Source organism: Agelaius phoeniceus, chromosome 4, assembly GCF_051311805.1.
Source record: "Agelaius phoeniceus isolate bAgePho1 chromosome 4, bAgePho1.hap1, whole genome shotgun sequence".
In the NCBI taxonomy this organism is placed as follows: domain Eukaryota; kingdom Metazoa; phylum Chordata; class Aves; order Passeriformes; family Icteridae; genus Agelaius; species Agelaius phoeniceus.
The window spans coordinates 64,125,427-64,197,515 of NC_135268.1; the positions used below are offsets into that span (position 1 = coordinate 64,125,427).

Here is a 72,089-nt window from a genome sequence, read left to right on the forward strand (position 1 = left end):
TGAATGTCAATAGTCTCTGAAAGCTGAAGAACAAAGAAGCTTGGAGTTTGCCAGCTACTGACAGCTTTATTTAGTTGATGCAGTGGAGCTTGTGAAGGATGTGACGTTTCTGGTGTCATCCAGGCAATGGGGACATGTGCAAGTTCATACCACAAAGGAGGGTGAGTCCCACAGTGGCAAGCACACACACATGACTCCAGACAAGCTGGTTTGCCACCAGCACTCACATAAGTGCACAGAGCCCAGTCCTGCTGTCCCTCTGTGGCTGCTCAGTTTGGAGGCTCACTGGTGAAAGCACAAATGCTCCCACTCTGGCTTCACAGGCAGGCTCACACTCACAGACTCCTCAAACATCAGCACAAGCTCTCAGGTCATGTCTGCACCCTGGGCCCTTTACCCAGCCACTGAACACACCTTGAATCTTTTCAGATAAGTCCTTTCCTACTTGCCTGCTAATCCAGACTGAAGTTTGCTGGCAACCTACACATGGACACAGGATTGTGTTCACTTGGGAAATATAAACTCTCCTGGTCTCTCCAGAGGCTGACACCTAGATCTTGCAGCTTACACTTCAGTCTCTCAGTTGCTGGCATTTTGACCATTCAGCTTGCACACCTAGGTCAGAGAGGGGGATTGCATAGTAGGAGAAAGAAAAAGTTAAGGATTGAATATGAAATAGACTGGATTTCAGTGATCAGGCCCAGGACTCAGACAAGTGTACAGCCCCACAGCCAACCTGCATGCAGCCATGCCTTTTAATCTCCTCCTCTGATTTTCCTGCTCTTGGCCTCCCCGATCCACCCTTTACTCCTTCCCATCATAAGTTTTACATGGTCTGAATTCACTTCTAATATCCAATAATAATGACACTGACCACATTTTAAAACACATGGTCCCAAAGTACGTGGCATCTACACTGGCAATGGTGACTGAAGTGCAGTGGAGGTGAGAAATCACTCACAAGGACATAGTGCCTATGCTGGAGGGTAGCAAACAGAGAAAATACAGGCAGGAAAACATGCCAGCAAAAAAGAAGTGAAAAGCTGACAGGACTATAGATAATACAGGATTAGTTCTGCAGCAGAGTTCACCACCACAAGCATTGGGATGTATGTGACAGGATCTCCCCTCACACTCCCCCTCCCCTCACACTCTCAAGGGCTGCAGAAAACTGCAGTACAGGCATGAACATTTCCAAGGGCTGATGGTTGGCTTGTTTGTAGGTATAACCTCTGCTGCCTTTTGTTGTTGTAAAAAATTGAGCCACATCCCTTTTAGTTCTGAGCAGCTTCTTTTTCCCCTTTAACACAAAATGCACAGGCTGGGCACACAGCAAGCCTCAGGCTTTAACACACCCTCAGCTGTACCTGAGCACATCAGGTACAAGTGTGGCAGATTGGTACTCAGAGCAGCCAGTTGTTGGGGAACTAGGCAGAAGGTGAAGTATTCGTTCCCTTGGAGGCCACACTTCCAGCGCTTTGTTGTTTTTTGTTGTTTGTTTGTTTTTTTCTTGAGGGTCCAGCCATACTGCTGTGTGATCAGGACAAAAAATAAGGCAGGTAAATAGTATTCTTGTCCTTGGAAGTTTGTTCTTCAAACCCTGATAGGCTTTGGTACTGTTTAGTCAGTTTAGACAGGGCAGACTCTGCAGTCTCCAGATCTAGAGGGAAATCCTGAAGATAAAAAGCCAACCTGCCTTGCCGAGCCTGGAAGCAGAGGACAGACTTGACTGCTGAGCTTCTCAATGCATCCCTTTCAAATGAGATGAGACATCAATTACTTTTTGAGACACACACAGCATTCTCCTGCCCTGTCAGCCTCTTTAGTGGTTTCCCTATGGGGGGTTCATTTGATTACATTATCATACAGCACCATAACTCCCTACTGATCTCCAACACTGAGCAGCAGGAGCCAGCATGCTCTGCCTGCAAGGACAAATTCTCTGCTCTTCTGTATAAGCAGGTATATGTTCTCAAAGGAACACGCACTGCCTGAAAAAGATAGGATGCTTTTGTCTGTTTAGGTCTAGATTTTTGAGGGAAAAAAATCCCTTTTTTTTTGATATGGGATGTTTTCTGATGTGTAGGTAAGAATTGAGGAATTTGCATCTTAATTAAGGTATGCTTCTCCACCATACCTGTTGCAAAGAAATTAAAACATACAATACATATTTCTTTAAAATATACTGAAAAAAACCCACCAAAACCAACCAAACAAAAAAATTAAAAGATCAATTTACTATCAACTTAATGTAGATTTACTGTCCAGTTTAAACCTTATAATGCTGTCCTGGAATCTCTTCTAGTCGTTTGTGAAGTTATTATTTTTTTAAGAATAGACAGAAAACACTGGAATCCCTCCAGACAACTTGATCTTATCTTAAGTAAAATGCCCAGGAGGAGCATGCAGAGGGGGATCCTGGTGGCTGTTCTGTGTGTTCCCATTCTCTGTGTGCTGGAAGAATGCAGCTCAGAGTCCTTTCACTGTCATGTTTGTTCTAAACTTGCAGTTAAGTATGTGTTGAAATACCACAGTTTGAGGAAAGTTGCTTTCAGTTGCTTGCTTTTCCGTCTCTTCCCCCTGCTCTCTCCAGACAGTTCTCTTGGCTTCAGAGAGACACACATTCATGAATGTCCCTTGTCCCTTAGGAAAAGTGTTGCATGAAGACCAAAGGGACCCAGGGGGGCACAACCCTGCAGGATCCCCCCTTTGCTCAAACTGTTTATGGAATTGTAAACCAGCCTGCAGGAGGGAGACGGTCTGGAGGCAGAGGGGAGGGGGAGCTCATTCCTCCTCCCTCTGTGTCTCAAAGCCTTTTGCTTTCCAAGCTGAAATGCAGCTGAAATCTGACGCCTGGACTGCACACACTGTGAGACGTGGGCATGCCCTTGCAGTGCACTGATTTCCTCTGCAGCTCGGAGAGCCAGAGCCGCGCTGAGGCTCGGCAGAGGAGTCACTCCATCAGGCACTGAGTGCCACATCACTGTGCTGCTGTGCAAGGGGCTCCAGCATGGTCCTGAGGCTCCTGCTCCTCCTCGCTGCGCTGCTTAGAGCCACCAAGCCAGCACCCCGCTGTGAAACCGGCCAGGAGACCCTAGGTAAGGCTAACCACCCCTAAAGTCCTCCTTCTTCTCTTCTGCCTTCTCCTGGAGATATGTAAAGAGTTCCAGCTCCAAGGGGAGGGAGATAGGAGCTGTCACTCTCCCCTAGAGATGAGGGGGATCAACTCTTTGGAAATCTGCATACTGCTGGTGGTGAAACTGGGAAGCATGGATGAGGAGGTGGGAAGTGGGTGGCTGTGCAACAGAAAAACAAGGCTGTGATGTCAAGGCTGATCAAGATTCGTCATCACTGTCTTTAGGCTGTCACAGAGGTGTCTTTCTGTCAATCTGTGTAGCTCCCAGTTGTAAGGACCCCCCTCACTCTTATGGGGAATGTAGAAGGTTCACTTCATCTCTGGCCTTGCCTTCTAGGAATGTGGTAGTCAGATTGCAAGAAGGTGACCTTTTGACCTCCTGTATGCTTTTCTGCTTAAGGAAAAAAAAATGCTTTTCTTTACATTTAGCTTTAGGTCATTTATTTCAAGTCCAAAGTATGAGATTTATTAGGATCTGACAGCTGTAGGGTGTGTTTTAGCTTGCTATAAGCAATATGGAATTTGTTTGAGTTGATAGGCTGGAAAAGCAGATTTATCCTTTAGAATAAAGGTTAAACACGAACATGCTACTAAATTAATTGAAAGTTTTGATTCAGTAACAACTTGGCTAATAAAATATATTAACAGTGCCTTTTAAAAATACATGTTTTTTATCAAGTGTGCTTAATTATGTGGGGACAGTGGAGACATGAATTTCAGTGTAGTGACAAGGTCTATTCCAGGAAAACTATTTTCAGAGACTCTAAACTTAAAATGAGTCAGAAAAATATTTATTTTATGGGATTACAGGAAGAGATAAGTTAACCTGAAACTGACCTTAATGCTACCCAAGGAAATTCAACTGTATTTCAGTGCTTAAATATAAGCCATAGACTGTCACTGGCATTGAACTGCTGTACAGTACAGTCCATGTGCCATGTACTGCATATAATTTGAGAGTGCTGTTCCCATGAACATCAAAGTGAGGTCTACCACAGCCTAAAGGGATTTTATTTTTGGATAAAGCTGCACAAAGAGAAGAGTTGTAGACTATTTACAGCCAATTACAGGAAGAGGCTGTGTGGTTTGCAGCATGACCTTTCTCTGTGAGGTATGATTATGCTCCAGTTCCAGCTGATCAGGGTCTTGCCATGGGGATATTAATCCCAGCAACCACAAATGTATGGATCATTGAGGGGTGATTCTGAGAGTATTCTGTGTGTGTTGGCAGCTGTGGTGCCTTTAGGGCAGGGCTTGCAGAAAGGCAGCTGAATATGCTGCTGGAGGGATGGCTAGAGGAAGTGAAATAGAGCTGTCAATGGCACCACATTGTGTGCCATGGAGGGGACACACTGCCTACTGCAGGGCTGTTGGGTCAGACAATAAGGAGGCAGCTTGGACATTGAGAGACCTGACAGATTTCTCCAGGGTCTTTCTTTTCTAAAGGGGGGATAAGATCATGTCAGGCCACATGAAAAGAAAGGGGCCTGCATTGATACACATGTTCACAAATGGACCTTGCAGGGGTCTCCTCTCAGCATTCAGGGCATAGGCTGTATCTTCAGCTGTAGCAGTGGGATTTTCTCTCCTGTTTTGGGATCCATTGTGTAGGTCTTGCTGTATCCCAGTGGCCAGACCTGTAGTGCCCTCTAAGAGGAGACCAGCCTGGAGCTGCTCTTGCAGGAAAGAGCAGCAGGAGCCAGTACAACTGCCTGACTCCCAGCAAGGCTGGAGTTGCTTTCTGCAGGCTTCCTGGTGGTATTTGTTCTGCAGTGACTCATTTTGCTTTTTTTTTTTCTTTATAAGAAGCCAAAATGGAACATGATTTACAATACCAAGATCCTTTGAAAATGCTTTGTGCTTTTCTGTTAAGAAAAATAAGGAAATGATTACTGTCATCCAGCTCCACAATATGACAGAGGCATCATACACTGTGTGGTGGGCTTTTTAGTCAGCATTTGGGAGCTGTGGCACTGAGAGAGGCCAGATGCTTTCTCCATGGCTGTGTCCTGTATTCCTGGGCAGTCAGTAAGCTCTGCCTCTCTCAGATGAGATGCTATGAGGTCCCATTGTCAGACCCTTATGAGTTTAACCGGCCTCTTAGCCTATAGTTTGGGTGAGAAAAATACAGTTTAGCATGGAAATGGCCAAACATTTTCAGAGGGAGCTAATAAAACAGGTTCCTCTTTATCCAAGTTGTGCATCTCTGCTACTGACTGATGTAGTCCAGTGGTAATTAGTTAAATGAAGTGCTTTATAAATATTGACAACAAAACTAAAAACCCACAGAGGCAGACTGAAGTGATATATCTTCAAATAGGTGACTTTCCTGGCAGCTAGGAACAACTCTACAATTGTGATGCCACTGGGGTCAGGCTGAGGCTGTATAATAGAATGATAGAAGGGTTTGGGCTGGACGGGACCTTAAAGGTCATCTCGCTCCAACCCCCCTGCCTTGAACAGAGAGAGACATCTCCCACTAGATCAGATTGCTCCAGCCCCCATCCAGCCTGGCCTTGAACACTTCCAGAATGGGGCAAAACAGCGAAAAACCCTTTATCCATAGTGATGCTAAAAGCAGCAATTCCTTTCCGTTCCGGCTACTTGTATTCAGGGAGCGCTTTTCTGCGGAATTCCAGGGGTACAGGAGTGTTGCAGTGGGGTTGCGAACCCCCGGCTCTCAGAGGGTGTGCGGGGAGCCCAACCCGGTTCGGCCCCGGCCTCGGGCTGGGCCCCGCCGCCTCCTGTGGTGCCCCCATGCGGCCCCTGCTCGGCCCGTCCGCACGGCTGAGGCGGCAGCGGCCGGGCCCGCCTCAGGGCCAGCGGGGCTGCCCGGGCCTTCTGCCGCCCGCCCGGGCCTTCCGGCCCCCTCCCCAGCCCTGCCCCAGCGCCTGAAGGGTGTTCGGGCAGGGGCACAGCCTGGCAGATGGAGCCATGGAATTGCTACTGGAAACGGCCGCTGTGATCCTCGAGTTAAACCATGAGCCCAGCACTGCCAGGTTCAGCGCCACACCAGGTCCCTGGGCAGCACATTTACATATCTTCTAAATCCTTCCAGGGATGCTGACTCAACCAGTCCCCTGGGCAGCCTGCTACAAAGATTGACGACCTTTCTGTGAAGAAATCTCTCCTAATATCCAACCTAAACCTCCCCTAGAGCAACCTGAGGCTGTTTCCTCCCGTCCTTTCAGTTGTTACCTGGGAGGAGACTGACCCCAGCCTCACTACAACCCCTTTCCAGGCAGTTGTAGAGAAGGAGAAGGTCCCCCTGAGCCTCCTACTCTCCTGGCCAGAGGAGTGGGGCTGTTTAACCTGAAGCTGTAGAGGTAGGAGAGCAGCCAGAGTGCTCTCTCAGCCAGTGTGACAGGTTGGCACACCTGTCACTTGTGGGTCTCCTCCTCTTCTAAACACCTTGTTGTTTTCATCATTTTGGCTTTCTCCTGAGACAGACATTGTCCCATCCTGAGGATCTCTGGCCTCTTCTAGCCAGTGGAGATGAGAGAGTGGGGAGGTACAAGGAAGAGAGCAGGGGACAATTACAGTATATATTCTGGAGCCCAGGACAGATTTTGTGCCACTGGCTCTTCTCTGAGCTATAACACTAAATAAGACTGACAGAAAAAGTGTGTTCACATAGAGATGTTATACCTTTCCTCTCTTCTTTGCAGCTCTAAACTCCACAATGTGCCGTAGCTTTTGCTAAGCAAAAGGCAAAAAAAATGGGGAAGTTATTTCCTCCTATGACCTTCACACTGGCTCCAGTCCATGAGACCTGAGCAAATTCGTTCACCTGCTGTGGATGTTTCTCATGTTGGTTTCCTGCTGAAACCTGTGCACACACAGAGGCAGAGCCTCTCCAGCTGCTGCTGCTCCTGTGCTTGCACTGAGTGACCTGGCAGTGGGCTGAGGTCTTCCCCCTGCCCTGGTGGGGTGGTCCCTTATCCTGCTGTGGCTGGCACTGGCAGGTGCTGACATGGAGCATGGCCACAGGACTGTGCTGCCGCGTGTGGGAAAGCCCAGGCTGCAGGAATCGCACTGGCTGGACCTGAGATGGATGTGTCCAAGTTGTGTCAAAACAAAAAAATGCACAACTAGCATCTACATCATGCTCACTCACAAGATGAGAAATTCCTGCTCTTTGTGAAGCCAGTTGTCATCACTGAATCATGTGAGCTCTGCTGAATTCCTGCCAGTGGCTCTAGGATTTCTACACAATTATTATTTTAGCAACACTGGCCTTCAGCTCCTTTTAACATAGGAAATGGGGTCAGAAACAGACACTTATGAGGGAAAAGTTTATATTGAAAATAAAATACACAGGTATCTCCTTATACTGCTGAAATGATTTATACATGATTTTAATCTGAAGGCAAAGTTTTCTTCAGAATACTTGTACAGACATCTTTAAAGTGTGGGGGTGTGCATACATAGTCAAAACTTGAACAAAACCCCACTGCTCTTAGTCACAGCTAGGCTTTTAGCAAGATTTAATAACACTAATGGTTGATCTCCTATAACATTTCTAGACAATACCTCTCCCTTCACACAGTCACAGTGTTTGAGGATGCTTGCTGGCTGACAGCTGCCATGGTCCCCTTGGGGCTGCTGGTGCCTTGTGAGAGCCAACCCCTTCTGAAGCCTGGGCCAAATGCTGGATGAATGTCATGTGTTATTGCCTGATGCAGGGCTGGGCATGGAGGTACCATCAGAAGTCACCTATCATGTTGTGAGCATGGTGTTTGAGGCTGGTGGGCCACATCCTGGTCGCTGGGCTTTTATGACCCAGGGCTTTTATCACTGCTGAATCCTCTCAGCTGGATGCATCTGTCACAGATCAGTGGAATTTAGGACTTGAGGTTACTTTGTCCACTTAAAAAATAAAGCTGAAATTTCAATCCCTTAATTTATACTCTTGTAACTCCACTGATATAATTGACACCCAATTTTTAGGGTTATAATAGGATACATTTATCTAAGAGACAATATGATATTAAGGCACAGATTTAAGTCAAGGTTGTTAAATTAACTGTCAATCTTCTGTAACATAAAAGTACCACATTTGGTTAAAACTCTACTTACAGAAGAATCAAATGTGGTGTTAATTATAATAGTCCTCATACTTCTAAACTAAAGAAAAGACAGAGTTGATCTAGGGGGATGGATTCACTGTTTAAAGAGGATGGGATGATATTTTGGCAAATGTTTTGGAAAGATTGTGGCAGAAAAGATAAAGCCCTCAATTTTTCAGACATGATCCTTTGTCCCATGGCATTCAACAGAGTTGGCCTTGCTTAAAGGAAAGCTTTTAACTGTGGTAGGTTGTTGGCCAAAGCACTTGGAGAGTACTGCATCCTTAAACCATGGGAACTGAGCTGTAAGGAGTGCATGATCACAAAGTAAAGCTATGGGGGCATCACAGACCCAGATTACCTGATTGATAGGTGTTTTCATCCTTCACCAGGCAACCTGGCAAAAAAAAATTGATCCTTTAAATGATAGTTGTAGAGAATTCCTGACCTATTCCACTTTCTTACCCCAGCTGATTTTAATGCCATCATCCCCCAGATTTGAGCTTTTTTCCTCTTCCTTCACTGACCAGATCCTGAGAGATGATTTCCCTGTGTCTCCAGACCATCCTGGTGCACAGGAAATCCTTGTTCAGCAGCAGCCCTGTCACATGTGAAGCTGACTAAACCTTCAACCAATTTGGCAACTGCTGGCCCACTTTGTTGTCATCACCTTTGTTGCATTTTCTTCTCCCAGTGGGTAATTTTTCCCTTGCAACTTGGAAAATATCTCAACTGAGGTCAGAAAAAGGCATTTAGTAGGTTTTGTTTAGGGAATTGTGTTTATATTCAGGATTTTCAACTCCTGAAGGACTCCTTGGAGCAGCACTTACCAGCCAGAGACACAGCTGGGGTGATACCAGAGTCACTAGAGGCACCAAGGCAGTGGTAGGGACAGACAGACAGATAGAAATACTCTTCATCAGTTCTTTTAGGCACCACCTACAACTGCAGACATATTTAAGTTACATCTGAACTAGAAACAAGGGTGCCCACTAAGGCTGTCTTTGTGCCCTTGCCATGTGACAGGTCTTGGTGTGCATCTGCACAGATTTTGACCTGTGGTCTGCAGGCTGTGACCTTACATCACCCATGGAAAAGCTGCAGCACCTTCCCACTGGCTCCAGAGCAGTCCTGAGAGAGAAACAATCCCAAAAGAGCTGATTGCAGTGTCATTGCAGTGTCAGCTGTGGGCACACCTTCAGTAATTCAATAAAACTGGATGTTTAACCAAATGCCAGGCAGCAGGTGGGTTAGAAAGGAGGGTGATAGGCAATGAACACTGGCTTGGATCTTCCTGCTGTGATCTTGCTCTGCAAAATAAAGGCAGAGGAGGCATTAATCTCTTTCAGGTGCTTTCAGGCTTCTTCAAATGAGGGAGCAGGGTTAAAGGAGGGCTGCACAGAGCTCTTGGGTACTGCTTCTGCCTGTTTTGAACACATCCCTCCCCCAGGCAGTTACTGCAATTACTGGAGGGTTAATAACATCTATTCAGTCCTCTTCTCACAAAACATTTGATGTATCCAGAAAATGGAGTGAACCACGTGGCTGCTTTTTGCAAGCACTCCTCTCTCCTCCAGCTTTCCTGGAATTTCTTCTCTGTGGCTGGGAATCTTCCCCACTTCTGCCTCTGCATGTGTGCCTTGGGTGTGTGGCTGCCCTCTCTTCTGGGCTTTCTGCTCAACCATTTTCCCCCTGCCTGAGCTGCTCAGCTCTCTCATTACTGTGCCCCTAGTCCCCTTACATCTCCACTTCTTCCACACCCTTCTCCTGATGATTCTGATCCATTTAAGTGTTATATAATGGATCTTGTCCTGCCATTGGTCTTTTTGCTGTGGCTAGGAGCTGCTCTGGAAGGTTATGCTTTGTCATTTGAGTGCTTTTCCTGTGTTTGTATCTTTCTACTGATACTAAGTTTTGTCTCTTTAGTGAAAAAGGCAGAATATCACTGAAAGACTGACTTGATGAACCATGTGAAACAGCCAGGAGAGTAATAGTAATGTGATAAGGAACTGAACTGCTTTGTTTGGAAGTGTAAAGTGGAGGCGTTCACTATAAACAGACTAAAATGAATACATATGTTCTTCTAGTTTATAAAAGATTTATAAGAAGTCCAGAAAGCTGTGAGGGTGTATGCTGGTCTTTACAATATAAATTATCTGATCTATTTTGATCTGTACTGACCAACACACCCCCCCTACCCATCTGCCTCACTGAATGACTTAGATATTTCAGATTTAAATTTGCCCTTGGGCTTATTCCAGATCATCAATTGCACAAGTCTCCTGTTGGCTTTGCTCTTGAAAAGGCAACTGGCCAGCCCATGGTACTAGAAGTAGCTGTTGAGCTCTGTTGTCTGGGTTAGGGTTAATCACAGCAGCTTTCTTCCTTTGGTGCTGAGTCATCAAGGGGAAAAAATGTAAGCTTGGCAGTAAAATATGTATGTGCTGCATTGTAGATTTTCAAGCTTGCCTTTGCAAATTAAAACCAGAAGCGTATTTTATAGAGAGAGCTCAGAAAGCTTGAAATGGCTTTTCTCCTCTTCAATAAGCTATTTTATCCATAATCTTAAATAGAAGCTGTGCTACTGAAAGGACTTTTGTAGCTCTAGTGGAATAGTTAGAGTACAAAAATAAACATAAAAAATTGAAAAGGCTGTTCTGGGCCAGGAAGAAAAAGGTCCCTCTGTACCAACCTGTCGGTGGATGGGACTTTGAGAGGAGGTGACACTGTCTTCCTTTGGGCCCAGGGAAACCTTTACACAAAAAAATTGAAAAAATTTAGACTCTTTCAAGCACAGAAGAAGCAGCAATTGAAGCCTGCCAAGTGAATTGGGAAACCTGAGAAACTCTTTGTATATCAGCCCCTGTCATTTCTCTTATGAAAATGAAGAAAGGAGTGGCTGAACTCTTCTGGTATTGCCAGAGCTTAGAGAAAATGAGCTGTCATGGGCAGGGATGGGGATTTTCTGGTGATTTCTCTGTGCAGACCCAGGCCAGTGGGTGCAAGGTTGCAGGAACAGATCGTACAGCTGCAGCCTGGAGCTGGCCTTGGGAGCTTCCTGCTGCTGGCTCTCCAGGCAGGCAGGCTCTGGCCCAGCTACGTGTATCCACACTTATTTATGTAAGCACACATTCTGCAGAATTATCCTTGGCCCCTGCAGAGCTGCACCCTCCAAAACATATGTAAGCATTGGTGTTAGGAAACACTGGGAAGGTCCAAACACCACATCAGCACACATATTTAAGGCTGGCTATAAAGCAAGGTTTGGTATAAACCAGACCTTTTCTCTCTTGATTTATGTATACTGACTCCTGATGACCTGAAATCTCAAGCTGTTTCAGTCCTGGGTGTTTATATATATACATGGGTCATGTTTATATGTATACATGGGTCATACAGCAGCTTGCATGATGGGGAGAGGTGGCCAGAAGAAGTAGCATGGATGTCTTTAATAAGGAGAGACAGAGAGAAAATGCCACAGTATGCTGCAATAGTGTGAGGCTTAAATCTAATTTTAGCTTAGATCTAGATGTAGGTTTAGATCCATGTCACTATAGGACACGAAACAAAACTATGCAGACATTGGAAACTCCAAAGTAAAAAGAAGGACATTTAATTTCTGACTCCAGCATTTATAGATTTTCAAAAGTGACAGTGGCTTGGAGGATGACAGTGCCACCTCTCCAATGACACTGGACAAACCATCAGTCCATCAAATTTCTCCTTCTCCAGAAAAGAATGCAAAATACTAATTATTTAGAGAAAAGTGTGTGAGAAAGTTCATTAAAAGAACATCAGAAAGCTTAGAAGAACTTAGAAGAACAGGGTGACAGATCCAGGTTTAGGATCCAGCAGCAAGGAGCTGCTTTTGCTAATCAGTGAGTGAGTCTTGGTATCTTTGAGTTTGTAAAGGGGATCCTGGATCACAGGTAGTGGAAAAGCTTTAGCCACTAAGCAGAGGTGTTGCAGAATTACCTCTGCTTATTACATCCTGAGATGAATGATTTCAGTTGCAATGGAAAAGATTTATATGGATTTGGTACCTCATCTAAAAAATAGATTTATCCTCTTCAGTCAGCATCTTTGTTAATGAGCACTGGCCATGTTGCTTAATAGATTTCCTCTCCCTATATAGATATAATAAAAATATCAAAGTGTGGATGACATGTAGCACAGTCTGAAACCAGAGCTGTCTTTCCCTTTCCTGTGCTACCATCTCCTCCTGTTCACAAAAGGAGCCAGTCCTCAGGTGAACCCTGGGACAGCATATCAGTGGAATTTCACACCTCTTCCATCAACTATCCATTGCTTCCTGGTGCCTCTCCTGGCCAGCTGGGCAGAAAGAGGCATCAGCTGAAGGCAGTAAGTCTGCTGCTGCTTGAGGTGCTGGGGCAGGCAGAGGCAGCACCACCTCCAGACCCTGCCTGCTGCATTTTCCCTTTGGTTTCCTCTGCTTGCTCCAGTGTGTTGCCAGAACTCCTTTTTGCCCCAGCTGAATAGGCAGAATTCTGAGATGCATTGAGAACAGGGCTATGCCACATCTCAAACTGACTGATGGCTAATAGCACTCCTGCACAGTCAAAGTGTTTGGGGAGACTGTGTGTGCCTCAGTTTCATTATTTGATCATTGCAGGTCAGAGACAGAAACTAACAGGACATTTGTAGGTTGGTCCTGGAGCCAGCAGAGGGGGAAATGCCTCTTAGCTTTGAGGAAATGTGAGCAGCTGTAGAAAGACCATTCATACTCCCCAAATACCCCACAAAGAACTGTGCTCAGCACATACAACCCTCTAGTCTAAAATAATAGCTACAATACATTAATTTTCTGCTCAGAAGAGGAAAAAAAAAGGTGTCAAATATTTCTCATCCACCCCTCAAGGTAACAAAGGGGATTCCTTGCTAATAACCCTGGTGATAAATGGAGATAGTGTCACTGTTACTCTCTTTGTTGGGACGTGGCTAAACTCAAGCCAGTCCTCCCCACACTACATTTTCCCCTCTGTAAGGAATGTTTGGCTGGCTCCAGACTTATGTCCAAGGTCTCTCAAATGTGAGTGTGTTGATGTTAGTATATAAGACCATCCAGATTCAGGGGGCAGTAACATCCAATTTTATCAGCAGGATTAATTGCTGGAACAAGAGATCATTTCTTTCTCTCTCCGAACTGGCATTGTACAAAATGCTATTCCTTGATTATCCCCAGATGTAGCACTGTATGCAGTATCTGGCTGAGATGAAGCTTTTTTAGAAATGCCTTGACCTTAATAACTAACTCACAGAGGGGATTGTGCCTAGCTAGGGGAAACAATGAAATCCTATAATGGATTCATCACTGTTGATGAACCAGGTATTATTTAATGCAATTATCATAATGTACTGAGCCAGGAAAGGAGTTTGTATGGATATAATTTTTTCTAGCTTGCTGCTTAACAGAACTTGTTGGTGTTGGGGATGGGCTACTTCTGCTAGTTCTGATGCCTCATTTATTTTATGAGGTAATGTGGCTCAATTACAATCCATAATATGGAACCAGACTGATTTCCAATTAAATGTCTCCCTCCAATATAAAATCCCAGGGTTAATTTTGTTCTCATTACAATGACTTTATTTTGGCAAAAGAATGATCAACTCATTAGCAACACATATGCAGATGATTACGTTTAAACAAATATGCCAGGAGTAGAAGTTTAACCTCTTTAGCAGGAAAAAAGGAAAATGTAATTAATTTGGTCTTGTGAGGATAAATGCTCAATTTACTGGCCAAGAAGCTGGGATGCCTGTCCCCCCAGTGAGAGCAAGAAGAAATAGCAACAGAAGAGATCCCCAGTACACCTCAAGAAGGGTGAACCTGGTGGTGTTCAGGCTGGCACAGAGTGATTTAGCTCCTATGAGGCACTGGTGAAACCAGCTCCAATACCTTGGCAGAAATATGTTTCTTTAGCTGCCAGTATTGGAGAAGGATAGGACAGAATTATTGGCTACAGGAGCAAAAGAAGCAACTGATGACCAATTGATGGTCACCAAACCATGCTCCTTCAAAATCAAGAGAGCATCATTTATTTGACCCAGTAAACAGAAGGCAGAGGAGATCTGTTGGCTCTTTGCTAACACAGTGTGAAGGAATGCACCAGGGAATGAGAGAGCTACTTAAGCTAAAGGACAATGCTGGCACAACAACAATGGAAATAAACTGGCCACAAATACTTTTAAACAGGAAATTAAAAGGCAATTTCTGGTCGTTAGAAGAGTGATCTTTTGGAAAAGCTTTCCTGTGAGAGTAGTTGGGGAGGAAAATAATTAGCTTTAAGATATTATTAAAAGTGTGATAAAAACCAACTGCTAGAGATACAATTAAGTAGGATGAGGAATGAATGAAGTCCCCTCATATCTACCAACGGCTGAATTGCTTTAACATGAAAGGTATCCACAGCATTACAAGGGACAAACATATCTTTTAGAGGAGATTGATAAAACACCTTGATATGTACAGGACTCATATGGACTTTTAGACCAACCAGATTAAAAAATACCTAGGTTTTGATTAGTGAAATTTCCTAGGCACCTAACTGTGTGTGGATGAGGGGCGATGGGGTTTCTCAACTCAGCCTATTTTGTGATTCTGTGATATGTGCCTGTGATATGTGATTCTGTGATATGTGCCTGTGATATTCTGTGATATGTGCTTGTTCCTGGTATGGCTGGTATGGCTCAGTCTGAGCTGCAGCAGATACCAGATCAGACAACTCTTAACACAAAGGAGGAACCACGTGTACCCACTCTGTAATGGTTTTTCTTTTCCTCTTAATTTACAGGTCAATGTCAAACTGTACAGAAAGGTATGAAGTGTCTTTCCTTGCTGTTCTTGGAGAACCTCAAAACCATAAGTATTCCTTCATAATTTCCTGATAAGTATACTCATTTTGGTGCTATGGTGGGCTTGCTCACAAGAAAAATGTGCTCTTTCATGCAGTGCAGTATTTTGCTGCTGTGACAACAGTGTTTCTTACCAGCCAGAATCATTACCAAGAGAAGGACACTCAAATGTAGACCCATTACTTTAACAGCCAGTAATTTTATGAAGAGATGTCTTTCTATTACTCTTTTCCACTTCTAAGTGGATTGAGGGTCTTATCAACACTTATCTTTCCTAAGACCTCCTAACCTGATTCATTAAAATGTATTGGATTTATGAGAATATACATGTAATCATATTATGGGTCTGCTTGCCTGTGAGTTAAGCACCAGAATGACTTTTTATCTCTGGGAAATTTCAATCAAACTTCGTGGAGGGTCTGTAATTTCAGAGATATTAAACTCTACAAATTCTGTGGAGCAGAGAAAAGAGGTAACTTAGTGGTACATTCCCCACTAAAAAAGAAAACCTATAGGATCTCACACCTGCTCAGGGAATCCATATGACTATTCAAGGACAGGGGAGAGAGTCATATCACAAAAACACTTTTATTCAGGAATCTAAGTTTTTCTCACCAGCAGATTCCCACCTTTCTCTTAGTAATTCTCTGGTCAAATTTCTAAGCTCAACTTATATCTCCAGAACTAAGCATGCTTCTCATCATCTTTCTATAAGTGGTTTTAAACATGCAATTCATTTTGCAAACTATTCCCAACCTACTTGACAGCTAAAGAAATAAGTTCATTTGACACGGTATTTGTTATGTTCTCTTTGTCTACTCAGAATATCAGTGAAGAAAGTTATTTTTCCTGTGTTCACCTCCTTTTCATAGCAAAATGTGTGGATATTGCCCTGAGTTCTTGTACTGATGTTGCCTACACTCAAATGGTGTATCCCAACTTTCTGGATCAGAAGTCTCGAGAAGTGATTGAGTACAGCTCCGAGTACCTGCTCATCAGCGTGCTGCACAACCTGCTCCAGGGGGAATGCAACCCCGACCTGAGGCTCCTGGGCTGCTCAGTGCTGGCCCCACAGTGTGAAAAGGACAAAGTCATAAAGCCCTGCAGGCACGTCTGTGAAAACCTCAAAAAGAATTGCCTCCCTGCCTTTGATGCAATAGACATGGCCTGGCCCTACTTCTTGGACTGTGACCGCTTCTTCGCTGGGGAGGAAGAGGGATGCTTCGACCCACTGGCCAAGCTGAGAGGTGAGGGAGACAGGGAGGGAGGGAAGGAAAGACAGAAGGAAGGGAAGGAAGGGAAGGAAGGGAAGGAAGGAAGGGAAGGAAGGAAGGAAGGAAGGAAGGAAGGAAGGAAGGAAGGAAGGAAGGAAGGAAGGAAGGAAGGAAGGAAGGAAGGAAGGAAGGAAGGAAGGAAGGAAGGAAGGAAGGAAGGAAGGAAGGAAGGAAGGAAGGAAGGAAGGAAGGAAGGAAGGAAGGAAGGAAGGAAGGAAGCTCTGCTGGCACACCTTGTCAGCGTGGGGAGGGTCTCATTCTCACTCAGCTTGACTTATCCATGGCACACAACCTCTTCACTTGTCATGTCAGCCTGCTGTCTTTGTAGAGACCTCTAATGTGTCATTAATTTTGCTCAACCTCTTTTAAAGACTTAATTAAACTGTGCTGAAGAAGTATCTATTTGTCCCCCTCATTTAAAAAGAGTATCAAGACAGGCAGCTCAGAGCAAGATATTTGGATGCATTTAGATAATCCCTGTCCTGTGTGATAGCTGTCTATATATTTGAAATATTTTACTTAAAAACTGAAACTTTAGTGCACTTATAAATCTATGACTACCTGTCAAGCTTAACAGCTCATTAAAATATTCTCATTAATGATTGTCACAGATTTTTGTTTGGATGAAGATATAGATAGCTGAAGATAGATGAATCTCATAAAAAAAAAGATTCACCAAATTTAAAGGGAAAAATCTGCACAATTTGTTACTGAAGTGAGCTAGCATGCCAAAGGTCAAATTTAACTGGAGATTGCACAAATATTTGTTAGTGTGCATATGCATTAGTGGAATTTAAAAAAAAAAACATGTCACAATAAAGTGTAGGATGTACTACATACATTTAAGGTTTTGATTGCAGCTTTATTTTCTATAATTCTTTTACTTATAAAGATAATTTGAGAAAAAGTGCAGGTTTCCTTACAATCCTCTGAGCACTATGGTTTTAAACACTGTTATGATTTTTCATTGCAGGAGAAGTAGATGCTGAGGAAGATTTGCCTTCAGACTTGCCAGCAACTTTTATTCAGTTCAAACACCACTCCTATTCCCAAATGGTGAGCACGCTGAAGAAGACAGCCTCGAGGTGCTCCCACATTGCCACCACTTACAGCATCGGCCGCAGCTTTGAGGGCAAGGATCTTTTTGTGATTGAGTTTTCAACCAAGCCTGGACACCACGAACTGCGTGAGTTTGATCAGTGCTGCTGCAGGGGAGAGCAGATTATCCAAGGGAAAACAGGCCCTGTTACTGGGACATCTCCTAAACTGTAAAAAGCCTTGACTCCAAAATATTTCTCCTCCCTTGGGTTCCTGATTTGCACTGATAGCTGATGATTCCTCGTAGCAATTACAACCCAGCAGCAATTTCTTACTGTTATGGGCTCTCTCTGTGCAGGACCATACTTGGTAATGCTGTTCCTTGTATCACTGTGTATTTGGTTGCAGTGATATCACTGTTATTTATTTGTGCCCAATGCACAAATTTGGGATATATTGACTTGCCCTCCCTATCATGTACCATTTCCTCACTCTCCTACACATCCTAAAATACACAAATCTTCTGAGAAGACCTCAGATAGAGAAGGACATTGACACTAAAAAGGGATGATTCAGCACAGAAAACAATCCTCCTGAACAGAGATTCAGTCAGTATTATACCTGTCAGTTGGTGGTAACAGGAATTTATGTTATCATAGCCCCTGAACAGATGTTATTATACCATTTATAGGTGCTAATATATAAATTAGGACATGAGTCCTCACGAATTTTCTGTAGAGGGGAACTCTACAAATCTCTATTTTGTAGTTTTCGTCACTAAGAGAGCAAGGGCCAGATTTTCAAGTGTTTTAAATTCTTCACAAAGCAGATAACTTTCTAGGGCAGAATTAGGTATTGTTTTCCAGTTACCAGCTCCCAGGTCAAAAATTATACTTGTCTAGATTTGGTGGATTGCTATGGCCATTGCTGAGAGCCTCAGACTGCTTCTCATCAGAAGAGCTCCAGCATCAGCATAGCCTCAGCAGTGTGGCAGAACTGAACTACATCTGACCTAATACTTTATTGAGATTATGGTCTCAGGTCAGGCTGCTGTGTCCTCTGTGTGCTGTGCTGCCCACAGAGGGGACTCAGAGAGGACAGCAAAGACTGGTCACTTTGTTTACTCTCAGCTGTGCTGCCCTGTGTGGTCTAGAGGTATTTTGAGGTGCCTTTAAACTTAGTCAGGTCCCAGTAGATGTCATTAACAGAGCAAAGATCTATGTTACATTTTCCTGACCTATCACCCTTTGTCTCTTTTTCAAAGATAATATGTTGCAGGTGTCTTTTTAATCTTGTACTCCATTTTCCAGGAAAACACAAAGCCCATGAATCAGGCTTTTAAATGAAAACTGTGATATGGCATGATAAAAGATGGTAGTTTAACACATTTCCTAGCATTTTTCTCTAAATCTATTGCTTCATGCTGCTCGGGACACCATAAAAGGAGGTAGAAATAGGTCCAGAGCTGGAGATTTTACCAGCCTGAGCAAGTGGCATAATAGCTCTGTGCCAGGCTCCCTCCAGTGTCTAGTGCTCATGGCTGGCCAGGATCAAAGGCAAAGATGAAGGGATAGACAGGAAAGGGTGTCTCCAAAGTGCACCTATTTTCTACTTTCCATTAGTCTCTAAGGAAGGATGGAAATTGAGAGAATAACTACAGGGAATTGCAAAGTTATGTGTTTCTAATGGGCTTATTCCAGGGCTGTTTAGCCTGAAAGCCCCTTTTTATGCATAACCCAACTTCTTTCCTAAATAAAGGGGTAATATATTACATATCTGCAGGTGGTTTCTAGGATCTGTGACAAAATAAGGCATTGAAGCCCCCCAAGGTAGGTCAGAGTGCCAGGGTTGTGTTTTGTTCCTCCCCAGCCATGGCTTGATGTTTTTGTTTTCAGCATCCTTTGCACACAATTAATGATGACTCTAGCAAAAGCTCAGAGCAATGATCACCTCTTATGGTATGGAATCCTAATAGTTAGGAGTTAACTTTATTTCACACTACTTAAACTGTTGCTGAACTGATGTTTAATGGAGAGAAGCTCACCTAGAACTGCTGTGCTATTTGCAGGAAGATGTGCATGTATTTAGTGTAAATAAAACTTTGACTAATCAGTAAGCAACTTGGATTAGTCTGATTTTGGAAGCCACTCATGTATAATCAAATTAAAGCATCTCATTATCTGACATTCCACAGTCAAGCCAGAATTTAAGTACATTGGCAACATGCACGGAAATGAAGTTGTGGGGAAGGAGCTGCTGATATACCTCGCACAGTATCTGTGCTCAGAATATCTTCTTGGGAACCCTCGCATCCAGGCCCTGATCAACAACACCAGAATTCATCTCCTGCCCTCACTCAATCCTGATGGCTATGAACTGGCTGCAGAAGAGGTAAAAGTTTTATTATAAGGAGATCTTCAGGCCTTCGTGTTTCTATAATTCTCCATGGGAAAGAGCAAACTGGGAGGGGGTGTCATGTAAAGGGGGAACACTAATAATTGACTGCCAGAATCCCAGGTAGCATTGGTGGTGCATTGCTTTCCAAAGATGATGTGAACAGAACTAAGAGGAAATCAGAGCCATATTTGTCAGTTTTGCTGCCTGCATGTGATGATGTAGGAATGACTGTGTTACTTTTTCACACACTTGGCACTATCTGCTATCAGTTCTAGAACAAAATGCCTGACTCACTATAATGACTTACATTGTTTTATAAGGAAATGCAGTCTAATAACATGCTCATGTTCCCCCTCTTTTAAATCTGTAGGCATAATGAAATGTGAATGTTTTCTGTACTGTCAAAGTTTCATAATGGATGGCAGTTTTCAGAGATCAGCTAATGTCTGATGGAGACCTGTGAAAACTAAGATTCTATTATTTGTTACCTGAGATTCTCATTTCCCCCTCTCTGTTTTCTCTACCACCACTAGCATGAAATTAGACCTTTTTTCTCTGTTTTTGCTCGTGTGGTGAGCTCTGTCCATTGTATGAGTCTGGGGTTATTGCACTCTGCCTCATCCTGTCTTGGGGCATCAGCTGTATTTTCTTTTTCTCCTCTAACCGACTCTGCATGCTGCTCTGAGCAAGAGGCTCCTGTGTTCCTCTCATGAGTCACATCACTGGTGAGTGAAACACTTCCTGAATGCTAGTTAGTGCATTAATATTCATGGGGACAAAATGTGATTAATTAATAAGCGTGGGTTTTTTAACAGTACAGACATTTTCAGTTTATTTCTTTTAAAACTTCCCTTTGATTAATCAATTTCCACAAAGTACTATTTTGAGACAGGGAGTTATTCTGAAATTGGCTTCTGTGTGACAAAATAGGGGGCTGGTTACAATGGATGGGTCATCGGCCGACAGACAGCTCAGAACTTGGACCTGAACAGAAATTTCCCAGATTTGACATCTGAGGCTTACAGAAGAGCTGGGATTCGTGGGGCCCGTCTGGACCACATCCCCATTCCACAGTCCTACTGGTGGGGTAAGGTATGAATTACACATTTTATAAATCATTTCTACTGCAGAGCAACTCAGGAGTTAAGAGACTGAGATTGCTTGTTCTCAAGTTATTTGCTTGTAATCAGATTTTATAAGTAAGACTGAAGTGGACAGGCTCAGAATTTGCATGAAAATCATGGTGTAGGTCTGGCCAAAGAGGCAGGTGTCACAAATAATTTGGAAAATTTGTGGACAATTTGAACTTTGCTGGTTTAGATTAAGAATAATGACTGTTATGAGGGGGTCACAAGTGTGTAATAATTCATCATTAGTGCTTTAAACTGTGATGCCTGTTAAAGCCTTTGTGGATTTGGTTGTCATTACACCAAGCCCTGCACAGGTCTGATGCAATAGGAGTTTCTGCCACGGAAAATGTACAAAGGCTGCATGTAAAGCTGTGTGGTGTCATCTTCCATTAAGAGAGGATGTTTATAAATGACTGTAACCATATGGAGCAGTGGAAACAGCCAGTTGAGCTGCAGAGGTACTGGGAGGGAAAGTTGCTGCTGCAGAGGTCAGAGCAGGATGGAGGCAGCACTACAGGGCCTCACACTCATCATCACTAAGCTCTGTGTGATGTTATGTCAGGAATGCAAAGCTCAGCCCTACCTGTGTTGCTGGTAGACCAGCAGGCCCCAGCACAACTCTAAGTGGACCTTAGCTGCCCTTGAAAGAAGAATCACAGGAAGCTAAATCAGTAGTTCAGATATTGGGAGCTCTGCTTTTCTTCTACTTTTAAACTAATTGTATTCTGATTCAATATTTATTGCTGGCACAAAGCCTCAGACAGGTGGGGAGCAGGATTGCTTCATCTGGTGTCAGCAGAAGATTTGAGAGATGATACTCCATGTTCCTACTCTGCTGCAGGTGGTCTTATGTAAAGCCAGGTCTGAATCCCAAAGGCATCCCTGATGCTACCCCAGTGTTCTGGTACCCCATTTCACAGTACTAAAATCTAGATAAAAGCACCTCACTTCATCAAGATAATGTGCAGATGAAGACCCAAGGCTGTAAGAGGCTCAGTAATGCAGTGTATTAGACTACTAATTTCTGCCCTAATTAAGCTCAAGTAGTTTATTTTTGCATGTAATCACAGATTCCAGATTATGGCATTGAATTTCTGCAGATTATGGCACTGAATTTCTGGCACAAGCTTAGAAGTTTTCAACTTATGACTGAATAATAACAGATAACAGCAAGCTGTGTAAATATAAGTGGAGTTCAGAGCCTCAGATGGTAAAGAAAGGTTGAGAGCTGTGGAACAGACCCTGAGGCCAAATGAAAATAACTGAGAGGGAAAAAAAGGGATTTTAGAAAAAAATTCAGAGAGATTTTGATTTATCCCTGTGGTGAGTTTCCCTAGTGGGATGCCAGGTGCCCACCAAAGCCACTCTATCACTCTCGTCCTCAGATGGACAGGGGACAGAAAATATGACTGAAAGTTCATGGGTCAAGATAAAGACAGGGAGAGATTAGTCACTAATTAACTTCAGAAGCAAACCAGACTCAACTTGAGGAAAATTATTTATATCTATTTTATTTATTATGAGTCAAATCAGAGTAGAATAATGAGAAATCTTAAAAACATTTTGCCCCCACCTTTGCCTTCTTCCTAGGCTTAATTTTGCACCTGAATTCCATACCTGCTTCCCCACTGTGGTGCAGAGGAACTGGAAATGGGGGCTGTGGGCAGTTTATCCCACATTATCTGTGGTACTCCTTCCATCTGAGGGAGTCCCTTCCCCTGCTCCAACGTGGGAAGGAAAGGATGGAGATCTTTCTTCAGCCATGTGCTCCCTCTCTCTCTCTGTCCAGAGGTGATGGGTTGAGGACCTAGGCAACACTGAGGAAGGACAAACCTATCTTTGACCCCCATTTTTTTTGCCAGTGTCAGGTGCAAACTGTGAGCTTGTCCCTATAACTCTGCATTTCCAGCTCTAACCTCCTCCCTCTCCAAGTCCTGCTTCTGCCCTGCTTCTTCTGCTGACCTGTGAGGGAGGTGGTAGTGGCAGGCAGCCACTTGCAGAAGCCATCTTTACAACCATGTATTTATCTTTCTTTAACACTGTGTAACATCATAGCAGCTTACAGAGGGAAGGGTGGAGGCAGCCCAACATTGCTCTCACAGCTACCACCACAGCTCTGCCCCAGCTGCAGCATCACCCTGGGTTATCTGTCACAGACAAGGGAGGGACAACCTTGGCACACCACCACCCCACTTCTGCTTCAGTGGGTGTGGACCTGGGGTTACAAATACATCACTTCTCCTGCAAAGCTTTTGTTTTTAAAGAAGAAATAAGATGGTCATCCAAGGTACCCCTCAGAATACCAAAACTCAGGGAACTTCTAGGTGCTCTCCTGGCCCCAAAGCTGGTCCTCACATAAACTACACTCAAAACATCTCCAAATCCACATGCTTTACAGAGCATATGAGGGAACCAGGCCTGTGGCCTTAGTGGCACCACAAAATCTCCTTGCTGACTGTAGTTTCCTATGGTTCACAAACCTGGCAGAAAGTGCTCTCCCAGCCCTGTGTCTCCTCTGCTGATGGTACCATGGGACTGCCAAATCAGCTGTCCCTTCAGTTTTGACCTTCAGTTTTGTCAGGCAGATGAGCCCATGGCTCTTACAGTGGTGCTTTGTGCATGCAGGAGCATTAGGTTGAATGTTTCAACACCAGCCTCTCCTCTTTCATTTACTTAACAGTGTTTGTTACCTGCCTTATTAAAGTAATTACCTGAGTGCTGCAGGGCATTGTGTAAAGATCAGGAAGCAGAAAGTGAGCTCGCAGCCAGGGCTCCTGCTCCCCAAAAGCCTGGCATCATTCAGAGTGTTTTGTTCCCCTCTTTTATGAATTATTGTAATAAGTGGTCTGAGGGCTCAGACAGACAGACCTCAGGCTACATCTCAAGTATAGCTCAATTGTCTTGGTTCAAACAGAATTCGGAAGTCTATGCCAGTGGAGGCTGGCATACTCTTTAAGAAAATTAGTCTGGCTGCTTTTTAAAGGGAGAAAAAAAATCTTTGAAAGCCATGGAGACAGTGACTAATTGCAGTATAATTGAAGAAATGAGATTCAGGTTTAGAAAGGGTAGTAGCTCTTCTCTGTGCTCATGCAGAAATAATTTCCCTGTTTTCTAGTTGTGCTCTGAATTGTCCTTGTGAGATGGATACTTTAAAATTTATCTCATCTAACTTAAAAGCAAAAGCTCTGGTGGAAAAAAAAATTACACTCCACAAAACCCACATTAAAGGAAAAGTCAAAGGCCAGAGTGGCAGAGATAACACCTGCTATCATGCAGTGGAGCTGAACCAGAATATACTAATTTCATGTCACTGAAATGTTATTAGCATAAAAATAGTGTCATTGAAAGTCCTGGTTTTTCACAAAATTCACTTCAGCAAGACACTGGCTCTGTGAGACAGCATTGTCTTGGGGCTTATGCAGGTATCTGCTTAGCCAGTTGGCTGATCAGGCTGAAGGACTGAAACCAGGAGCTCTCAAATAAAAATGTGTTTTTTACCCTTGTTCACTGAATTGCAGAAGCAACTTAGAAATCCTGTCAAGGCCCAAGGCTGCAGTTTGAAAGCAGGGCTGATGCTGTGTCAGGCATGGCCTCTCTGGCTGGGCAGCAGGAGCTGGGGCAGCTGCAGAAGGGCAGGGAGCTGATGGGATTTTAGGACAGCAACCTCCTCAGAAGGGCTGGTGCTATGGACTTGGAAGGTGTGAGCTTGTTCCAGGTGCCCAGCCACCCTGAGAAACTCCCAAAGTGCCCAATCCATGGGGCAGGCAGTGACACAGCCCCTTACAAGCCCTCTGGGGTCTTCTCTTCAGAAGAGATGGGCTCAGAGGATGAACTTCCAGGGTGCAGATGGAAGTGGCTGGTTCAGTCCAAAGCACTGCTGGGATAAAGGTCATGATCAGCTCACCCCAGGGCACTGTACAAAGGCCAGAAAAATCCTTTGGTGCAGATAGCATTCTTTGGACACTGACATGTTTCTTGTCAGGAAGCCTGGGGGCTGCTTTCTTCTCCCACTTCTGTATTGTGTGAGTGGGTGTGTGAGACTGCTAAAAGTCCTTTCCTTTTGGAGTGCCCTTTATCTGCATTTTTTAATAATTTTTTTTCCATGTCATGCCCTTCCTGGAAACTCTGTATTTAATCTTCCCTATTATGTAAAAAAACTTTGATTAGGCTTCTGGTGTGGAAAGTGCATTCTGTGTTCCTTAGTTGATCAGACTTTACCTGTTACATCCCAGTTTTTAAATTGCCTCTTTAAAATGCCAAAGTTGAAATCTACAGAGTAGCATTTATCTCAATTGCTACAGAAGAGCATTTTAAGGGAACCCAAACACTAGAAGGACTAATTTAAAAACCATGGCATCTATAGGGAAGTAATCTCCTACTTTGGTCAGGAGCAGACAGGGCAATATCTTCTTAAATCATTCCAAGTAAAGCTATGTTTAGACATGGCTTTTTCCTTGGCTTTCTGCCTCGTTGATGGAACTATAATACATGTATTGTGCACCTTCACAGTGTTTTTCTGTGCTCCACACCTGGGTTTGTGGATCCCCAAAGGTTTTCTAACAACAGTAGATTAGGGACTGATCCAAAGAAAACAGGAATTACTATTGTTGAAACACAAGTATATAGGTCTTTAGGGGCTTTATTCAGTTGGTTTGGTAGTTTTTTTCTTGTTTGTTTTGGATGTTTTTTCTCTGCACACTGTTAGTCACTAGTGCTCTGGAGCCCTGGCTGCCTGGTTTTCTGACAGCTGAGTCAAAGCAAAGGCTGATAAGCAATCCCTAAAGCAGCCCTAAATAGATGCTGGATTAACTTCATCATCACAGGTGTATCTCATTTTTATGAAACCCGCATACCTGCAGTGGTGCGGGGTCCAGATAAGCAGCCTGTGCCCTCCTCAGGCTTTCCCCAGGTAATTTCCCCCAGCTGCCAGGAAAGGAACCTCAGCTCTCCCGGGCACTGGCGTCAGTCTGGCCTTGCAGGGACCGGCCACCAGATGCCACTGTTATCCCTAAGAATGAACCAGCACCGGAGCAGGTCCGGTGATCACTCCTCAGAAACGGGGTGCAGGAGCCTCCTGCATGCCGGCTGCCTGAACATCTCCTGGAGTCTGCTGCCCTCTCCCTTGGCCGCTGTTACTGAGGGGGCACTGGCAAAAACACCTGCATTTGGTGACTTATCTGCCACAGTTCACTGCAGGCAAACTGCAGGCATTGCTGTGCTTTATACATATTAGTTTTCGTTTATTTACAGATTAACCTGCACCTAAGGATAGCAAATGCTTTTCAACAAGTGATGAGAATTGCAAATTTGTCCCCCTATTCCAGTTTATCCATTCAAAGTCAATCCTGCTGATTCAGAAATGAAATTAGATAGGGAGTTAGGTAAGTAGTGATAAATGCCACAAGTTTTCCAGCCTAAAGTACTGCCATCATCATCTGAAAATGTCACTGTAATGAAAAGTTTCTTCTTCTGTCAAATGTTCTTTTCCCTTTTGTGTTGCAGTTTTTCCACAGTGAACAATGTGTATCATCCATTCCCTGGAGAAAACTGATTTTCTTCCCCCAGTATCTTTTAGGCTGGAAGAGCCAAAGAGCTTCAACGTTCTCTTTTTGACACAGTCTCTTCTCCATGGGGCTTCATCCTGCAGAGGACCAAATCCCTTTGGAATTGTGTTTTTTTACCCTTGGAATTGCATGGCTAGTCACAACTTTTTTTTTTTTTCCTCCTGGATTTCAGGTGGCCCCTGAGACAAAAGCAGTCATGAAGTGGTTGAGGTCTATCCCATTTGTGCTCTCTGCCAGCCTGCATGGGGGTGAGCTGGTGGTGACCTATCCTTATGACTATTCAAGGCATCCTATGGAAGAAAAAATGTTCTCTCCTACACCTGATGAGAAGGTAATGTTGCTTTTGCAGGATGTTGATTCCATTTGTGAAACTATGGAAACATTTACTTTTAATAAATAACAAACTTTAATTAATTTAGATCATGTACATATGTGGGTATATGTATGCATTTATGTATTAAATATGTATAAATAACATATTTATATACATAACCCAAGTGTGTGTGTGTGTATATATATATGTATATATGTATGTATGTATGTATACAACATGATACAGCTCATTTGGGTAGAGCTGATGCTAACAATGCCAAGGTCAAGTGCTCAATCCCCACAGAGGCCTTTCACTTAAGATTTGGACTTGATGATCCTTGTGGATTCCTTCCAACTCAGAATATTGTGTGACTCTAATTTATACACTTACTTAATGTACTTTCAAATATAGGATTGTTAATACTCTATCAGCTTAGTCTGGAAAGATTGACCTATCTTTTGTGAGGCCAGATAAGGTTTCATAAAGCACAGATTAGGAAAATCCAGGTTTTAATTTTTAAAGGGAGTAGGCTGTGATATTTTTACCAGTGGTTTCCAGAAGAAAAGGAACAAGCCTGACCAGCAGTGTTATTTTCCTGTGGAATCCGTAAGGAGTGAGGGGAAAAAAAGACTTGTTGCCATATGGTGGCAGCCTTGTAACATTTATTCCAGGTCAGATGAATGGGATTGGTTTCCCCCTCTTGTCCCTGGAAAGTTCCTCATTTGGGACTCACTGTAAATCTTCTGTGAAATTTTTTGCCATCTTTCCTATTTCCCTTTGGTTTCCTCAATCTAGTATTCATTGCTGACATGCCCACCAGGAGAACAGCTAGCTTTTCAGCCTTCTAGCTGAGCTAAAAATGTCTGTGGCCTCTGAAGAAAAGTGGTTCTTTATATAAACAAAGAACAGTTGAAAATAGTCAGAAGTTGATCTTTGACTTGAAGCATCCTTTATCTTCGAGCATATCTCTAGGCTGACTTCTTCTGAAATGGCAGTTCTCACTAACACATATTAAAGATGTATGGTTGTTAAACATTTTCTGTATCAATCCATTTCTTCTGAGCTGTACAATGCCTAATGACTATGTGTGTATGAAAATGATTTAGCAGTATAATTAACCAGGCACTGCACAGCAACAACCCTGTGTAAGAAATATCTGTTGGGTGCTAATGCAAGCTGCAGAACCTCCTGCTGAGGACTGGGGGAAATCATCAAATTGTGCTTTTACATCCCACTGCCTGGGCTAGGGCTATCCTATGCAGAGGTGGTGAAGGCATATTGCCATGTGTGCTTTGTTAAGCAGTTCACCCCTGGGATGGAAGTACAGCAGTACTTCTATCATTTCCACTCAGGCACAGCACGTGTATTTTGAGTGGAAGTATGCAGCCACACAGACAAGGTCTCTATCCCAGTGTAGTGCACAGCTGGACAAACCCTAATGGCACTCCTGGCTTGCAGCACAGGGACAGGGAACCCTATACAGGTGACTGCTGCATAGTCTGTGACTGCGAAATCTGGGAATTTGGCTGCAAATCTGGAAGTTTAGAACATGCAGGGGAGGGCTGGGGATGTCTTCAGTGAAAAACTGATTTTTCAAATTACTCAGCACAAGAAACTTTAACAGCCCTGTTAGCATCACTTGAAATTTTTCACAGAAAACCAGTGAAGTGATCTGCATTAAAGTAATGTGAACTACAGCTGCTGTTGTCAGGGAACCTTCATCCCAAAATACAGCAGTTTGGTTATCTGCCATACATTGGTCATAACCATTGTTCTGAATGCTGATCTGCTACATTTGCTCTGCAAGGGGAAACTTGCAGACCAGGGTGAAATGCTGCAGAGCAGATGAAAGCCAGATATTAAAAAAATCAAATTTTGGAAATATATTCAAACCACGTTTCCCTATTTGAAAAAGCATCTGTGCTTCCACCTCCCCATGTCCATCATGGTGCATGCATGGAAGCACAAGGATCCTCTCCTCTGCTCCAAGATGATGCAGATTTCAAGTCTCTTTTTGGCCTGCACCACATCCTGGGGCAGTACTGGCTGAGGGGAAGGAGTCTCAAAGCTGGACCATGTCCTTACACTCATATTCTTGCATGTGGTTCAGCCCACCTAAAAACTTTCCCATATTTCGGGGTTTGTGGAGATGGATGTTTTAACTTATTTTTTTTTAACAAGAAACTGAATTGATGACTCTGCTCACCAGAGCACAAAGGTCCACACCAAGTCAAGTTCACTCCCTTTGGTGAACTGAAATACTCCTTTCCCTCCCCCTGAAAAACCCAACCTGTGATGGTCAGTGGGGTAAAAGTGCTGGCTGAGGTAACAGCACTGACCTCACTTTACTGAGTGAAACCTCACACTGCCAAAGTCACAAGGATTCCTCTGTTTTTACCCTTTTTGTTCCTCTATATTATACCTAAAAATCACTTGCTTCTAAGTGATAACAAATGTATTGTTATCCAGGAACTTTTTTCCTCTTCTCACGACCACTGGCCTTCCTTCACTTGAGCTATTGGCCAGACAAAAGCCTTATGCCTCTTGGTGTGAAACAAGAGGAGGCTTGGTCACTGGAAATAGGACATCTGCAGATGTCTTTGTAACTCACATAGGCACCTTCTAAACTTTATATCAAATACCTTCCATGGAACATTCAGAACTGGGACCCAAATTCCTGTAGAAATTAAAGATATTGTGCCTGGCACTGAACTATTGGCAGTGAAAGTTCTTCTTAACCTATTTAATTAACATCTATTTCTTTTCAGCAAAACTTTAAAGAACACAATTTTCTGGTCTAAGCAATATTTAAACACATAGAAACTTAAGGGAGTTGCAAAAGCATTGTATATTAAGTCTGAATTTTTAGTTTCTGATCATCAGAAGTATTTCAGCAATGTGTCTTTACACTTACATTAAACTGTCTTTCCACCTTTCTTTGCTCACCTACCTGGTCCCATAATTGGCTCAGCCATGTGATTATTAGAAACAATCACAAATATCAATCAGTGTTGTATGCTTGGTCATTTGGGTCTGTATCCTTGATGACAACACTAGGATAAAGCTTTAGGATCACTTCTAAAACTAGGATTTTAGCCACCAAACTTCTTGCACACACTGTCTTAAGCAATATGGAATGAAACTCATGATGATGAATAGTAGTATCAAGTAGCACCTGATAACTGATGTAATTTCAGTGTTGAAATCTGAGAGTCTTGTCTTAGCAGATAAGGTCCAAATAGACCAAAAGGGGAGGGAGGATTTTTATACAAAGTTGGAATAACTATTGGAGAAGAAGGGCAGGAACATGATTCAAATAAATGGTTTCTTCAGATAACTGCTCTTTCTTCTGTCTTCACTACATGTTCTGCCACTGTTCCTTTCTGCATGGTGACTGCTCTGCTCTTCATCAGTGTCAACACTCTTTGGAAATCAGTGGTGACATCCTGCATCATCACATCCTACCCTTCACTTTTTGGAATGGTTTCTGCCCCACACAGAAGGAGCTCTCTCTGAGATCAAACTGGCAGGTTTTCCTGTGTGAGTGATAAGTGCAAAGCAAATTGTCACTGACTATTTTAAACAGCAGCATTCAGTGTGAAGATTTAGTTGGCGTGAAGGGTAAAAAATATCTAAAACAAAACATAAAAGAGGCCTAAATTTCAACTTTAAAACCTGGAACTTGAAGTACAACCAAAAATGTCCTTTGCTCTTGCCCCAGGTGGTAGATTGAAGCCAAGTATCAAAAAATCCACTGTTATTTAATATGTTGTCCCTGGATAAATATATTGGATTGAAGAGAACTCTAGAGAAGAAGACAAATCAAAATTTCTTAACAACAAGCAAAACTTCCTTCTAGAGCAGTTCATCCCCTCCTTCAGTCTCGAGGACACAGGGTGGCTCATTGTCTGGACTGACAACAGCAATAGTTAATAACAGCAATGGCAAAGTTTTCAGTTTGTAAAAGCAAACATATTCCAATCATGTCTGTTACAGGTGTTCAAGATGCTGGCTAAAGCCTATGCAGATGCACACCCTGTCATCTCAGACCGCTCTGAGCTCCGCTGTGGTGGGAATTTTGTGAAACGTGGAGGTATTATAAATGGTGCTGAGTGGTACAGCTTCACTGGAGGTAAAACCACTTTACCATCATATCAAGTGAGGTAAAACCTCTATGTGACCTTTATAAGACACCAGGGTTTGAACAAAATGATTTCATTCATTTCAGTTTGGTTAAGGTCCTACCCATGCAAAACATAATTTTTAGGGGATTTAAGTAGTAAAATCTATGTTAGTAATGTTTTTATGCAGATAACATGGGATGCATTCAACCCCAATGGGACTTGAGGAAAATTAACAAGTTATGCAAGGGTCAAATTTGTTATACCATATAATATAATATTTTTATTTTCAAATCTGACATGTAGAAATAAATTCTTAATTCTATGCTCTCATTCCTTAGCCTCATGAGTCTGAATCCATCTTGTAGACAATGCATGTGCTGCTTTCTCATCTGTTTAAATAAATTCTTTTTTCAGGGAAAACATCCAATTCATTTGTGCTTCTGCTGTTAATTTGATTTCCCCAATAATAGTATTTTGTTTTCTTTAGAATTCCTTCAATACTGACATGGATAAAATATCAGTGTTCATAAATTTTCAGCGGTGCTTCACTTGTGTTTTCCAATAGGACTCAGCTGGATGCCCAAATAATTATGTTGAAACTAGACATTTGGAATGCTTTAGGGCATGTGTGAGAATTAGGTTTAGATATCTTTGGCTTACTTTCTTCCCAAAATTAAATCCAATGTCTTTGGTACAGAAACAATTTTGAACATAATAATGGCAAAAGGTCATTTCTGTTCTGGTGACCCTTGGCAATCACCTCTGATACAGCTGATTATACAGTTACTGTGATTAACTAATCTTTATTGCTCTATTGCAACTTCTTGGCCAGGTGAATAATAATATAAAATTATGGTTTTTTGCCTGAAAGGAGTGTCATTGTCATTAGCTTTTATCGTTGAAACAAGTTATGGAATTCTGAATTTGTTGAACACTTTTTATATATTTGCAAGCACTTTTTACAGTATAATAACCCACACCCATGGGAACAGCATTCAGCTGACTGCAGCAGCAAAGCTCCAGCTAAAAGCTACATGGCTGTTCATGAGCTGTCCTCTTTCTTTTTAAACCTGTAGGTATGGCAGATTTTAATTACCTTCACACAAATTGCTTTGAAGTTACCGTGGAGGTAGGATGTGAAAAGTTTCCTTTGGAGGAAGAACTGTTTACAATCTGGCATGAAAACAAAGGTGCCCTTCTGAATTACATGGAAATGGTACTGCTCTGCTTTTACAGACCTTTTTGCTTTCTGTTTTTCTTTTTCATTCTTTGTCAAATTAATTTCTTTGCTGTTTTCCTGGTTAGCTCTCGAGATGATGCTGAATCAAACACCACACTCCTCCAGGGGCCCCAGTGCCTCAGTTTATCTGGCAGGACACACAGGTGGTATTTTATCTATGCTGCAGAAGGGATTGAGATTGAGGACTGCAAAGGCCTTGAAAATAGTGAGAAAGGGAATTATCTGTGAATACTTTGGGCAGCATTATTCATCGACTGTCCAAAATTTTAGCACTAGAGAAAACCTTAATATTAAGAAAAGTATGAATCAACTTTCCCTTTGAAGACTAAAGCAACAAGATCTGCTCTCCAGAGAGCTTCCTGAAATTTTCCTTTCCATATTCCATGTTTGTGTCCCAAACTCTACTGTCCCACAGCAAGAAATTTAGATTCAGCTAAAATCTTGCTAGAAATACCATTTACACACTTTCCATCTTGATTTCTTTATGAAAGTAGTTATTAAAAACCTCAAGCCAAATCTTCTAAAGGAAGAACTGTGTGTCTCTGAGCATTAAAACGTGCCACTTAAATGTCATTTTTAATAATAAGTTTAAGCTCAGCAAAAACAAATACCTCACTGACAATAAGTAAGTGAGCACAGAAACAGAAGTTGCTCATCTTTCTCTCAGCCATTAGTAGATTAGCTTTCTGTCATGCCTTATTTTGATAGAGTATGCAGTAATTTAAAATTGTTAGGAGTGTTTTTATGGCCTTTCTAAGCAACCTCTTGCTACTTGTGGTAAGTATTATCATTCAATAAAGTCTACAGTGCAGACCACCAAACTCATTTCGTTTTACAGCTGTCTGATGAAAATGAGTTTTAGTGAATCCAAATGGAGCTGGGTTAAATCCATATATATTACAATTGAAGTCTTCAAGATGTAAAGATTTTATAGTGTGAGATACTGTAGAAGTCTGTGCTGGAAAAGCTTTTTGAGTAAATGCAGGACAGTAAGCAAAACAACTTTGCAGATAAGGATGACTGAATTACCCACGATAAGGATTAAGTCTGCCATAACCAATTCAAACTTTTCTTATTCTGATATATACCAGGCTGTTTGGTGTGTGTACAAATATACTTGGCTCAACACACAGAAGTAGAATTCATTTTCCTAAACACTATCTCTTCTCTCCATCAGAAGCAATATCAAAATACCCTGCCACACTCATGTGACACCGATTTGAGGAAAAATGAAAAATAGTACATTTACTAAAGAAAACCAAAGCAAGACTGAGAAAGAAATTTCAGTTTTTTCATTTTTATCCTGTCATGTTATAATTGTAAAATTAGTATTGAAGCTGGATGAGGTCATACTACTTTGAGTATGTCTACACTGTAAATTGAATTTGAGTCCAAGATGACTCTTCTGACCATATTTACTCTCTATCCATATGATAAATCCCCAAGTTCATGCTGCAAAGCAAACTGAAGTGCTTCATTATAAGGGATAGTTTTCAAATCCTTATATTGAGTTGCTCCTAAACTTTCCAGTGAGTAGCTTAACTCAGTATATGGAACAGCTGCTTAACAAGAGCAGTGACAACACAGTCTCACCCTAAATTAAAATTAAAAACTGCTCTCACTAGACTAGACTTTTTTTCAAACTTTGTATAATCAACTACTGTCAAGTTGGATACTTTAATGGTTATTTTTAAATATCTTTATATTCCAACAGAAAAGCAAATGTGCTTTTTCTATTGTTTTGATGCTTTGTGGGGTTTTTTATTCTTCTCTTGTGACAAGGGTGATGGGAAAGGGAAAGTGAGTGAAAAAGAAAAGAGAAGGTGGGGAAGTAAAGAACAACTTAAGCTGTTCCGAGAAAAAATAAAAATGGAATTATTTTTATTTAAAAAGGTCATATACATTTCCCAATACAAAATATTTTAAATTTGGAATGTTGTAAAAGGAGAACCTTAATAGGCCTAATGTTTAAATACTTGGAACTTTTTTCTGTTTTGTTTTGTTTTATTGAACTTCCAGTATAGCTGTTAGTGCACCTCCTTGTATGAAAAAATTCACATTGCTCTTTAGTTTGTCACCAAGCACATTTCTCAACAGCTCAAGCATCTCAGTTCTGTGCTTGTAGAGAAGGGGAAATGGCTGTCATACACACTGCTGTCATGGCATTCTGACAGGCAGTGAAGTGCAGGCAGCAGAGTGATGATGAGTCACAAGTACCTGAAGTGATGCCTTCTCATTGTGTTCAGGGCACCAGATTGGTTTTGAAAGCCTTAACTTTCCATTTCTTTATGGTTCTGTGTCTAGGGCAGACATTCAGAACAGTCCTTAAATACTGTGCTCACACCACAAGGTGCCAGTGATTTGTGCAGAGAAGGGTCTCTCCAAGCAGAGCCACATACCTATCCCAAAAAAGCTCTGGTTCCATTTTCCCTTTCCCTCAGTCCCCTTGGGCCTCCCTAAAGAGGCAATGTGATCTGAAGGGGCATTATCTCCTGAGAGCCTCTGAATGGGGTGAACTTTTTGACCATTGTTTCCTCTCTGCAAAGGTTTCCTTGTGATGAGGATGGTATTGCAGTGGCTCCCATCTAACTCTGCTTTGCTTTGCCAGGTTCATCGGGGGATAAAAGGAATTGTGTCTGATAAGTTTGGCAACCCAATAAAAAATGCTCGTATTTCAGTCAGGGGCATTCAGCATGATGTCACCACAGGTAATATTTTTAGTTTAAGATTTTTCCTGGGGCAGATTGAAAGTACTGGGAGCTTAACCTGCAAAAGTATTGCCATGTTTGGTAGAAATGACACCTTAATGGAAAACTGAAGGCTCAGGTGGGGGTTCTCTTCTGGAATAACAAGAGAGAAGACATGTTGAGCTGACTGCTAAGTCTGTTCTGTCTCTGGGATGATGGAGTTCTTGATGTGAAAAATTTCACCTGGAGCAGTCTGCTGTTCACCAAAGCCAGTGTTTGGGGAAATATGGCAACGGCTCTGTTCAGAGGCTGTAACTCAGCATGAGGAGATGTGGAACCTTGATGGAATAAGTTAGTTGAGATATTGTGAACATGTTGTAAGTAGTGCAGTAGGATCCCCTCTGATTTTCACAACTAGAATAATTGCAGAAATTGAAGAGTCCACAACCTTTCCTGTTCATGTGGAAACACATAAACATGTGCAATTTTTGGAACTATTATTATTAGAACATTGAATTATGTCCACTTTATACCTGTCATCCGCTGATAAACATATATTGGGGCATATACAACTGTTATTTTTCACAGTCATAAAGTTCTGAGCTCTTAGGCTGTCACTGAAATCAATGCTTTCTTTTTATTATTGATTTCAGTGAGAACAGGGTAGGCCATAGAAGTGCAAAATAGAAGATATGAATGGTTACATTTTGGTCTAATGATCGTTGTTGAATCAATTTGGAAAGCCAGAATGGCTTATAATGTAGTGGATGTTTTCCAGCTTTCAAAAAACTAGTACTAGAGGGGATACAATAGTGGAGATGATGCAGATTATTGAGGCTAGTGGGAGACTCTGGCATGAATTAGGGTCTTTTTCAAACTTCTTCCCAGACAATGGCTTTCCATATATAATCCTTTAAAGGATTAAGAATTAAAGAAAAATATGTTTACACTGTAGGAAAGGGAGTATTTGCTCTGAGTTAGGTGGGGTTAAAAATGTCATATGGTTAAAATGGTTTTTGATTTTAGTGTTAAAAAGAACTAGGAAATTCCATGAGAAAATAGTATTAATGCAACACTAACTGAGCTAAGAGACTTGCCATTCAAAATAAAGGAAATATAAAATGAGGAATAAATTTTTCAGTTTTAAAGCCCCCTGCTTTTGCCTGCAGGGTCTAACCTTCAGCTGGAGGAAATTTACACCCATTTTACACTAATGGCAATTTATACCAGCTGCAGCTCCAAGTCCATAGTCTTACATGCAAGAATGTCTGCAAAGGAATTGAATGTAATTTAATTAAAAGAGGGATTTCTTAGCTCCTTAGACATTCTAAATATATATATGTGTATATATTGCAGCCTGGATTCTGATTTTGCTTTCTTAAGTTTCACTTAGTTTTAAATTGATTTCTTTGGGAGTTATTCCTTGTACCCTTGGGAAAAGCAGCATGAAGGAAAGCATCTCTTCCCTGTGATACAGAAACAGCCGGTAGGGACATTTTGTATGTGAATTTTACTCCGTTACTTCCCAAGGGCCAAGTTTTCTTAAGTTTCACTTAGTTTTAAATTGATTTCTTTGGGAGTTATTCCTTGTACCCTTGAGAAAAGCAGCATCTCTTCCCTGTGATATAGAAACAGCAGGTAGCGACATTTTGTATGTGAATTTTACTCTGTGACCTCCCAAGGGCCAAGTTTTCACAGGCAAAGTCTCTTTTGTGTCATCCAAAGTTTGCCTTCAAACATTTTCCAAAATCTGAGCTGCTTCCATGGCCTACCCCTTAGCTGCCATCTAAGGTAGTGCGTGCAGCTACAGGGGATGCAAGGCAAAAAACTGAGCTGGGTTTTGTTGTGCCTGTCCCTTTCCCAAGCTGCTGATGGCGACTACTGGCGGCTCCTGCCTCCGGGGACGTTCATCATCAGCGCCCAGGCGCCGGGCTACAGCCGGGTGATGAAGAGGGTCACCATCCCCACCAGGATGAAGCAGGCCGGCCGTGTGGATTTCGTGCTGCGGCCTGCCGAGGCCTGGCCCAGCAAGCTGCTCCGGCGCTCCATGGAGGACGCCTACGACCCTCAGGACCCGCTGGAACTTTTTGACCCTCACGCCCAGCACAGGCAGGCCGAGGCTCGGGGAGGGACCGCGGCAGGCAGGGAGAAGCCGTGGTGGTGGTCGTACTTCAGCTCCCTGGACCTGCACAAACCTCTGTGGCTGCTCAAGCAGCGCTGAGGGATGGCGCCGCACGCCTCTCGGCTCGCTCCGCTGCCCTTCCAGACACCCGCGGTGCTCTTGGCAATATTTAAATGTTTCATTTGAAAATATAATATTAATTCAAGCACGCTTGCTTCTTTTGTTTTCTCTTCACACACAACTGAGTATATTCAAGTGGGCTTTTAAGTATTAAAAACAACGGTGCACATCCATTCAAAGGGCAGATTTTATGCAGGTTTTTTCTTGGTAATGCTCTGTACTTCTGCCCATGTAGTTAATCATCACATTCATTATTTATTAGGTTCTAAGTACCTGCAGGAAAATATTCCTGATCCTTTAATGCATTTTTGTACATGTTTTAATACATTAATGATAACATACTAAAAACAACATTCAGAAACACTCAGAAAAATCTTTTCCCTTTTTACTTTAGCATATTAAGTTCATTACCTCTTCTAATAACAGCTCAAAATATAGGGTCTTTTTTTGAAATTTTAAATGTTTTTACAAATTTAAAAATAAGCTTTTAATGTATTTAGCAAAATACAGGAAAATGCCTTTACATACTGTAAATGTGTGTAGACGTAGAAAAACACATGAGATAATTAATGAGGAATTTAGGTTCAAGTGTGACATATTACACTGAAGTTTTTAACATCATGCACTATTTTGAGCCTATGTACATGTTAATGAAACTTGTAGACATCAAAGAAATCAAACCTTTTTTCAAGATACTTGAGTAAAGCTCAGTGAATAGTGGTCTTGCAAGATGCTGTCCTCTCTCAAATATCAGATGTAATGTATTTTTAAGGTGATATATATTAAAGAAAAGTCCTTGATTTTGATGAAACACACAGGCCCACACCTCCTTTTAGCCTGGACTGTTAATGAACTCCCTATACAGACTGTATTTCCTCCTCTAAATGCCACAGTGCTTGAATGGTGTGATTGTTGGAGCTGATTTGCTTTCTGCAGCAGCTGCTGGATTAGCTGTGTGGATTGCCCTATGAATTCTAAAAACTTTTTTTGCTCATCTTAGGTAAAGCAGCCCCATTGCATGAGCCCCATAGTCCACATGCACCTATCTCGTTCTGTAGCTTCCTAGGAAGACCCAAGAGATGAATGATCTTAATTCTGCAACCAGATGCTGCACATGGCTAAGTACTTTATTCCCAGTTGTAATCTGATTGAAGTTAGGAGTCTGTTATTCATGTGCTTGGATGTCTGCAGGACTGGAGACTATGTTAAAATGAAAGAAAATTATTTCAGAGCATTAACAAAAAGTAATTATATGGGAGTGAATGTACTGCATGCACATGGATAAGTGTTCCTTGCCCAGGCTTGCCAAGTTAAAGGAACTCTGAACCCTAACTATGCCAAAGAAAATTGAACAGGAGATACACCTCCAGACTTTGTTTCCAGTAATAGGTATTACTACTGTTTTCTTTGGTCATTTTTTTCAAAGCCAGCTTCCTGTGAAAACAGTGGTGAAGCTAACAAAATCAGAACAATATGGTAAATTGCTAAGTATTATCTGCGTTTATTAAGCACATAATTTGTTGCATGCTTAGAAAGATGTTTTCTCTGAGTACTGCCTAGGTTCTCACAGACCTATTTAGAAATTTTTTCAAGTGATCACAGTAAACCCAAGCCTGCTGAAATGCCAAACAGGATGACTGTGCAGAAAATCTGCTTCTTTCTGCAGTCCTGAGTTGAAAAAGTAGATGAGACTCAAGACTTGGGAAATACGATTTCTGATTAGATTGTAAAGACATTTTATGTTTGAAAAAGTAGTTTGCTGTACTACTGTGCCACTCATGTTATAGCAGTGAAAAGAGAGAGAGCAAGAATACCCTCTCTCCCCACCTCAATCATAGAAGAGGTGTCCAGCAGAGAAAAAGTTAAGATCAGAACCTTCTGCAGGTTCACACTCAACAGCCTATATAGAAGGGATGTATTAAACTGCATTGAAGTAACTGTGAGGCTCTTGGGAAAAGGTGTGCTTCAGTCTTCTGGAGCTATTTAATCTTTTTCATAATAGCAATTCTTCAGTTTTCAGTTCCCTTGGAGGTGGAAAAGACTGGTAGAATGACTAAGTAGGTCCAAAATACCATTTTACTGTAGATAAGATTTAGGACTTATTTATTGGTGCTTTCAGAAAGAAAAGAAAAGAAGTAAGGGAAAGAAAGAGGAAGAAAAAGAAAGAAAGAAAGAAGTAAAGAAAGAAAAGGAAAGAAGAAAGGAAAGAAAGGGAAAGAAAGAATTGGTCAAAGCCAGCCAAGTAACAATGCAATCAAAATTACTATCACCGTTCTATTTTTATTTGAGATTAATACAGACTTAGTTCTGTATATATGTGAGAGAAAATATTGGCTTGGATGTGTATCCTGAACTGGGTTACAAAAATTGTCTCCAATATTTATTTAAATCAAGCAATGTGTGTTTAATATCAGACAGTTTTGTTAAAAAATAAAAAAGAAGAAAAAAAAAAAAGACATAACCCAAAATAACCCACTCCATGACTATAATATGGTTCAAAGGATTTTTAAGTGGTGGTGAAATTTAAGCATCTGTAGGCAGCTCTGTAACTAATATGTGGAAATGAACACAGTGATCACCTCCCTCATGCACCTCTGTAAGAGGCTCATATACAGAGTTTAATGGAACATAAATTTAGGAGAATATTAAATACTTTTTAAATAGAAAGAGGGATTAAAATGCTTCAATGAAACATGCCCTCCTACAAGTGAAGTGAAAGTAACATAGGGAAGAAGTGAGAAATAACCAAAGCTCTCTGGCAGTCTCCTTCATGCTTGAGCCCTGCCTTGGAGACTGGGCTTGGCTTTTTTCCAGTGCTGCTTTGGATCCTGACAGGTTCAGCAGCCAGACGGTGCTGTCAGAAATTATAGTGTGTGTTCATCAGACTCCCTCTCCTTTTAAGTCAGAGTCTACATAATTTTTTTCAATTACCTTCCAACCACATATTGAACAGTATTGATGTATGTTTTTGCAACATCCTCCTTAATAATTAATTTCCCAGTCTCCATATTTATTTCAGAGGGATCTTCTCTACCATGGAGCCAAACTTTTCTGCACAATCACACTAATAAATGTTTTGACCTGCCAACTGTCCAGACCTCACTGCTCTGCCAGCAATGAATCTTCCCAAGTCAAAGCATGCAAATCCAACTAACAGCATTACAAGCATAAAGAGCAAAGAGAAAGCTCTGATTATGTCATATGTGCAATTTCTCTTTCATTCACATGCCAGAAAAAAGCCAGGAACACATTAAAAAAATATCAGCAGTTAAATCAAAAGCTGTGTGCATGCATTCTACAAAAGAAGATTTCGGTCTGTTTGTTCCATTCATAAAAACTTCTGAGATCAAAAATATCAATAATAAAAAAAGGCATAAAATTTGCAGCTGTTTACATCTTCATCTCCTGTAAGAAAATTGTATTCCAGTCTTGGGCCTCCCACATATAGGAAGGAGTGTATTTGTTTTCCTAAAGACAGGAAAGAAGAGAAAGGTGTCCTAAGCAAACTGCTGAAAACAGGACTTTAAGTGTCAAAACCACTGAGTATTATAAGTTCTTCCTGCTATCATTTTTCACAGTGTTCATGCAGTTTTTCTCCCTTTCATGCCTCGGTTTAGCAGCTAAAGGGAAGCACTCCAAAACAATATTGCAGTCTGTTCTGAAGTACTGTGAACCAGCTGTCGATCAGAGTTTGCCAAGCCAGTGCCATTTCTCTGTGTCCATCACTCTAGTATTGCTCTGCAATTCAAAAACAGGCCAGAGATGTCTTTAGTGGTTACAAAAGCATCCATCAAAATGAGACAGGTCTGTGTGTCTCTGAGGTGATGCTTGCAGACAGGCTGGGAGATCTCTGTCATGGGTGGGCATTCACCCCACAGCAGTGAAGCACTGCAGATTCAACCTTTGGGAGAGGAGGAACAACAGGGACTGGAGCTGTTTGAGTGTCTTGGATGGAAATGTGAGCTGAAGCTGATACACCTCTTTACAAAGCTCCTGTCAGAGGTACTCTCATGCTGTTTTCCTTCACTGTAAGATGCACCTTTTGAAGCTTCCACAGAGTAAAAGGAGTGGATGGGGAGGTTGCATTATACTTCCCCTGCTGTCTTTGTCTTCACAGCATCTTGGAAGAGAGATTCCCTTTGACATTTGTCTTTTCTGACATCATGCAGTCTCAAGTTGTGTATATGAATGCACAAAGCTTTGAAGCAGGCAAAGGGCTTCTCATTGACCTGCTTGGGGGGGCAGCCACACCTCTGTGAGGAGGCTCCAGCCATCCCTCATGCTTAGGTAACACTAGAAGGGCTTCTCTGTAGTGGCTCTTTGGTGACATTTTTGATCTTGGGTCCAGGTCTGCTGACATCAGAGTGTGAGAGCCTGGAAAAAGGAGTGGGGATGGTGGTTTTAGTTTGGTTTGCTTTCTCACTATGCTACTCAGTTTTTGATTAACAAGAAAATCTTCACCAATTCAAGTCTGCTTTGCCTACAACAATAAGTGGCGTTTGAATTTCTCTAGGCATCAGTATTTTCAATAAAAATTATTATAATGATGAGGACAACATTTTTTGCCTATTTCATAACCAGGTATGAGATATCAAGGAGGAGCTGCTCACAGTCCTATGAGCAAAAGCTGCTGAAAAAGATAAGATATTGTTTTGCAGGGAGCTGATGATATAACTTTATCAAGAAAACCCATCTAATGAGGATTATCAGACATGAATAGTTATATTATGGTTTTATTATCCCTTCTCATCAGCCTTTCTTACAAGAACCCAGTTGGCACAGACTTGTTACCAGGCCTGCTCACATTGACCATAAAAAGTCTGGGCAGCTCATCGGGAGATCAGGGACATGGGGGTCATTTGAGGGCAGGAAGATGCTGAGGACTTTTACTGGCACAGCTGCCACCCAAGGGAAGTAAACAAACCAGCCCAAGTACTAACATCACTATTTCCCTGGGGAAAGAAGAAAAAAATGCACTTCTGAGGTGATATGACTGTGTTCACGGGTAAATTCTTGCTGGACTAACTGCAAATTGCTCCTTTGGCTGAGACACTCAGAGCAGCAGAGTGGAATGCAGGAAATTCTGGTCTGGGTCAGACCAGTGGCCACCTCCATGTAGTGCTGGTACATCACAAGCTCTTTTTGGGAAGGAGAGTAAAGCCAGTGGTTGTGTCTGTCAACAAATATAACAACCTCTTGCCAGGGCTTAGTTCTGGGATGTCATCATGTCCTGTACCAGGGCTAGGAGAGCACTGAGGGAGGTCCCCACGTGTCTCTGCATCCCTGTGCCCATGATGTGAGTTCTCCTGGGTTTTTAAGAAATGCCATGAGCCTTTATTAACCCACAATACAGTTTACTCTTTTTCTCACTCATGCAGACAATCCTCTAAGTGAACTCTATATTGGAAAAGGGCTTTTATATTTATTAAATTTGAAATGTTGCCAACCAGAACTCCAAAAATTAGAGTGTTCATTTGGAACATCTCTTAATTTATACACACACACTTGTGCATTCATATACACAAACACAGATGCACGTCCACATACATGGAGGCATATTTTTATAGAATGTGTATATAAACAATTATGGATTATAAGTTATGTCATATACTAATTATTATTTTGCATTGCAATCAGAAACATATTCAAGCCATTAGGAATAAAAAAGTAATATTGTCTTTATATAATTTGGTTATTATTTCCGAAGACTTAATAAATTGTTTCAAATCAAATATCTTCAAAATTCATCTTCAAAAGCAGAGTCACAAAACCTAAGGTATTTTTCTTCATTAATTTTTTATCATTTAAACTGAATGAAATGTTGATATTACCAAAATATGAATATGTAATTTTTCTGCCAAAAATTAGCACTTGTACATTAATGCAAGTGATTTAGTTAATTCTTCTGTTTTTATTAATGTGAAAAACCAGACTTAGGCTGTTCACAAGGTGCAAACCTTCAGTAACAGTATTACTAATGAAATAAAAGGCAAAATCTGAGCAAGTTAAAGCAGCAGTAAGCTTAGTGGTTAGGACTACCAGGAATCAAACAAAAGGAGAGGCATGGCAGCTAAAACAACATTGTTTTGGGACTAATGCCATGCTCAAGGCAACTCTTCTGCCCTCCAGTAGGTAATCAGAAAATGAGACGTTTGTTTTAACAAAATTTTTATTTTTTCACTAATGTTAAAATATGAATGGAGAACAGAGAAACTAACTTTAAAAACTGAATGCCGACCCATCTCTCTGTAGGAAATAAATCACTGCAGTCAGTTGAAATCACTAACAAAACATTTGTCCCATTTGTGTAGAGGACTCATGAAAACCCATTTCTCACCAGAAGGCCATTTCATCTTAGGCAAAAGAATTGGACAAGTCCAAATTTTAAATCTCAGAGCCCCTGCTCAGTTATTCCAATTTGTGCACCAAAAGAATGCAGGATACCTTTCTTCTGATGTCAATAACACTCACTTAAATGTCTACTTGTCAGCTTGCTCAAAATCATCAGTCATGGCTTGCTCAGGGGTACAGCTCCTATTTCATTCTCTGCTGGGATTCACAAACTGGATTTTCCTCTGACTACCTCCCCTGAAAGGCTTGGTTCAGTCAGCACTCATGTTGCTCATCTGAAAGACTGCAGTATCTGTGTCAACTTGCATTTAAAACCCAGCTAGAGAAGGCAGAGCCTTCAATATCCCTCTGTTTAAAGTATAGCTGATACATCCTCAGCTCTTCCCTCCATAAAAAGTGCTTTGGAACCACATATTCTCTCTTACTGGGCTATTTTCTAGTGATTAGGCCCTTCTGGGTAAGCTACTTGATATTTCTTAGGTTGCTTTTTTTTTTTAATAAATTATAGTATCAGAGAATCCTAGAGTGGTTTGGGTTGGGCAGGACCTTAAATTTCATCTTGTTCCAGCCACCTGTCAAGGGCAAGGACACCTTCCAACAGAACAGATTCTTCAAAGCCACAACCAACATGGCCTTGAACACGTCCATTTCTAAAGATGAAATTTTAAAAATGCCATAGTTATTCTCCCTTTTTTCAAGGGTTTCTTACAACTACTAAAGTGTATTAAATACATTTATCAGACTGGACATGTGAAGAGACCTGTGGAAGGCATCAACTCACTAGACTTGAATGCAAATATACACAACCAAGATATTAGCTCTAAGATCAGTTTGTAGTTAATGCAGATAATGATGCACTACCTTAGATGGAATCATTTTCATACCAACTCTAGCCAGGCCCCAAGTTTCCAAAATAGTGGCAATTTCTGCTGCAATTCTTGGTACACACAGAAACATGAGTGCAGCCAATTGGAGAAATTCATTGACAAAATGGATAAATCTCTAGTCTTTACAGACACTGAGGTGAATTTTGAGGATCTCATCCTTTAAAGGTACTAGCAAATTCTACCAAGGACCATTTCAAGTCCTTTTCATATCACTTTATAATGTAGAAATATATGTTTGTTTATAAAACTTCTGCCAAAACCCAATTGCCAGTATGAAGATTGCAGGAACGTGCAAGAGAGCACAGCTCCATCTGGTTTATGTTCACTCAAAAAAAGAAATAAGAGAATGAACCTAAGTCTCTGTGACTTACAACGATAATTTTTGACTGGCACTTAGTCTGAATCCCGTAAATTTTACATATTAGGAAGTATGTCTTCAAATGTCTCATGAGGATCCTAAAGAACTGTTCGGAAAACTGACAGGTTGAAATGTTCTAAGGACACAGGGAAGGAGCTGTAAAAAACAATCTTTCCATTGCATTGCTTGTGTTTGCAAAACCAAGTTATCTTTTAGCAGAGGTACAGTGGTTGCTGTTTTTGCAACTCTTCTTTGACAGAATCCTGAAGATGCTTAGCTTTCTTCACAGAAATATGATCATTGTAGACTGAAAAATCAGATAAGTGAATCTGTTAGATACAGGGACAATAATCTGACCTAAAATATCTGCTCTGTAGATCTTAGCCTTTAAATTTGTGGGAACAATCATGAACACCAGTGTAACTTTCTACATAACCCAGCACTCCAATCTCCAGTGTATCTTACTACTGGTGGAATATGGTTAAAGGAAGAGGAGAGACTTCCCAATAGGTATAGGTTGCTGTCCAGTAATGCCACCCCCACATTCTCCCAGTCAGGTCCTTTTATTCAGATTCTGCCCACTTCATTGATGGGAAACAACAGCAGCATGATACCACACATTCATTCCTCAGAAAGACCTGTCTGTTCAGGGATGTCTCAGAATTTCTCCATTACACAAAGAAATGCAGTTTAAGCATACTGGTGGAAATCTCAGCTTGTGATCTTATGTAGAGGCATATGGTTCTGATGCACAAAAACCAGTGTCTCCTTTAAAATAACCCATAAAAATATTATATAGCAGTGGATGTCTTCATGAGTTATTTAATGTCAATTTTCATGTTAAACTCTTGTCAAGTACTTTGCTCCAATTCTACCTTGAGAGAGTGACTTTCATAGTTTGCAGATATTTTAATGTTTGCTTTCTTAAGATGATGTTATAATTTACTACCTAAATGAAGCTAAGCCCCACTGCTGAGTCTAGGGACAGCTTTCAGAAACTGTGATGCAGAAATCTTTCCAGTGGGAACTGGCCATTTGCCGGTCACTGAGTGTCAGTTTGAATGCTTTCTTGAGTAGGGATGGGATCCTGGATTTTGGCAAAAGGTGGACACGAAGCAGGTATGGCATCTTGGCCCCAAGACTGTGAGAAAGCTTTCAGGCTATACTAGACTATGTGATAACTCTTAAGTCTTACATTTCTTTGAAGATGCATCTTCAGTAAAGGTCAGAAACTCCTCTGCTTTCCTCCTGCTGCTGCTAATATCCATCCAGCTCTTCAGCTGCTGCAAAATTGAGGAACTTGTGGCATGTCAAAGAGTGAAGGGGAATGAAAATTTTGAAGAACACAGCGCAGCTTTGCTAGACAATTTCCAGTGTCCACATGTACTTGGACTTAAAGGTAATTTGGGTGACTCATGACCACTTGGCATAGTAGCCATTAAATACATCCTCCACCCTTAACCATGACTGATAATCTATTTGAATAGGGATGTAAATGCAGAGATTTGAAGCTGGAATAGTACAAGACTGTTTTCTTCTATTTAATCCATGCTAAAAATGCAAAAGGGTGGTGCAGGCATGCTCTTGACAGTTTGGTTTATAAAAATCAATGTTGTGGTTAAGTGGGTGGGAAATACAATGAGGAACTGAGGACCAAAAGGGAAATGTCTCCTTGTTGAGGAATGCTTTTGCAATCTTGATTTTCTCTGTGTAAAGCTAACCTTGGAGTGTGCAGACTGAGAGAAGAGACCACACAACCGTCAGGAGCATATGGGAGTAGTCATATGTGGACTCAGGAGTATTTGCTAAGATGCCCTAATAATCAAATGAAGTAGCTAAGCTGCCTTGTCTTGCTGGAGAATAGATTGGTTTCTTATGCCATTTACAAAAACAACACTGAACACATTTTTTATTGTAATCATTTGAAGTCAAATTCCTCCATCTTTCATCACTTTATGCATTTTATTTCTCTGTAGACAATTCCACCCAGATATACTCTGGAATACTCAAAGATATTGTACACATTCCTGGAGCTTTTCAAGTATCTGACTGTCTATATCAACACTGGCCTTGGAGTGGTGGGCCAAGATATTGGCTCAGTTCCTATTTCCTTAGGCAGTGGTGGTGAGACTGGGATGCCTACCCTGGCTCAAAGTTGTTGGATGTGTTACACCAGAAAAACCACACAAATATGAATGCTCTCATCTTAACTAGCTACATCAGTAGAAATAAGCCAGGAGAGAGATTTGTGGTGAAAGACACCTTTCAGAAGGAACTATACGCCACCGTGACTACACAGCTACCCCTGATCTGCCTTGTCTTTAAAAGTGACATAGCTCTAAGTATGAAGTCCGGTTCAAATTGGGTTTCCTTTGAAACTGCTATCTTCTTTAAGTAAATGAAAAATGTAAAAGGACTCCCAGATCAGTATGAGCAAAGCAAATATCCTGGTGGCAGCAGAAAGTTGTGACAGCACAGAGGAGCAGTGGTGAGTACCCATAAATCTGTGAGCACTGGAACCAAGGATGCTTGGTGTCCTGTTGGTTTGTGACTCAAGGTAGAATTCCCAAGAAGATCCCCCATGTCCAAGCAGGGATAAACTTACTGTGAAGTCACCTTCTCAGTAGGAGCCTTAGCAGGATTTCTTCCTTTTGAGATCTTTCTCCATCTCTCGGATTTTGATTGCAATTGACTGAAAGTCAAGTGGCAAGCAGAGATACGTGAGCAAATATGCACACACAAACTCCCACAAATTCATGTGTATCAAAGACTTTTACTGCAGAAACCAGCCTAATACTCTTGGAAATGCAAATACATCTGCCCCAGAATACTGGGATGGAGTGCTGCTCCCTCCTGGGCACAAGAGTGCTCAGTTGCTGGGAATCTAAAACTCATCTAGAAGTGATGAATCATTTGTTTCAAACTGCATTGCCAGTGTTACAAATAAAAAGTCAAAATGAGCTCCTTCACTTTACAAGCAGTGATAAATGCAGTAGAAGCCACTTAATTAGTCTATGATAAATTGCTTGCCCAATTAATTGTGATGATTGCCTAGGGGACAAAACCCAACTCGAGGCAGTTTGATGACTCCACGGTAATGGCACATTTAGTGAACACTGGAGTCTCTTTCCATACCCTTTCTGCAGCTGTGGGAAGCTAAATCATAACATTTTAACTGCCAGGGATGTGTTTCCTTGCACTAGCTTTGCCCCAATTTGACCTTTTCTTCATTTTATTCTAGTTAACTGAATCAATATTATCTTAATACAGTGTTTCCATTTGTCCTCCCAGTAGCAGTGCATGGCTATGCTACAGATTTAAAGTGCAATCAATGAAATATTAAATGAGTGGAATGGGATTCCTTATCCCTCAGAGCAGTGGGTGGGAACTGGGAGGAAACACATTAAAGGTGAAGAAGTTACCTGAATGTTAAATCAGTGCAAATCTGAAAGCCGTGCTTCATAAATTTATGCAGAGAGCCTGGGAAGCATGACCATGACAAACAGGCTTGTACCTGTTGGAGTGAAAAGGTAGTTTTAAAATGCTTGTTGCTAAACTGGTGACAAAGACCATGCAGACATTGCTCTTTCAGTTTCAAAACAGCAAACGACTTCACAGGGCACTGTCAGGTCCCAAATGTGCCATCTGCCAGGTTGTGGTTTGTTTATTTTATACATGATTGAGTGTAGTGCTCATCTTGGTTCCTTTTACATAATCATGTTATGATAACCACATAATTAATGTTTTCGGTATTTAGCAAATAAATGAGATGAAAAAAGAGAGAGAGAAATATCTAATGCTTAGAAATTCTTCTCAAGTGCTCAGTAGAAGCCCAGATTTATTCTAGTATATTTAATCTATAATTTGTCATTTATAATATTTAGAATTAGCTTACCAATTCTAAATAATTCTTACTATAATTCAAAATAATTATTGCTATGACTCTAATTCTGAATAAAATTTAGAATTAGAGTTATAGTAAAGTTTGTTTATGAGCCTTTAATGGGATGTTAGTGCATGGGTGAAACAAACATTTTCGGCTTTTTTTTCCCTCCCCCATTGTCTTTTCCTCCCAGATGTTAATTTCCATGACTTCCCAAAATTTCATCAAGAAGTAGAATAAAGTAACACATTTCCATATAGGCAAAAATATTTCACTTTATTTTGGGAGCTGATGAATCCCTGGAAATCTCATGAAATGTGTGTTCTAGAAAGTATATCTGTTTTTTTTCAGACCTTCTACTCTTGCAAGCTTCTGAATGTTTATACCCTTGCCCGTTATTTCTTATACAAATGTGGAGTTTAAAACTCTTGTCCCTTCTTATTTGGAAAGTTAACCTCTCCACAAATGGAACTAGAGTTTGAGCAGAAACATATGGAGAAAATACTTCTTGTTCTTCTGGGTCCATGAAAAGTTATGAAGTGGAGGTGAAGAATGTGAGCTTAGTGGGGGAACAGGAGGTCAATGAGAAATTTGTCCCTGTTTCAAATATTTTCTCATCACAGACTATATTAGACAATGTTCTTCCTAGGTCAGGATCATAGAAATGTGTCTCCTGTGATTTCACTTTAACCTCTTGGGATGGACCTCTGGTGGGAATTCTCATATTTCCTAGTGATGTTTTAAACTAAAATATTCAGGTAAAGAACTCCATACATTCACAAATGTTCTGCAGACTTCTGTAGCAATGAACAAAGCTGATGTCTCCTATTAAGAAAGTTCTTTACAAGAATAATTTTGAAGTGCCGTTATACATTATTAATGGAGACAGATCTGATGATGAAGAAAACTACACTTGGCAGAAAGAACATTTACTAAAAATGTCATTAAAGAGTTTAGGCTGTGTGCTACCAAGTATTTTGTAACTCCCTTCACTGACTTCTTGGCCTCTTTATTTCTTTCATGTCTGGTGAGTAGCTTGAGGTGGTTGATGAACACTGGAACTGAGGAAGTCTGGCTTCTCACTGCTGTTTGTCTAAAGGTTTTTTGGCTTTGACACATAAGAAGGAGGAAGCTCTAACCCAGTCCATGCCTCATTTTGTACACTTGGAGCTTTCCTAAGGCTTGTCTTTCATGCAGGTTTTGTGGAGTCTAAAAGAAGTAGGGGTTTTACCATAACTAATTCCTCAGTGGAGATAAATTTATGGTTTTTTTCTTTCTAACAATGAGTGTCTATTCCCAGAATTTATAAAATTTGAGATGTCTTCCAACCTTCCTCTGACAAATTTACATGAATACAAGTGGATACATTTTGCTTAAATCTTCCAATAAATGATAAAGAAAAATAGAATGTACAATAAGCTGTAATATTCACTTAGAATGACAGGACCCATTTCTTAGAAACACCACCTTTAATAAGAGAAGCATTTTGAGATATATTTCATCAAATACTGCATTCAATGTCATCTTTGTGAAAAAGTGCAACTTAACTGCTGCATCTCTTCTTTTTGAAATGCTGAGGCATGAAATGAAATAGCTACCTTTGAAATGAAATGCAGCCTCAAAGGCTGGTTTACTAGGACAAAAAGTTACTGCCCAGGTGATCCTTGGCACAGACTGGAATAATCAGAAATATAAGTCTTGCTTATACAGAGCTCATTTTTATTTAAAAGTAAGCAAGGTGATCTTATTGTCCTTTCAAAATTTACTGATATCACAACATAATGTAAGTATCTAGGGATTTTTTCTGCCTTATCAATGAGTATTGTATATAAATAAATAGCCCACAGAGATGGAACAGAAAATGAGGAAGTATTTCAAATTAGGAGGATATTTACCTTTGGCACCTGAAATCAAAGAGGCAGAAGTAAAAAAAAGAAAAAAAGTGTGAGTGTGTATATATAGATAGATAGATAGATAGATAGATAGATATAAACAAGGGGGGGTTTCCACTACATTTTTCTATGCAGTGGATATTTGATGGCTCTGCAAGGCCAGGCATTCAGGCATTGAGCTCTCTAGCCATTGAACTTAGGTCAAGAGCCTGTAAAGACTGTACTGTCTGAAGCTGGACATGGACTATGGCCATTCTATGGCATTCATGATCTGTAGATTCTATGACCTCAATTGCCAAAAGTAAGGAAGTTTTAATCATGGACTCTTCCAACTGCTTTGGGAGTGATCAAGGCACAAGATATTTCTTCCAGCAGCTCCATGATTTTCCCAGGTAGATGAAGTTCCTCCCTTTCCTTATGGCTTACAAGCAGCCCTTTCCTTACAGGTCAGTCCCTCTTTTTTCAGTTTTACTGGGATTTGGTGTTGGCTTTACCTAAACCCCCCCTGGAGCTGAATGAAGCCATTGAGCACTACCCTGCATTGAGCACCACCCTGTCCCCAGTGAAGTTTCATATAGGATTTGAAGGGATATTCTAGGGATATGAAGGAGTGGGTGAAACTTTTGTCTAAGAGTCTTCCTGAGGCAGGGTTCAGTTTGATCTACTTTTCATGGAAGTACTTCAATATCTCTTATGCCAAAATGAGAAATAAGGGACATGGCATTGCTCAGGTAAGGACAAGCTGGAATCTGCTCCACGGGCTGTCCACCTGGACTGGGGAAGCCCAGTTACTGGTAGCTGTTTGCTGGGAAATGGCACCTGTAGAGCCCAGGCTCATGTTCTCCATCTTCCCAGCAGGACTGCCAGACCCCCACCCTGAGGAGAGGGGATTTGGGGTTGGCAGGAGCAGAACTCGTGGGGCATTAGACATGCTGACAGAATGTAAATGTTTCCAGTGGCAGATGAAAAGAGAGTGGTAGTTTTGAAGAGTGAAATTTGAGCAAATGCACTCCAACCCTCCAGTCTATTCTGGGATTTGAATCCCTCTGTGGATATTGGCCTATATAGAGAGCTGCTGGACTGTGCTTTTACATAAGATCCTAAGTGACTTTGTAAGCCTTCGAGCACTTCCAAATCCTCCACTTCCAACAACAGTGCTCTTTGTACTGAAAATTTAGTATATAAAGCCATATCATATACTGGGGTTTAAATATACTCAGAAAAGTTCCACATAATGGCATCTTAATGCCTAGACAAATGCAAAATTAATATACTGGAAATCTCTGGCAGCAGTTAAGAGTAGAAGCAGTACAATTTTTTAATGTTTTGTTGGGATTTTTTTAATAGCAAGCCCTACTTCTGAGACAGGCAGAGGAAAATCTTCTCAAGCTGTAAGCTCAGCATCCCCAGAGTGAATAGGGTTCAATGTAGCATGAATAATTTGTTTGCTTTGCAATTATTTTCCGTCAGTGGAGACAAATTGATTTGTACAATAAAATTGACGGTCACTGCAAGGCAGCTGGCTTTCTAAACTGTAAAAGAATTTGACTAGGTTAAGTGAGTACCAAATTTTTGGAGTGCTGGGATGTCCTTTCGTACTGGTAAAACTTGCAACAATTTTAGGGCTTGCCAGTGATTGCTATGTGAAATTCAATATCAGAGAATGCCAGAATAGTTATTCTTAATACTACTGTGAGCAGGCCCTTTGCCAGTTTATTAGCAGGCTGCTCTGAAAATTATTTCCCCCAAAACACAAATCAAAATGCAGTAAAAGAAACTGATAGTAGAACAGATGAATAGGTGATTCTATTCTTGGAGCAATAATTGCCTCCAAGCCACCATCTTATTTATTAGGAGGAAATGAGATATTTAACATGATCCAGAGTCAGGAATGTTTGGCAACAATCGAGTTGCTAGCAGAGAAAAACAGGTAACAGAGGCTTATCTAGAAAATAGGACCATGATCAGACAGTGAGGTGTATTTCCAGAAAATGCTGGCAGTGGAAACAACGAACAAATAACCAATACGTTCTGCAACTAGAGTATTTGTATAATTGTCCAAATAAAATTATTTAACTCTCATAAAAAATGAATGGCTATTGACATCCACTCTTTCACTTTTGTTTTTAAAGAACAAAGAATTGTTTTGGCATCTCAAAAGGCCTGGCAAAATTTTAGTGCATGCATGATCAAATGCTGTGTGTGATTAGGAATGCTGTAGTACCTGGTAGCAGCCTGAAATGAGGCTTTGATTCCACTTTTCACAACACTGAGCTAATCAGGACATTCTGTCATATTCAATTTAAAAGCTGGATATGCCCCAGAAAAATGTTGGACCTAAAAGCTCAGCAAATAGCTCCGGTTAAACTTCACTTGGATGTTTCAAGTGTTAAACCTCATTGCAGACATCAGGATTAGATTAGTGATACTGTCAGTTTTGCAAAAGTCCAAGATCAGCACTAAGTAAAGTAGAAGTTTGCTAAGACGGGCTAGTTTCTCTTTGCCCAAATTAAAAAGACCTGGGAAAAGTTGATACTGTACAGTTCAAGGACATTTGATTGGGCTCAATACACACGGTAAACAAAGCGCTCTGAGCCCCGATCAAAGTGCACTTCTGGAGGCCAGTGGCATGATCTTGAGGTGTGAGAAAAAAAGTTTTGAGGAAGAAGGTCACATGTTTGAAGGTCCAGACAATCAGGCTTTGGCTTGACCTCTCTGCCTATCTGGGAGCAGCTCCCCCCAGCTACTCATGTGAGCGGGGTTCAGAGGTTACCAATTACTTAGGGAGGCTGAGAAAGTTGTATGGAGCTGCTCTCAGCTGCCATTTCACATTAGCTTCAGGCCACTTGCAGGTAGGCTGTGGCTCTTAATGCTTCACTGGCAGTCAGGGATGTTTTTCAGCCCTCGGTCGCTGTGGCACTGACAAACCATCTCCTGTCCTGCCAGGCAGCACTTGGTGCCTGCCCTGCAGCACAGCTCCCCAGTCCCACACATTTGTGCATCACAAAGCTGCAACCCCACCACATGGTGCTTGTTTTAATTGCTTAACTGCTAGCCAGGTAACATTTTTCTGTCCTTTTAAAAATTTTAATTTTTTTTTTCCTTTTGCCTTCTCTGAATATTTCAGAGCCAGCAGTAAAAAGGAGTGAAATGCTTTGATTGGTTGCAGATAGAGATGATCAGAGTAATTTGTGGCAACTTTTTCTTGCAAAACTTAAAATAATGTATGCGTCTTCACACACTTGACTACTAACAAATGAAGCAAAGGGGACTTACAACCTTATGGTAGCAGAGGTATAAAAAAAACACCTTCAGTATAAGTCTTGCAAATACAGAAAAAAAATCTATCTTAAAAAAAGGTCTTAATTTAGAAGCTTATTTTCAAGTTCCAACTTTAGAAGTTAGAATTACGCTTAGAAATTAACTGAGAGTGGATATATTGTGTGAAATGTGCTCCCTGGGGGAGTGCTCCTGCTTTCTTTTGAGGCTGCTCTCTTGGATATTGACAAACAGGATATTGAGCTACCCAGGATTCTGGTTTCATCCAGTATGGAATGTCCCATTCTTTCCATTTCACAAATAAGATTTGGGAGTTTGGAGTGTTTGCTTTGTGGAAGTCACAAACTTGAGAGTGATCACACTTCTCTAATGCAAGGCATATTTTCAGTCTATAAACAAGCCAGTTTCCTTTCAGAAATACGTCTGGGTTTTATTACACATCCTTTAACTTTCCCTGGAAAATGAGTACATTTGTGTTTGGAAATATTCACATAAGTGAAGAAATTTTCTAGGAAATTAAGTGAGCCACTTTGAGTTTACAGTGAAAAGCAAGAGCAGCTCTGCCTTAGTTTGTGAATATCTAATTTCACATACACTGCTATGATATATATATACAGTTGCTGTGGATTCATTTGGAGATTTTTTTTTAATGGGTGGTTTGTTGGTTTTGGTTTGGGGTTGGGAGTTCTTTTGGGGGTTTTTGGTTTTGTTTGTTTGTTGTTTTGGGGGAGTTTTTTAATTCAAAAAAATCACAAAATATAACAGGCTATTTTAGTGTTGATTTACACTCACTTTATTCTTCTCTTGCTCTTACCAGTTAATTTACCTTTAGGTAGAAAAGTGGTGTCTGTTAAATGTTTCACAAAGTAAATATGTGCTGCTCATAACTTCCTGTGTGACATGTACTGCTAAGTGCTTACTGGAAGTCTGCTTTCCATGGGGCAAACAGGCAAATAGGAGGACTGGGACTTTGAAATCTGGACAATAGGGTTGGAATATCCTGGTCACATGGCAAGTCATGCTACACAGCACAGACATTGACATATCTGGAGAAACATTTGCTACATCCTGGGTTTTTTCCAAAGCATCTTGACTCTGACTTGTGTCACTATAGAGACTCTTATTTGATATACAGATGCATTACAAATGTTCCAATTTTTCCTTTTTTTTTGCATTTTTGTTGCCTCTTGCCATGTGAAGTTGAATAGGGCAGCAATTACTTTTCATTTAATTCCATTTCATTTTCTATCAAAAAAAAAATTCCACTATTAAGAAAACCTTAACTGGATAATCTTTTTGAGAATTTAATGCTGTCACTATGAGTTTAATAGGAGAAGTGAATTTACAACTTGAACTAAATGGAATTGTCACCTCTTACCTAATCTGTGGCTAGGAAAATTCATTTATTTCACAGAAGAAAAAAAATACCAAGCATGGACATACTCAGAAAGGTAAGGGTATGATATTCAATAGAGTTTTTAGGGGTGATGGGTTTATAATTGTCCATATTGCAATGTCTATAGCCTTTTTGTAGTATAATATAATAGATATCTTGAATAGGATTATTGATAAGAGAGGAAGGAAATGTAAGTATGATGTTTGCAGTGTTTTGACCTCATGTTGTGCAGATTTGTCCCTCTTCAGAAACATTTTTGTGTTTCAATCCCCGCTATCAAAAGGCACTTCAAAACCTTGCATAGATTTCAGGAAGAAGACTGCATGGAACGCTAGGGAGTGGAATGGCTGGGAAAAGATTCCTGGACAAAAAGGGAATGCAGACGGGATTTTACAGCTCATTGCTCCCTTGGGTTAAAGTCAGAGCAGGCAGATTACTGCAGAGAAGGAGAATGGGTGAAAATTGGCTGAAGATGAGGAGAAAAAGACTGGAGGACTGGAGGGAAGAGGAAGAAATCTATAGGAAGAAAAGAGAAAGTACATTAAACTTGAGATGTGTTTTTGAGGAACACAGACCCTAAAATATAAAACCAAGTAGACATCCAATTTAAATGTTTGACAATAGGCAGAAGATATAATTTCTACCTGTTTTACATTAACCTATGTTAAACAAAACCTTTATTACATTATATATCCTCTTTAGCACGAACTAAATATTGAATGTAATACTACTGTAAAACATATTTAACATAGGAACATTTTTTTTAGTCCATTATTTCAAGTTATTTCATATAAAAGAGAGAAACTGCAGTCCAGGTTTTCATGAGTAATATATGGAAAACCAATACAAACCAGGAAACAAAACAATGTGACATTCCAAATGCTTTAATGTATAAGTTTGACACCACCACCATTAACTTAATGGAAAACCCCTTATGCCATGTGTGAAATTCAGTTTGCTTTTGATACTATGTTTCAAAGACACATGTATTGCAGAGAGAAAGATTTCTAGGAGAAATGTCAGGAGTATTAATTAGAGGAAGATTTTAAAATTTAGTATAGGCGACAAGGATTTCATGAATGTAACTACTTAGCAATGAAAAACCCCCAAATATACAAAGAGTTTTTAAACTGGCTGATGTAAATGTAAATATTAGACCCCGTTTGGAGGTCTTGCAGAGATTCTTCAGTGATGTTCTAGATGGCTGAAGAAAAGCCATAGAGTCCAGGGAGAACAGAAAAGTACATTTACTTTTTACTAGGGAAAATTAAATAAATTATTAATGCAAAAAATTATATTTTTAAAAATTATTACTTATTAATACTATTTTTGAAAGATACATATTGATGTGTCCACTGTACCCCTTCTTTTCATCAGCATCCTCACCATGTCAGCTGATTCTGCTTAAGCTAATTCAAGGAAGACAGATAATCACAGTGGGCAGAGCACAGCCAAAAGAGTCCAAGGCTGTTACTGTGGTGCAGACTCCTGTCTTGGATGGGTAGCTGAATGGCATTGGCAGAGTCAAATAAAGTTTTATTTGATTTATCAGGCATCAAGCTTGAGATCTGATGAAGTTTTTGAAATATTAGCTCTACCAAATTTGCTGCATTTCACTGAGACATGCTGGCAGCAGCCAGCCCATATATGACTGCATTTCAGTACAGAGGGGCTCATTTTCAAATACCCCAGTGAGCCACAGGAAGAGAGCAGCAGGAAAAATGAAGAAAAGTTGAGCAGACTGAAGCTCTCATCTAAGTTTATGTCAAATGGAGATGGGGTGAGAAATGGTGCCATGGACACTCTGGGCTATTCAGTCACCCTGGTGCACAGAAAACATGACAGACTATAATATCTACCATGAATCTGAAGGTCAATGCACCAAAAATTTCATAGAAACTTCCAGCTCCTGGACAAAAACATAGATGTGATTTCTGTTATTTCTCAGGAACATTATAGTGACAGAAAAACTTATTAAAAGCGATAAACAGATACAAAATAAAGCATGTTTCCATCATAAGATCTGACATCAAGACTTCTGGGTTCAGTTCCCAAGCCTGCTGTAATACTGAGTGAATTACAAATGTCTCAGATCCTCATCCATCCAAATGGTTAGTGTTCCCTCACTTGCTGCTTTTTTTGTCAATTGATTTTAGCTAAAATATTTTTGTCTACTATCAGACCTTTAACAGCAGAGTTCTATTTAACTGCACTATAATGCATAAAATAAATTGTAAAAGATCAATATCTTTATTTTTTTTTCTGTGTTTTGAACATATATAAAGTTTTACCCTGATAATTAACTTGACAAAAGGAAATATCAAGTTCTTCCACTATATGTACCACCCTAAAGAAAGGTTGAAAATCATTCAGGTCAATAGTACTCCTCTTCATGATGAAAAATATAAACTTGCCTATTTAAAGTAGTCATAGAAATGCATTTTTTTCTTGGTTGTATTTATATTTCATCAAAGAATTCACTATTTTGCTAAAAGGGCATTTTGAAAGAGTTGCGGGGCTGATTTCAGCAAGAATCATTCTTCCTTTTGCCACGTGCAGTCTATATCTAATGTTTCCAGCAGTTTTGATGGCTGTTTTTGTTGGTTTTCTCTGGTAGTAACCAGCTAAGCAGAAACAGACCTGTGGTGACAGTAATATGTTACAGTGGGTACTGCAAAAGGTGGGAAAGAGTTGTAAAGGAGGGAAGGGGAAGGGGGCAGATATGGCCAAACTGCTCTTTTCTGGAGTATTCCCAGGTTCAGAACAGTGTAATGGGATCCATTCCAGGATATTTTAACTCCTTCCTTGGCAGGAAGAAAATAATTTGCATATAGTCTTGTGGTTCCTGCATGCACAAAATATGTAACCAGCTTCAGCAGCCTCAGCACAGACCTGTGGATGTCAGTAGTAACACACATGGTTTAAGAGCATTTTTTATTTTTTGAATGTTTGCTCTTCTCTGTTGTAGCTCTTTATGCCTGTGAAAGCATTTCACTTCTCCTCTATTTGTTCTACATTGACCACTTTTTTATGCCCTGTTCTCCTCTGTGTTATCATCCCTTGTTCCTGATTCATGTCTTCTGCTGGCTGTGATCTGGACTGAATTCTGAGGATCAGATGGATTGGGATGGTCAGATTACTTTGGAAAGGCAAAGATGAAGATGTATCCTGGAACATCCAGCTTTGTTCAGTTTTGGTAGCAGTGATTGCTCCAGCTCTGCCATTTGGAGAGGCTGCTGTCTGCAGCTGCGTGTCACAGAACAGACATCCTTCTAAATATCAGCATCCTGCCCGTGCCAGCTGAGCATCTGGTGTTCACTGCACCTTCTCCCAGAGGTTAGAAGCCAAAGATTCTTACAAAACTGGCCAAGGAACCCTTTAGCAGCATAGAGCAGCCATAGCTTTATAGCTTTCCCTGCCTCTGCAGCTCTCCAGCTTGTTCCTCCTGCAGCTCAGTCTGGTTTTGGCTCCCCCCATCTCTCCTCAACCACCACCCCCTGCCTCGCTCTCCTCCTGATGGCAGTGGTTATGCCCTATAGCAGAGATTTTTAAGGATTATCCTCTACCCCTGCTGGCTAGGCCAGACAGGAGGGCAATTGCTAGGAGCAGCTGTCTCCTTCCCAGCTGATGCATTGTACTTGCTCTCCCTTTTATGTGTGCTGGCATGACTTGCAATGTGTTACTTCTCTTGCAGTCGTAACGAAGGCTAATAAAATGCTATTATGGTTAATTATATTCACCGGTGAGGCACTTAAACTTTACATGAAATGGCATCCCAGTAGGCTTCAGTTTTCATAACACATGGCAGTTGGAATGGCAAGGTTTTAAAAACCATGTAATTTCATTAGAGTAACAAGACAAGCACTTGGGTAATTTTTTTATGATGTGCTTAATGGTGTTGCCATATGGATGGCTTGTAAATAAACAAACAAAAAAAACCTGGTGGAAGGCTAGAAGATGTAAGGGACACATACATCTGGCACAGGATATCCCAGCATGCTTCAAGCACTCGCACTTTTAATAAGCACTTCTCAGCACCTTATGCTTATGAAAAGGTTCAGTGAGGTGGTGATTAATGCCCATTTCCAGAACTAATTTTTATTTAACTTTTTTTTAAAGGTGTGTGAGCTATTATAAATTCTCTTCAGGTCATTGGAATGTTCTGCTGTATACCAGGGAGCTTTTCTCTCTCTTTTTGTTGACTAGAAGACGTTTATTCCATACTGGCCTGAATGCTATAACCTCTAAGCTCAACAGTTTTGTGGAGATTACTTTTCTCATCTTTTGGGTACCTCAGAAACTTATTTTGGGACACCATGTTAAGCTACTGTCATCAGTTTGAGCCTAGTTAAGACCATTTATTTATGAAATCCAAAACAATATTACAAAGTTTTACAGGGGTGCAGAGGACAGAACATAAAATCATGTTTACCTACAAGATCAAGTCAGGAATTCTATTTCCCTCTCCACACCCAGCTGCATAGGTGTGAGCACTCTCAGAGAACCAGGCATCTTGGTTGGGCACAATTCAGAGGGCATGAACAGAAAATACTCTTCAGTTTATGATATGTGCAAACTTTTGCTTGTCTTTACCTGGGGTTTGTCAGAGGGTTCATGCATGATCATATTTTATTTCTTTTGAGTTTTTATTCCTCATATTATTGGACTTCAGTTTGGAAGATAGTTCTGAACTTCTGAGTTAGTAACTTTTCTCAGTGTTTTGGAAATAACTACTGTGTCTTTGGCAAACTAAATGTTTGACAGTAATTCTGGCAGATCTTTACCTGTAGAAAGTGAGAAACTTCTCTGGGTCTCATAATGTAATTTGCAACTATCAGACAAACTCTCTCTGTTCTCCAGAACATAGAGCTCATATTAGCATGCAGTTCAAAACACATTTTACAGAAGGCAGCCTGCTACTGAATCCTGGCTGAAGCTACATGTGATGATAAATAACCAAGACAAAGTGTTAATCTCCAACATGGCATGACTCCATCACACAGCCGTGGTTCTTTGGATGTACTGTAATAAAGCACTGTTCTGGTGGAATTTATAGCAGTTGTCCAATCCAACCTGTTAAACAATTTTTGCCATCAGAGTTTTGAGTGGTTCCAACTAAGTCTGTGAATTGGGAGTGCTTGACAGATATGCACAGAAAACAAGGAGAGGAATTAATAGAATCATTAAATCCTGTGGATAGGATTGCATTTGTAGGGAGCATGGAAGCACAGGATTAAGCAAATACATATGTGAAAAGGAGGAAAGCTGTAGGTGTTCTCCCTAGGGTAGGGAGGTAGACATGAACTAGGCAGATAGCAGGTTACTGGGGTGAAATTTGCAGAAGGACAGGAAAAACAGACTGAAGGGGAAAGGAAAGGAAAAGCCCTCACCCTGCCAGCACAGAGGAAGAGGTGAGGGTGGGAAGAACCAAGAGCAGCAGAATCATTGCAGGCACCTTGGAGAGCTTGAAAGCACTGAGATGGTCATCAAAAGATGAATTTGTGGTGAATCATCACAAAATAGAAAATCATGATTATTGTGGAATAAAGCAAAGCCATCTTGCTTTTAGTTTCCCTACGCTATAGTTTTGTCCTTTTAGTGGGTGAATTCAAGGCTCTTTAAAGATCAAAGCAGTAACACCAACTTGAGGAGCACAAAATGTGAGCAGATGTTGTGCAGTCCCTCATGTGTCATTCTCCCCCACGTCTGACGTGACCTATAATAAGAACTACTCTGAACTTTCACTTTTCTGCTCCTTTTAACCATGGACTGCAGTAGTTTGGGACTCTGTGATGACTTTATAATGTTGACAACTGAAGACCAAGAATAAAGTGCTAAATGCTTTTTAATAACAACCAAACATACAAGGCAAAGTGTCTAGAGGCAACATAAACTGCCAACTCTGTTTTTAAAAATATGATTTGCAAAAAAGCAATCCACAATGTATATGTCTAATTTCTTTTAAAACACTTATTTAAAACAAAAAAGTACTAAATCTTGGCAGAGGTTTTTGGCTAAAATGCAGGAAATATATTATGAACAGATTTTTACACTATTTTTCCATGTTATTTTTGCTATATACTCCAGACCTATGCAATATATAAAATAATATATTTCCCCTTTATGTATGGAAAATACTCATCAACTTTATGGTTTCATTAGAGCCAGAGAAGAAAGAAATTTCCAGTGTAATTCATCATAATAGTTCCAAGTGAAGAAAAAGTTGTGTCTTGATATTGTGAAGGTGTCATTGCCCAAGACTGATATTCAATCCACAAATAAGATAATGAATGAATCATTCAGATACTCCTTCATATTTTCAAAATATTTTCTAGTTACTTAGTTTCCAAAGACCATTTTAACAGTTCCAAAGCAAATCTCTTCCAGCCAAGGTGGGATCTTCTTAAATTCTTTCCTTACATTCCATTGCAATATAACACCAAATTTTTAAGTGAGTTTAGAAATCAGTGGGTATTTCTGAAGAAGAACAATGAGCAAGCATGGAACATTTTTGGACCTTTTGAATGTGCTTGTATCTTAGAAGCATTTCAGTTTGTGGATACTTTCTTCCTCTGTCCTAGTGCATTCTGTACTGCCACAATTCAGGTGCATAGGGACCATCACATGCATGCTGACAGAAATATCTCCATTTTGCAAATAAACCATACAAAGAAGGAAAAAGAGTAAAGTTTCTCTCCTAACCCACACAGAGGGCAAACTGTAGAGGCCAGACAAGGATAATAAAAGTGTGTGACTGACAGCTGACAGTATGCCACTGAAAATTTCCCTTTCCCTTAGGATATTGTTTTGATAATCTTTGCCGATTTAATACTTTATGGAACTAGAGGTTTTTTTGTCCGAATGGATGTTTTTTGAGGGGTGGGGGTTGCACTTGTCAATTGCACATCAAAATATGGTGGATAGACAGAGAAGTGAAATGTAAACAACAGCTCCAGGTTTGTTTTTCTCTTTAGGCTTTTGGGGGATGTTTTTGTTCATGAAGGTTAACGGAGCACAGTAATGGACTTCATCACTTCTTAAGGACATTTGGCCAATGCTCCAATACAACCAACTGCAATTTTATTACCTGGTTTTGTATCCAACAAATAAAAAGGTCTTTTCTGAAGTTTAGCTGTAAGACAGCATAACGTGCTTACCTCTTGATGATATTTAAAGACTATACTTTGCTTAGAAATTTTTATATCATTTTCCATTCACAAGTCCATCTTTTTGCCACATTTTGATGGACTTGGTCGTTTTCTGTTTTGTACACCCACGAAGTTTTTGTGAGCGTGCCCTGATGTCCATGCCAGCTGAGACACTGAACCCAAACTGTGAGTGCCCTCATCATGCTGGAATGACCAGTCTGTGGGGCTTTATACGAGTTTGGTGTCCTCGGGCTTCCCCAGCCCAGCCATCATGACCTCCTATAGCTCACCACAGGCACAGCTTTCTTGGAGCTGCAGCAGCTGCTCAGACTCCTTGTCCTTGTCCCCATTCGCCTTTTGGCCACCCTTTTAGCTTATCACAAGGTTTATGACTTGCAAGGTGAGTGAAATTGTCAAGTTTCCCTCTTGCTGCTAAGCTGAGCCTGCAATGCACCAAAGAATAAAGCATAAACAAAACAAGCTTCTCCTGCAGAATTTTGAAAATATGACTCTGAATGCACAGAAGAGAGAGATCTGTTGACTTAGTTGATGCCTTTTGTAGAAACATAATCAGTTTTTCGTCTGGAATCTGAATGTCATTTTTCTTTCTTTTTATTTCAGTAACTCCATATGAAATGTTCTTATTTTGCAAGTAAAATGTAATGTTCACCTTGCAAACAAAGACAGCTCTGAAAACTAAGATACATTTTTTTTCCACAATATTAATACCACAAAATAAGGCTGTACAGGCAAACAAGTTACCTGCATAGCTCTACTAATTTCAAGACATACCTTCTGTGGCAAAGATGTCCATTGTGCTTGGAAGGACAACACCTTTGTTATTGATTGGAATTCACTAAGAAGTTCTGTAGATGATGATTCATGAGGCATTTCACTTTTTTTGCACTTTTGAATATGCTTTAGAGTCGGAAAGGGTGGATGAAGATATTTCTGCCTATGGATCTAGGGACTACCTTGAGCACTCTTGGTCTTGAGCCCACTCTGTTCTATCTACACCAAAGCTGTACTGGGGCTAAATAGGGTGAGGTCAGCTTCACTCTGAATTGAACCACTTCAGTCGCAGTATTTTGGTACCAAAAGGGGCCTCTGATAAAAAACAAATTTAAATAAACTGCCTTTTAATGTTTATCGATATGATGAATCTCAGTGGATGAGTGCCTTTTGAGTTAGTTTCTTCATGAAAACAATGTACTATTCAAAGAATTATTTAAAAAAATTACACTCCACAGTTTCACATCAATTTAGGTTAATTTATCACAGAGGGGATTTGGCTTGTTTAGGTGAGATGGGTGTAGGTGCTTGAATACATTGCAGACATATGGGCTTGGAGACAAATCCTTTAAAAGTATGTCCAAATAGCCTTTCAGACAGGCACGTTCCCTCTGAATGAGGTTGCACTGACACATCTGTGACCTGGCGGGCACTTTCACATAAAATATGATTTGGGTAGACTCTGACTAATTCACTGGGCTCTGAAGAAGGGTGCATGAAGTTTTTTTCTGTCTAAAGTATACCACATACAATTTTGCTATTGATATGCTAATGGATGTAAAATATTATTGCAAATAAAATGTCTTCTTTTGTGCTCTTAGTCCTTTCTGTCTGCCCTATGCCCATTTCTTTGTGCCTGGGGATGGCCCTGTGTCATATTTCTTTACTTCCTTTATGTAAAGGCAAATAATTATACTTGTCAATTTATTTGTGGCTTTCTCAGCTGCATAGCTAATGCTCTTCTGCTTGATAGGATGTCTTTGCTTTCTGTAATTATAGTTCTGCTTATGCCCTTGAGGAAGAACATCTGCTGCTTCCCACTCATGAGTTACATTTCATCCTCTCATTTCCTCGGTGTTATTCTGCTCCACATTGGTGTGGTGGTCCCTGATGCCCTTTGCGGAAATTCTCCTTGATGTTCTGCATAAGATCCTCAGTCTTCCTCCTCACTTCCCCCTTCCCTCATCAGCCTGTTGTGCTGCTTTCCTCAGCGTGAGTGATGCATTTGCTTCTGTGATTCAGCTGAGGGAAAGGGCAGAGGTGTGCAGGGAGCTCCTACAACAATGTCTCGGTGGGAAGGAATGCACAGCAGAAGCCCAAGGACAACCCTCTGCAATGCCCTCACCACAACTAGCAGTGTCAGCTGTCAGGGGCAGGAAATGTGACCACCCAGCTGGAACAGAAGATAAGAGCAGGAAAAAGCCCACCTTCTCTTTTTGGACACTTAGCAGTTAAATTTTGCAAACTTGGCATATTTTTCCCACCATATTTGTTGTCTTTGTTGTTCGCTATTGCATGTAAATCAGTTGAATGACCTTTTTTTTATTCCTTTGTTCTCACACATTCATAATTTCCTCTCAAAATAATCTCTTGATATGAACACAAAGACATATTGTGTAGTAGGCAAATTTGGAGGGTTAAAATATGTGGTTTTTTGAATAGTCAAAATGAACTGTTTGGAATTTTAAACATTTTTATAATGTTCACTCTTGCAGAATATCTATTTTTATACAAAATGCAACATGCTTTTGGGCATATGGTATGACTCTTGGGTATGGTTCTGTGCAGGACCAGGAGTTGGACTCAATGATCCTTGTGGGCCTCTTCAACTCAGCATAGTCTGTAATTCTGTGATTTTGATGAATAATTAATGCATATTCTTACATGGCCAGAATTGGGTGTGGTGTATCTCAACTAAGGAGAACTAAATCAAAAATTTGAAGCATTTATGTTTCATCAAGAGCTGGGAAGAAGAGGCCATTACTCACAGCCAAAGGGAAACCAAGAAGAAGACAAAAAGTGATGGAGCCTCACAGATGGACTCTTGACTCTGTCAGACAGTGCAGTACAGATGTGGCTGAAGGCCTGCAGGAAAAGGTGCTGCCACCCCTCAGCAGCCCAGCCAGTGCTGAAATCAGTGGAGTGACCTGAGAAAGGCCAGTCCTGGTTTGTGAAAGAGGTCAGCATCCTGAACTTCCATGGATTTCTTTTTTCCCTGGCTCATCAGTTCAGCACAGTGATTTTTGAAATAATACTGTGGCAGTATTACAATTAAAACTGGGGTTTTTTTTGCATTGAGATCAGCTGGCAGAAATGTGAACTTGGTATGAACGCAGAATTGAATAGATTTCAGTGTCAAGGGTAATTTTTACTATAAATATTTGTGCAGAACTGGAAGAATAAGGAAGTGTTTTATATTGAATTCATAAAGAGAATGGTACAGTAGCAAACTGATTGTCTGTTGCAGGATTAGAAGGACTGTGTGGTACTGGGTATTTTCCTTTTTTTTTAGAAGAGGATTTACATAGGGCTTTATAAAGGATGAGATCCTTTTGAGGGAAAAAAAACCCAACCACAACCTTTTATGTTTAATAATAGGGGGATAAACCTTGACATGACAGAGGCTGGGGGGGACACAAGGGTGGGCTGAGCAAGACAATATGGAAAAAATGTGTTTTATCTGATGTGCACTTGTTGCTGACCTAGGTGTTAAGGGAAAGACAGTTAACTATAAAGGGTCCCACTGGATATGAAACTGGTCAAGCTCATGGAAGAGCTGTGTGAGAAAATGGAAAAAACCAGGAACAGTGAAAGAGTGAAATAATTAAAATCACAGATTTAACAAAGTACAATACAGGAAATAGATGAGAAGCCCATGTAGGAGATTCATAGTACAGGGGAGACAGGTCTGTGAGTAACATGTACAGTGCTTCATAGCCATGAAAATGCAGTTCATTGCATGGAGACACCCTTGAAAAAAAAAGACCAAGGAAGAAACTATCCATGAAAGGCAACCCTGAGATTGCCTTCACTCTTCATCCTTTGCATTGCTAAAAGAACAGTCCGACAAAATTGAATATTTTATAGAGACAAAGGAGTAAACTAAGAGTCTTTTGAGAGCAGAGAAACATCTCTTTTTCATCTCACACAAGAGGTGACAAATATATCATTGAAACTTATATTTCAAGAGGAGAAGAAGTTAAAATGTAGGAAATGTTGCAAGAACCAAAGAGTAACTGCTGGGACTAGTTGCTATAATTACAGAAGTGTCATCTGCCAACCTGACAGCATCAAATAAATAAACAAATATTAGGGATGAAGAAAAACAATCCAAGAAGAAAAAATATGGTTGAGGCATAAAAATAGTTAAGGAAAAAAGGACAAGAACAGGAACTGATGGGTTAAGAGTGGAAAAATCAAAAGGTGATGAAGAAGTGTAAAGGAAACAGAAGGGAATGAGCATACCAAATGAAATTAAAGGGGAGAAGAGAAATAAAAATAGAGCAAGACAGTGTACAATCAGGTCTATAAACATGTCAGTGGCTTGCTGCAGAGTGGTTACAACGTTGTCTGTAAGCTTTGCCCTCACTGAAGTGTGGGATGGTGAAAGTGGGGTTAATTACCTGGGGGAGTGACAGCAGTGCTTGGCCATGTGGGCACTAATGGGATCACCAGCACCTGATGGCATCCAAGGACTCTGCTGTGCTCAAGACAGGACAAGGTCTCCCCTTCCTTCTCTCCCTCCTCACCTCCCCACTCCTTCCCTTTTGGGAGGGGACTGTGGGGAGAAAAAGATCATTTTTCATGCACATGTAGATACACACACACTCACTTTCTTGGAGAAGCTTGTACTGCTTCTGAAGGGAGACATGGGAAAAGATGCAAGCTTAAACAGATTTGGGGTTTTTTTGGAGGAGGGGGAAAAAGGGACAAGGGACAGGGAAGTGCTGACATCTGGAGAGTGGTAACAGCTGTGAAGGCCTCAGGGCTGAGACTTTTGTTTCTGACCTTAGGGAGAAACTGGAGAGAACTGACCACATGGTGTGGTTGCAAGGAAGAGTGAGGGCAGAGGGGAGACAGAATAAAATAAGGGGTGGCAGCCCCTTATTTTTGTATCCTGGAGCCTTGGTAATATATCTCTGTAAAGAGGCCAGTGCATGTTCATATGAGAAGTTACTCCATTCTGTCTGAAGTCATGTTAAAAATAACTCTCTTTGGGCCTTGGGGCATTCACTATAATGAAGTTAAAAGGATAAATGCTATTAAATGTCTGAATAATGTTGCTAACATAGCTTGTCTTCCTGATCATTTTGTTAAACTGCAGTAACATACAATCATGTCACCATTAATACTTCCTGCATGTGCAGGAAAGAAGAATACAAAGAGTATGAAATATCAATTGAGTTTAGGACGGTGTGCTTTATATTGAAACCAGATGAAAAACTTCTTTTCTCATATGGTTGGTGGCGAGTACTGGAAACATCACACATTTTTATTGTTGAAACAGAGTGCAAACTATTCAGAGCGATACACCTACATCTGTATCATATTATACTCTGTGCCTGGCTGCCATCATTTTATGGACTCAATATCTGTCCAACCATTATTTTTATTGGGTCTCATAACTCCATACTTGGTCCACCTGTAGAGCCTGTGAGTTATCAAGTTAGAGTCTTTTGCCATTGTCATGTGTCCAGTTTTCAAATTAGAGTGGTTTCCAACTGGACTACAAGAACCAGAACTGCTATTCTTAAGTGACTTTTATTTTAACTACACCCATTCTTATTTATCATTGCAGTCTGCTGGAAAAAAAAAAAGTTTAATTTCCAACAATGAGGGTTATTTTTTTGGATGGGAAAAGGGAACATGTACATTCTTCATCTCATTTTTATTATTATAAAATTGTTCCCACACTTGATACTTGTTTATTGCTATCACATTAAAAAGCAGGAATAGTTTTCCAATTTCTAGGTTGTAAAGTTGCCCTGGCATGCTCATGAGTCTCGCTTAGACAGTGTAGGATTATTCAAACAGCAAGGGCAGCTGGAATCCAAATTCTCCTTTGAAGATAAATAGCCATCACTCAGTACATTCTGGACAAGACCTTATTGCCTTTGCTGACTCTGATTAGCACTGACCTGAACAAAACCATTTTTTCTTGGTCTTCTCTATCATGTATGTCCTCAATATTTTTTTCTTTTGGACATCTGTCTACACCCTTTTTCCAAATTTCTATCTTCCTTTGACATATCCATTTTTATTTCACAATAGGTACATGTTCATGGAGCATTTCTGTCTGCTGGTCCCTTCCTGATGTACCCACTAGGTGATATCTCTGTCTTCTGCCTGCCTTCTTTTCTTCTTCTGTCCAGTGTCCTACCCTCACATCTCTCCCCTGAAGCTGTGCTTTCCTCTCCAAGACTTGCTTTCAGTTCCAGACATATTCAAGACCATCAGCTGATTCCAAGCACTCCCAGGGTCCTCCCACTGCTCTCTGGATGCACAGATGCTCCACAGCAGGTCTGTGACCCTCAGGTGTGCTGGTGGTGCCACAAAACACACTGGCTGTGTGACAGTGGACAGTCTGAGCATCCACAAGGTGTCCCAACACCAGCATAGCCCCCGGCTGTGGGAATCCTGTTGTCCATATGAGCAGCAGGAGCTGTCAGGACAAAGGCCACTCCTCACTGGTCAAGGCTCCCATCTCTGCCAGAGCAGTTGGCAAAGTGTGGCTGCCTCAGTACCAAGTGATTTCCTCTATGGAAAAGTGTAAGCTGATCTTTAGATGCTGCAGAAATCTCACAGGTTGCAACATGGCTTGTATTTTCAACCACCAAAATGACACTGACTCATTTTAAATTATTTACTCTGTTCCAGTTTCTGTATTCAGCTGATTTCACAAGTGTTTACGAACCAGCTTCTAAAGTTCCAAAATATTTTGGCAATTTTATGGACTAGAAGTACCAGTCTGAGGTTTTTCAGGGAAGCCTGTGGTACTAGAACTTTTACTAGGACTTTATGAGATTTAAAATGGGCAAGTTCTGTGGACCACCACTGTGTTATTAGGCTTATTAAGTTGTCTCTAATGTACCCTGAAGCCTTTGCAGTCTAGGAAAGAAACATCTGGTCCATGAAGGTTTCCTTTTGTATCTATTTTGTTAACTGCTTTAAGCAACTAAATAGAAAGATACAGATAGATAGATAGATAGATATAATGCAATGAAAACAGAAGTTTGTAACACTACAATAATTTGAGGTCAAATTAGTCACAAAACTGTATAAAATATCACAATTATTACAAACAGCAACCACTCTAAGATTTTGTCCAGAATTAGGGAAGACAATAAACCTTATTCATCTATTACTCCCCCATAACAGACCAGTATCCATACAGTAAAAATATCTATGTTTGTGCCCAGGCAGACATGGATTTATTTTTCCCATGAGCTCATTCTGATTCAAAGGTGATTAATTACATCCCTAAAGGACTAAGTCCCATTAATTGTAGTCTGCTTCTCACTTACTTTGATTTTTCAGGTACAGCACTCACTGGTTAGCCTGGAGGAGCATTCACTTTTGCTCATCATGCATGTGGAAAGTGTCCATCACCTCTGCAGACATGCTCCAGACAAATGCCTGAAAGGGTAGAGCATGGAGTCATACCAATATTAAAATTTAAGTGAACGGTCTCCCGTTGTGTAAGGCAGACTGAGCAGTTGTCAATGTTTTTCTCTCATTAGCAAGGAATCACATAAAATGGTAGTGGGAATGGTGACTTACATTTTGGAGCTAGGTGAAATCAAATACAGATGGATAAAGCAGGTGGGAAAGGTCCTTGAAATGTCCATTTCACCAAACTGATTGTAATGGAAACTTACAGTGAAAGGCTAAATTTAGACAAGTTGAATACACTCCACAGAGCCCAGACTGCTGAAACACCCAGTATCTTACATTTTATGTGACAAATTATTTTCTTCCACTTTATTTTTGCTGGTAGGCATTTATTCCAAATTAGTCATCCAAATTTTTTTAATAGCCATCTAAACCAAGAGTTTCCAGAGGGTAATTCAGCCACTGCCTTGGCCATCTGGACTTGGCTGAGTGAAAAAGACCTCTAGAAGCTTCCATGTCTTTCTGCTGAGTATTGTGCAAGCCTGGACAACTAGCTGTATTACTCAGATAATTCAGAGAAAAACATTATGTCTAAGGTACATTTTATCACTCCAAGCTTTTTCCACAGTTTTAGGTAAGGCTCAGAAAAGGCAGGGTGCAGTGTATGGATGGGAGGCTGCCTTACCCTGTAGATGAGCAGCTGGGTTCTGTTGTTCACTATTTAGAGTGAAATTTTAGAACTCTTTTTTAGCATCAATGTCTCGTTGTGCCCTCAAGTGTGACATACAGAAACATTGTGCTGCTTTCCACCTGTATTGCTCTGTTGTGTTTTTCATAAGAACAATCATGTGGTCTTGAAATCATAAATAGCACTGGAGTAAAGGGCACAACATTTTTATTTAAGAAGAAACCAGAGAGGACAAGAATTGCTGGACAGTCCTGGACAAAGATGAGTTTTACCGAGCCAAAGATAGAGGCAATGTGCATTTCCCTCTGCAGAAGAAATTATAGTGTGAAGTCAAACCCATCAAGTTTACACAAGGATTACATAAAACTGAAATAGTCACCAGAACTCCTGGAAGGAGTTTTTCCCTGAAAATATTTCCCTGAAAATCTAATATTTATTTGAAAAAGTCAATTCTTCTGTCCAGAGTACAACTATGTAAAAATGCCCAGCTAACTTGGCTGTCAGGCTACATGAAATATTTGAGTGAAGAAAAGTAATAATTGAATGGTCCTTGAGCCCTGAAGTGTTAGAAAAATTAAATTCTCAGTGGGCATGAAAGTTACTGGGGCAGTCATTTTACATTACTGTGGTGAAAACTGGAGTTGGATCTACGTGTATGACAGTTCTACAGGTATTACAGATTTCAGCTTATTGATAGAGAAGGAGACAGAAATGGAGGAGAGTCTGGCCTTATTCCACGGATTTACAGGGTTTGATTCATTATTTAGGCTGGCTTTTCCTAGAACAGACTGTAAGACATATATTACCATTGTGAAATGAAATAAATCCCCCTGAGATGTGCTTTTCACTTAGAAACACATAATTTACAAATTCAATACCTGTCCACTAAGATTGATAGTGTCATGGGGAGTGCAATAGTTAAGGCTTACTGGCAATTCCTTAAATAAATATAAAAATGGCCTGGTGCTTATATTTTTCTACTGAGAAAAACATGGGTTTTGCAGTGCTTAGCCATCTTCTGAGTGTAAATACTTGGCTGAGCAGCACTCATTACTTTTGAGCTAAAGTTCACTCCATTTCTTGAGTACGATGTTTGGCAATCCTGCTGAAGTCATCACAGATGGGGTTTCATGGGGCCATTTTCCTCCTGACCATTGCACTGTGAGTGAGCTGCCCTGAGCCCAGGGGTGTGAGGTGTCCTAAATCCCTGCTGCAAAAACCTCAGCCACAGGCCAGTATTTTATTTTGCTTAGGAAAAAAAGCTGTAATACACACATACTGAACAAGAAGAATTAGAATCTTGGAGAGATGTGTCTCCTGGATACCAGAGTGTAGGAATATAGAAAAAGGCAGATTATTTGTGATTTTCTTCACTTTCAGGAAATTACAGGAAACTACTACCTTGCATGTTCTCAACTTATGTATTTAATATTGGTGTGAGTTTTTTTTTCTGACTAGTTCAGGATATATTTGCTTAAACCAGAAATGCCCTTTCTGAAATTCCTCAAATCTAAATATTGGAAGGACAACAGAGCTGTAACACCTTGGAGACCTGTGCAACTGAGGACCTATCAGGAGTCTCAGCTGTAGCAGCTGAGGTGCCATCCCTGTGTGCCCATCCCAACTTCCACTGCCCCAATTATCAGCAGGGTATGGAAGTAAGTGGATGAGAACAGAGAAACAGAAGCCCCTCTGGAAGAGGCAGAAAAAAAAAAG

The 72,089-nt window shown here is 40.8% G+C and overlaps 1 protein-coding gene across 1 annotated transcript; it reads left to right on the forward strand.

Annotated features, from left to right (window-relative positions):
• Window positions 1-2,868: 2,868 nt before the first annotated feature.
• On the forward strand, window positions 2,869-37,172 carry CPZ (carboxypeptidase Z). Its single transcript, XM_054633437.2, has 11 exons — window positions 2,869-3,098; window positions 15,018-15,041; window positions 15,951-16,325; window positions 17,326-17,538; window positions 19,585-19,781; window positions 20,718-20,879; window positions 26,654-26,812; window positions 30,791-30,926; window positions 31,995-32,134; window positions 34,767-34,866; window positions 36,711-37,172. Exons 1-11 carry the CDS (start codon window positions 3,011-3,013, stop codon window positions 37,064-37,066), a joined length of 1,950 nt encoding a protein of 649 aa, XP_054489412.2. The 5' UTR covers window positions 2,869-3,010; the 3' UTR covers window positions 37,067-37,172.
• The last annotated feature ends 34,917 nt before the right edge of the window (window positions 37,173-72,089 follow it).

Bases quoted from the DNA above. Each gene is read 5' to 3' on its own strand.
- CPZ (XM_054633437.2), top strand. From the start codon at position 3,011: ATGGTCCTGAGGCTCCTGCTCCTCCTCGCTGCGCTGCTTAGAGCCACC. The intron at 19,782-20,717 runs GTAAAAGTTTTA...GTGACAAAATAG, and splicing joins ATGAACTGGCTGCAGAAGAG to GGGGCTGGTTACAATGGATG. The intron at 32,135-34,766 runs GTACTGCTCTGC...TTGCTTTGCCAG, and splicing joins TTCTGAATTACATGGAAATG to GTTCATCGGGGGATAAAAGG.